The following is a 71,747-nucleotide window of genomic DNA, read 5'->3' as shown; positions in this document are numbered from 1 at the left end:
AGGAGGAGGGTGAATTTATGCTCACTGTGCTTTTGAAAGCTGGCAAATGTAAACGGCCTGTTTCGTCACCAGCTCAAATACCCGACCCCAAACGACTCTCTTGTCAAAAACACAACAAAGAGACATTAGGTGACTGCTTAGGTGCCGCCAGAAAAAAAGGGTTGACTTTAGACTACTAAGTCATTTATCAGACTGTTTCCAATTTTAGCACCAACTGCTTTAAGTTACCTGAAGAGTGGAGTACCACATGACGGACATTATATGGAAGTTACAGTACATAAACAAAAAAGCAGCTCTGATGGAAATCCTATTGGAAATCATTTCTGCAACTTAAAGCTGACATACCAACAGTCTGTGTAAATGTAATACTTTTACTGGGATGTTATACTGTGCATTTCAAGCTCATATACTGTTTACACGTGGATTGTTGTCTTCACATTTAAAGTGAAGACAATAGGGTGGGGCTAAGCAAAGAGCAGGGAAAAAATGAGAAGACTGTGAGTGTGCTGAGATAGCTGTTTCTGACCAGAGGCTTCCTGGGCAGAGCAGAGATGATCTCTGAGTTTCACAGCATGAATTCTACATTCCCTTCACCACGCAAACAGCATGACTCCTGTGCGGCGTATGTGTGTGTCTTGTGGCCCCCACACACCATACACCATGGCTTGGAGAGAGACACGCACACAAACCGAGTGAAACACAGAGACAAAGCAACGCTCCTAGCAAGACCTCGAACACTGACCTATATGGTGTCCACAGTGTTCACATTATAATCAGCAAAGAATTTTTCCCAATCCAGAGGCAAAACAAACTACACACAAAAATCTTCTTTATCTTATCAACTTTTTCCATTCAGACCGATCATTTCAAGGGTGAACTGTTCCTTGTGGTCTGCACAGGCACGTCAAATCAGAAACATAAAACAGCTGTCCGACTGTAATTTAAAGATGCTGCGCTTGACAACAGAAATACCTGAGCAAGCGATATCTACCTCCAAGTGATCCTCAGCAAGACTGTGAATTTTATTGAGCAGGAAATAACTCTTCACTTTCCCCTTGCCACAATACAACAAAGGTGCACGAATATGTGCTTCCACTGTGTGTAACCATCTGTTCTAGTTTTGCTGTGGGACCTAACTTTTGTCCTCACCGCTGTATTTCTACATCTGCAGGCACAACACATATCCACCATGTTTTTGCTATGTACAACTGTGTAATTGTGGGTCTTGTCTATTGTTGCTTGTGACCTCACCTGCATTGTTGTTACACCTGCTGCTTGTACTTTGGTAAGGTTAACAAATCTCTCAAGGGGTAAGATGCACTGCACCGTATGTGCAAGATATAACAAAGAGATCGCCATCTGTATGGGTTTGGAAGGGAGGGAGAATTGTGTTTGTGTGCGAGTACATATATCTGAGCATGAGGGCACAAAGCCATCCCCTTATGGCCCATTGTTTTGGAAGGGTATGGCTCTCGCACCCCTCCCCTGGATGTTGGGGGAATAGAGCACAGTCTGGCTAATATTTAACTAATGGCTGTGCCTTCCAGACTCGACCGCCCTCCTCTCACCAACTGCCAGACCTGAGCCATCTCTGCAGTAAGCGTCACTGCAGTGGCTGTGTGAAATAGAATATGGAGGGATGGGGCTCTGCACAGTATCAGGGGAGAGGGGTACGGGAGAAAATAACTGTTGGAGAGCCCATAAAGGAGCTGTGAGTGAGGGAGAGATGGATGCACAGTGTTGTGTGGGAGGCCAAGGAGTCCAGCAGTCTGAGAGAATGCCATATGCTACCTTGAGGCAGGAAAAGTCTAGCAAAAGGCGAAGGAGAAGTCGAGTTAGACAAGAGTGGCTGGTTTCCATCAGCACTGATATTATATGTGTCTGGCCTTCACATTTCTCATCATGGAGCACACTTATAGATAGAGGCTATGCTACTGACGGAGGGGAAACAAGAGGAGGCGCTGAAAGAGGCAGAGGAAGGGAGGGACAGAGATAGGGAAAATGAGTGAAACGGCATAATTAGATAATGAGGTCTGTGTTCGTCAAGTGGGAGAGACAGAAGGGGAAAACAGAAGTCTGCAAGGGTAAAATAACAGATAGAGTGGGAATTAAAAGGAAGTCGTGGAGACGGGGAAACCCAAGAGGGCTAGATGATATGAAAGATACAGCAGGGCTGATTATTGTTTTGGTGTCACCAATGTAGACTGAAGCCCCCAGTGCTACGGGGCAAATGTAGTATTAGTCACTTCAATAATGAATCACCCTGGGAGCATGTCGTTGCAGCCATGCACTGACCCATTTCTCTCAACAGTAACTTTCCCACAGAGCCCCTCTTCTTCCATACCTTCACTTCATTTAGTGAGGTGGGGGTGCAGGCCCAGATCCTCTGGGTCAAGCCTGGTCATTTATTAGCCACATTTCTCAGGAGAAATATCTCGCTGCTCTTCTCAAAGGCTGGAAACCATGCGGGGAGACAGAATAGCGGCCTCGGCTGTGGCCCAATGGGCCTTGCTGACTGTCTGTCCCGGTGAAATATGAAGCCCATATGTAGGACGGCCATCTGAAAGAGGGACCCAACAGGGTTCCTTCAGGCTTTGATGCTCATCACCACAAAAGCAGATGGCAATGTCCTGGTCTCAAAACTTTTTTTCCCTTTTTTTAAACAACCCCCCCCCCTTCTTCTTTTACCCAATCCTATCCGGCCTATTAGCCCCCTGCCTGTCATGGTCTAGCAGCCTATGCTTAGCCCCCAGGGGGCTTCCAGATCTATGGAATGAAGTCAAGCTTCCCCATTGACACAGGTCTCACTGGATAGCTTTGAATAGAAGTCAACCGACTGAAAAGCCATGTTTTAGAGGACAAAATGGAATAAGGTGTGGGGTGGATCAATACGGCAGGGTTGCTTGGACTAGAAATGCTTTCCTCTGTGTGCTCAGACAAAGCAGTGCTGACTGCAGGTGGCAAAGAATTTTTCCGGACATTGGGTAAAAAGTAAGAAAGGGTATTTAATGGAAGAGAAACCTGCATGCATCCGTCTGAAAGATTGGGATCAAAGCTGGGATATAACCCGCTGTGTGCGCTCGATATGCATTCCTGCCCTCTCCACTAAAATAGTCAGGATTTGTCACCGTGGTCCAAACCCAACCTGTGTGCTGCTCGCACCCAAGCAATTTCTGAACCAGGAAGGCAATCAAGGACTTAAAGTAAGACACAATGCAAATAGGTCTGAGAGCCCATGTGAAGTAATCCAACAGTCCCTCCTGCACCAGTCTGCTCTCCATCTCAGCCTCTCTGTGGCACAAGCCAATTAACTGTTTGATTCGGAGCCTGGGATGAACACCCTAATTGATTACATCGTGATAGTCGATTCAATTATCAATTTAGGGACAAAAAGCTAGGCAGAGATGGAAAGCCCGGAAGTTTGCTGAACGAGTTCTTCAGTGACTTGGCAGCACAATTGCTTTGTTTGTTTAAGTGCAGGAATGTAGAGTAAAAGAGGAAGGCACGGAAGCAGTGGAAGAGAGAGAGCGACGGGAAGACTGACACTTGCTGTTCTTACTGCAGGTTGTTTACTTGCAGTCTCCGACTTACACCTCTCCTCTGCCTCTTCTTTCTCCTCAACAGTCATTCTTCGCCGCCTGAAGCACACAAACAGGCAGAGAAAGAAAGGCACACACACACACACAAATAGTATAAACACACACAAATATTTACGTTAATACAAATACCAAAACACAGGAATATATTATATGGTATACAGTATATTGATATGGACACATACAGAAAAATGTACGTCTACAATACCCGTATTAAGAAACCCACACAGAATAAACATACAGTACTTATATAGTTAAAACAAAGAGACTTAACTAGAGATTTCCACTTGCAAACGCTAATACATGAACACACAAAATCACATAGGCATTCAGAGATTTGCAGCGATTGGATCACATGAAAAAAAACTTCTTTTCCTCATCACGCCGGTGATTCTGCTTTGTTTACCCTGTCATGGAGAGTTGCTCTGTTCGATCAGGCTGGAGAGGCACTAGGTTGGGTGGTTGTGCTAACGAAGTCTCAATGTGCCGTCTGTCGACAGGGTAATTTCCCAGGATAGCTCTGTGTTCTCATTTCTCGTGGCTCTGCTGGTAAAGATAGAAGAAGATCAGCACCTGAGTCACTGGAGAGGAGAAACCAAACGGGTCGAGCCTGCAACCGCTATCGTCCCCTTAAGGTCTCCGTACACCTATAATCACAATGAAAGTTGATGCATTCGTTTGTTTACATGTTCAACAATGACCGATAATCATTCAACTAAAGATGTGGTATACAGTATTCTATTGGACAGTTACATGTCAGTGCTTCTTTTTAAAGAATCTAGCAAGTTCTCATTGAACTGCCACATATTAAGTATTACTATGCCAGAGCCATATACCTTTAACGGTCACTGTGACACCATGTACTGTATACCATGCTGTAAACTTTGTATGAGAAACCTACATAAATAAAGAACATCTTTCTGCTTACAACATGGGACAGCTTGTGGTAGAGAGCCTATACATTTTGTAGTATCTTATGTAGTTGTTTAATATCTGAACAATATCATTTTAATATTTAATTTTTCAACTAATGTGGGTGGTTTTGGGCAATACTGTAGAGACGTAAGAGATATGATCTTGTTGGTCTCTTCAGGATTGTGCAGAGACAATTTTTTGTTTGGCTCTGTTTAAATAATCAAGCTTGTGTTCTTTATCTTGACATTTACATATCTCCACAGTTTGGGTCATTATAACAAAAATAAAACATGTTGGTGTACAAAATAGAAAACAAAGATTGTGTTGTTTTTTTCTATAGAACTGTTAGTTGAAGAGATCACAAGCCAAGGAGCTGCACACAGCTGGAACTACTGCAAATCCTGATGTTTCCACAAGCCACAATGATGCACTTTGGATGCTCACACTGATGGCGCTAGCATTTCAACCAATGCATGAGGCATACGGTGACCTTTATTCTTTGCAGTCCACTGTTAAGTCCTTGCTGAGTGAGAAAACTGCCTTCTGTCATTATAGACCACTGTCAGGCACTGATGACTGTTCACACAATGACACATAAGTTAAACCCTCCCTCCATTAACAGGGACAATGTGCTGCTCTGGCTGTGCAGGATGGAGACAAGGAGGTGGTAGAGAAAGAATACACAAGCTTTTAGGAGTGATGGGGAGGGTCTGTGTAGAACAATGTTTTTAAAAGTCGTTGGGAACAAAAAAGTGTGCCAGGGGGACTTTTCCATCAATCTGACAGGGTCCACCCTTGCCTAGCATGGATTGCTAGTCAGTTTGTGTATGAGTGAATGCAAGGGTGCACAGCAGGGGGTTGCATAGATATAAGGCTATGCAAGTGGTCGTCCCAGATGGTTGTGTCCCACTGCTAGTAGGAGGTCTGCAGCTTTTATCTATGACAGGCAGTAGGTCTTAACATCCTCCACACACGCTGCCCTGCTCCAACGCCTGAGGCCCACAGGGCTGAAGTTATGAGAGAGGCATGAGTGTCCCAACGCAGGAACAATTCCCTGCTTCCCCCCAGTATTTCTTTTTTCACAAGAGAAAGAAAAGACCTCTATGACAGCCACTGCTCAGAAATGCATGGGACTGAGGATGCTCACTCTGTTCTTTGGCAAGGTCTATCTTCCCTAACTGCCACACACATACCCATGAACGCCTTCGCTCACATTGACACGCGCAAATGCCCCATGCATGGCTTCTTCCTCCTCAGAGGGTTGAAGCTGGTCCAGGGCATCAGCATTGTTGAAGGGGCTTAGTGAGGGAGAGAAGGGAAGTCTTCAAGAGGAGGAACAGAAGAGACTGAGGGAGAAATGGAGAGACAGACACAGAGATGCCTGGAGACACTGAGCCACAACGCATTCCTAATAGACTTGCTGCCGACTTGCAAATCCAGCATTCTCATCTGGTCTATGCAAGGTCAACTGTGAGATGTACTGAAACAAACCGAGTGAGACAGTGGGAGACGTATGATGGGGAAGGACTGGATGAGTAACCGGTGCGGTGAATAACTGTTGTTAATATAGAGAGGTGACAGGGTCTAGATTTAGGACAGCGTTTCTGCTGCTATATAGGGAGAATTTTAAAAGTGGTCTGCTTCAGTGTCCTCCACAATGCCACCTTGTTACCACTCAAATCTCCAGGAAGTCATTTTTCAGAGAGCCCGGTGTGTGTCAGTGTGTGTCAGTGTGTGTGAATCACAGCGGATAGGGGTTATTCTTTTATCCTTTGACCCAGATTTAAGGGGGAACTGAACAGGGGACATGAAAGACACGAACATCCCAGCAGAGCCGGGGTCATGTGCAACCTGAACACAGGCGCACACCGGCACAGCCAACGAAGCAGAAAACACTATTATGCATACACACAGTCCATGCAGACACACATAACGCACATGCTCGCAAAAAAATAAATGCATGCATGCACGCACACTTTCAAAAGAATTCATGTGATCAAGATCCCCCAAAACAGGGCCTGGGAATTCTGTCAGACACACCTGCCACAGCTCTCACGACAAGCCTGTACAGGGAACACGCATATGTATCTGTGTAACATATGATACGATACATATTACAATACTCTTTTTTATTATTTTTTATGAAAATGTATAAATCACGCTGAAAATACAACTTGCTGTGTATCACATGGATAGTCCAATACGTAAATAACGTAAATATTAATAACTCAGCAGACAAATTGCATCAAAACTACTCCAAAAGGTATTTGGATTGCACATAGTCACTCAGCAGTGAACACACTGAACTGAAATGCACTTGCCATAAAAAAATATATCAAAATAAAGTGCATATTGTATTGTCATTGTGTTTTACTAAAATGCACTTGCCACAACTTCAGTTGAAAATAAAATACATACTGTTTTATTTTCGATAGCCGCAGACATATCGATACACCGTCGTTTTAAAAAAACATTGCGATAGTAATATCAATATTTTTGCACAGCCCTAGTATACTGTACTCTCTGCATTCATTTTTCACAGTTACACAAGCACATAGAGTGACGGAATGTAAACATGTTCAGCTATAACGATGAGCAAAGGTGAAGGAGAACAATTGTCGTCTTTCCTCTCCTTAGATACAGCCTCACTGTGATATAGCAGCCTGCAAAGAAGTTGGCGTGGGCGAAATGAAATGGGCCTCACAAAAGGACAAAGGTGATTATATGTGTCTGTCAAGGCCAATTTTCAAAAGTAAGAAAGAGAGGAATCGATACAATATTACATCAGACAAGATGCAGCAAACAAACAGGAGAAAGATTATGGTGTGTGTATGTGTAAATTGCAGGAGCAGAATGGACACATTCAGGCCTTCAGTGGGAAATGTTCAAATTTACATGCAGAAAGATGGATGCACCAGAGACAAACTGTTGCTTCGGCCAGCGTTAAATATGGTCCTCTACCTTAAACCAGTCGGTTCCTCCGTTCTGACCACACCGCCATACCCCCTCTCTTGATTCTTGTCTCCCCAACAGTCCCCTACCTCTCCCTCAGGGAGGGTAATAGCTAAATGCTGTCATTTCAGCAAACTCAACTTAGTGCCACAACCAATTGTGCTGACACAAAAAAAAAAAAAGTCTTTACTCTGGATATGAGTGACAGTCTTTGGCCAGGCTCCTACGACTTCTCCCTAGGACCAGTGAAATCCCTTAAGGTACACGTCTTGTTAGAGGTGACAAGTCAGCTTGGAAAAGAAAGCCATTACCAGAGAAGAAAAGTATCAGGCAGCCTCCTGCCGGTGTAAAACCAACCAAATGAAATGGCTCCAAGCCAAGGAAGTATTCTGGGAAATCTAATGTGACCATTTACTTGACTTGCTGGAAATTCTGTGCTTTCTTTACCTCATATGAGAAATATCTTTGGCAAGATTCTTCTTTCAGAATTGTGTACGTGTTTTTTTCTTTCTTTAATACAATTAATTTGTCGAGCATCTATCAAAGAACAACGTCCCACAGACTCCCTGCCAATATTTCTACAACGTCTTATTTTTACTTTTATAAAAGTCTGACTTTTAGAAATCCCTCGTCACCTACTTAGTAATTGCAGTCCTCTTCTCGTTCCTCCTTTCTAGTCACAGTAAAGCCTGGGAGCTTGGCCACATGGTTCAGGGCTGGGCTACAATGCACAAGGACGAGGGGGGATGAGGAAACTAGTGGGGGTTCAGAGGCATAAAAGTTCCTTTCTTCTCCGCCCTTGCCTCTTTTCTTTGAGTCAGAACAGAGGGTTGCCACGGCGATGAGGTTGGTCTGTCTCCCACGGCGTGGTCTGGGAAGAGCAGCAGCTTGCTCTGACATTTACTCAGGCTGGAGGAAACAGAGACGATAGAGGAGAGAAACGCACAGACATGCACACACATGCAGCGAGAAGTGAGAAGTGGGGCGGGGGCAGAAAGTGGGTGGATTAAACGATAACACCTGTAACATCAGAACCTTTTATCTTCTATTCATCGTCCATTCATCCCCAAGTTCTATTCCTCGACTCCTTTTTTTCCCCCCATTCGTTCTCATTTAGATTTTGCCAGCAAATCTGGCAAAATCCGAATCATATTCACTGCAAAAAACGTATGCACAGAACCAATGCACAGACATGAAGCTAAGAGACACACAAATGCACAAACAACAAAACACACACATGAAACTGTGGCCATCCTACTGAGAGGCCAACTACCAACGATGCCAAGGTTTGTAGTCAAAACCGGGAAACTTTTGCCAGAGATTCTAGTGAACACAACTCAACAGCGTTTGTTTCACATTTCAGAACAGGAAAAGTTGACCCAGGAAAACAGCTTTTGCGCAAATTGCTTCATATGACTTATTTGGTGGTATGGGGAGTGTGCATGCTTGAGTGCTTGTGCAGCAATGTCGGCGTGTGCATGTGCGTGGCAATCCGAGGAGTGAAGGTTTTGGATTCATCAACAAGTCAACATAGAGAATCTCCACAATGAAAAAAAAGCATGTGACGCTTGAGAACCCACAGCAAGTAAAAAACAACACTTTTCTATTTTATTAAAGATGTTAAAACACTGTCTGTTTCTGATTAAAGGAGACAACGGGCAGCCATATCAGCAACTGCAAGCAAGGAAATAAAGGTAAGAATGAAATGACTGATGTGATGTGGGTATAAAAGATAAGCTTGAGTACAACATATTTCCACATTTACAGTAAACACATGCACTCATGGATCGGTGAGCACACAACCCACAAAAGGCAGAGAAAGAATGCATCAAAATATGCCACAATGCAAGTCATGCAACATTCACCACATTGCTGATAGAAGCAGCATTTCATGAGATACATCCATATGGGGCACTTGAGGGAACTTTAGCAAGAATATGCTACTGTGCACGCTGCTCTCTGACAGTGAAACACAAGGCTCTCTATCAGTTGTGAATGAGCTTTGTTTGCTCTAAGAATGGCACTCCAGTGGAGTTGTTCACTTTTAGCCTCTTTCGGATTCTTCAGAATCTAAATTTAGGGAAACTTCAATGGGGCCACTGTTAGCATTGCCCACATGAAAACAGAGACACAAAAGACTGCTAACATGACAACAAAACCTCTCAGAATACTAGCCATCCATATATCCTGTTGATCACCACCATCAGTGCATCAGTGGCATTTGGTCTTTGGTGCTGAAAGCATGAAGGAAATATGAAAAGCTCAACAGCAACATTTCTTAAAAAATAAAAATGTCACAGCTCTGGTAATGCAGACACAAACTATTTTCTGCCAAATTTGAATAACAAGGTCAGAGCAACTGTGTCACTGTATTCACAAAAATAAGTTGACTTGAAGAGAAGTGCCAACAGTTACATTTAGAAAACAAAACACAAGGCCCCATACATATCCAAATAGAAGGCACCTTTATCTATCATCATCATGTCATTCAAATCAGCTTTTACTGATTTTTGACCCCGAGAAAAATGAAAGGAGACTGAAAAACACAACCATGATCCTTGATGTACTATATTGAGGCCCTATTATACCTGTTGACTGCAATACATGACTAAATATTTACTCAGGTTTAGTCTGTCAGCTCATGAGAACGGTATTTCAGCAGTTCCATGAGCTAACCTTCTGTGAGCAGCCTGAGAGCTGCTAAGAGATGCTGATTGTATGCTGATTCCACGTGGGTCCGGTACTTGCAACATGGTGCCATTTAAAACAATGGCAGTATGACAAAAAAATATTGATTAATGTTGCTGAAATCTTGAAGTTGTCACCCTTTATGGCGGCAAGAGATACAAATGATGCTCTACTACAATAAATATAGACAAGCATCAAAGGTTTGTTGTTTTGTTCACCACAATTTAGCAAACTCACATGAATGATGGAGTCACATTGCTAGTGCAGTTTACTTTATCCTTTCACACATAATAAAATAGTCTCTGCTGTAAAGGGAAGATATGTAGACCATGGCTTAATTCTATTAAATTACTTTTTGATGGATGTTGGTTCAATAACTAGCGAACATGACCACCTCCACTATACATACTATATACTATTTAAGAATCCTGTAATATGCACAGCTAGTATCACATTTCATCAAGTAGTGGCCTCTGTAAAATGCAGTGACTTTTTCTTTCATGAACCAAGGCCAGCCACTCCTCACTACCAAGAATCGCAGCACTGCACATTTCAATATAAAGATCTATTGCTTTTCTGTCACGTAACAGACACGTTATTTCCTTCTTTCTGCCATGGCTTTTCCACTCTTCATCGACTCTCCTCAAATGAGCAAAACAGCGCCCCTCCAGCCTGTGGTCAACGCTGATATTGCACCCGTAACACCAAAGTCTACAAAAGGGAAAAAAGGTGTACGCTGCTGTCGTTATCAAACCACTGCGACACTAAATAACGTGATTTAAAGTTAGCATGACTGCAGCTATCAATGGTCTTTCTCTTTATGTATTTGCTAACAGTTTTTTCCTCTGATGGTTACATGTGTCTGTGTTTATTTAACACCTCACTTGTCTTGTTGAGGTTAAGGAGATTATTTTACACTCTGTAACGTTACCTTGATTGCCTGGACTCCACACAGACAGTCACTCGGGACCATGAACTGCTCGAGACAGAAGAACCTGCTGCTGTGCCTTAATGAATGTGTTGTTTCCGCTACTTTGCATTTATTGGTCCGTTCGGTCACCTGTTGTGTGATTTGTGAATGTGCCTGCGCAGTATGCTTGTGAGAATGATTTGAGACTTTGCTGTATCTAGAATCCTTGTAGGCTTTTATATGCTAAGCATGTAGATAAGGATGTGTAAGTTATCTATTTGATGCATTGCTTCTTTTGGACGAAAATATGAATCATGCAAACATTGTGGTTCAATATTTCCCAACTTTACCACTTATTGTGTCTCTTAGCTTCTGAACCATGAAAATGAGTGCTTAGTTCAGTTATTTCTAGTGGCCCTCTAAAAAAAACACCAGATTGGGAAGGAGCTACCACTGTAAACAGTTTCACACTAACCAATTTCATATATATTTCTCTATTTTGATGGTATGTTAAACAATGGGCCTAGATTGGCTAAAATCATGTGTATATGGGAGAATCCAAAAGCAAGTCAAATAAATAACACTCTCCAACATGGATGTTGTTTTCATTCGTTGCAACTGTTACATTTTCAGTAGTATAACATCTGCAACCTTCATTCAATTGTGGATATTGTGAAAATATTTAATTCCACCTCTATTTATAGATTTGAAAAATATAAATTTAAATTGTAAATTGTACATTGTCAATACAAGACAGTATTCACTGAGCATGCCATTTTCTGATCCCCATGCCATGTCATTAGATAGTCAGTCACTGATAGCAGCATGCTACCTTACATCAGATAAATTGGATTACATGGCAGGGGTGTCATTTTTTGATTGTGCCTAAACCTTAAAACCGCCCTAAACTAAACGGTTTGTTGTTGTTCTTGTTGTTCTTTACAAATTTTGTATTTTTCTGACTTGTTAAAATGGACGATATAAGCAATAAACATCAAAAACCATTCACATTAAACCTGTGTTAAAATGCAGTTATACCACAAATATAATCTGTACAAAGTAGCACAACTCATAAATCAAACTATGCCTTTAATTTAGATTCAAAGTATTTCTTCCACTTTTATTTGTATGCTCCTTTCTTCATCTGTGGACTCCCTACGATGAACACATGCTGACTTGGTCTTAGCTCCATTTGTACTCGCTGGCTCTTCTGTACATGTGGTCACTCCCATAGTGATATGGGAATAAAGACAGACCAAACGATGCTTTGTAGCGGATTCATCCTTCTTTGTGTATGATCTTATCACTTGCCGAAGGCACTTTGTCACAAACCAACAGGGGTCTCAAACTTGTTCCTCTCTGCCACGTGTCCTACCCTCAGTCTCAGGGGGTCAGTCATTCAGGGGGATAGAAGCAGCAGGAGCAAGATGAGCCTGGAGGGGATTTTCTCACCCTGAGACGAGTGATTACTTCGCTGGGACTAAGTTATGCTAATGCATTCATCTCCAAAAGCACCGTGATTATTTAGAGTTCCTCACCAACTGTTTTAGATTTTGCTCGCTTGCTATTTTATGCAAAGATGCTTTTTTTTTCTCCCGCAGCCCTTCGTTGGCACAGCGCTTGCCGAGCTGAGGGAGATAAGGGGAGAAAATTCAGAAGATTGTTGAAATTGTTGCCCTTATTCTAATGTGCCCTTGATGTATGAATGAATGCAAATCAAAATATGTCTATGTCTGTTTTTCTCCTGTAAGTATCGCATGTTGCAGTTTTACAATATGACAGCTGAGTGGAATAGAGCAGATGATATTTCACACAGTATATCATTTCCGTTATTTCTCTGCCCCTCTAAATTCCCCTATGTTTTATTTAAAAGGTTCCAACACTCTTACTTAAATCCATACAAACTTTGAGTATTTCCTTCCCTCCTCTGCCTCTGAACTGAACCCCCTGTTGTCTCATTTGGATAGTTTTGACGCCATTTTCCACCTGGTGCTCTGCACGTCGTTTGCGGTGAGGTATAGCGTCCTGCCTGGCTGTGGAGTTCTTGTGAAGCAGCATCAGGGGATATCAGCATAATACCAGAGTGAATATGTTAGAGCAGGTTCCCTCTAATCCTGAGCACACTGTAATCAGAGGAGACTCCTACGACTGTGACCGCACAAACACATGACATTGGTCTACTGAAATATGCAAAGGTGTGTGGGTGTGTGACGGGCTTCGAGTTAGGGGGAAGACAAAGTGGAGGTTCCAGGGGTCCGAAGAATTTTAGTTATTTCTGAGAGATGCATGCAGCCAAAAAGTTGAAGAAAGAAAAAAAAAGAGAAGAGGAACTGATGCTACAGGAAATAAAATGCTTCCTGAGTTAGGAGGAGGTGATGGTCAAGCAACGACATTCTGAATGCCTGAAGGGATTTGCAGAGAATTTGAAGGAGATTTCTGGAAATGAGAGCACTGCCCAGATGCGCTGCAGAAAGCAGCATCTGCAGCATTAATTACAATAGCCCCCCTCCCTCACCCCCGCCGTACTCCGCCACCTGTTTCCTTTCAATGGTCCCACTATACGTGAGTGAAATCCAGGAATCCACATTCAGCGCTATGGCTGATGCAATCACATACAACCTGCATCCTCCTCCCGCCCCTCCATCTCTACCCATTCACACACACACACACACACACACACACACACACACACCACCGCAGACAATTCCCTGCGGGTATCTTGATGTCTTATCTATTAGGAAGTGAAAGTGAGAAAGAGAGCAAATAAAAGCTCTCTGTCACCTAAGATGTCTTGTCCACGCGGTTTGTTTCTTCCTTGCTGCTGAATTGATTTGGTGAGTCAACCGCTTCACTGATGGAGAGATTGTCGGCCCCAAGAGGACAGACGCACACTCTGTTTGCAGCGTGACGTGCACATAGCCATGTCAGGGCTATGTTGTGCCAGCGTTTGTGGTCGCTACATATTGCTGCTATCTGGATCCCAAGATTACATCTGCTCAGCTGGGATTGTTTTCATACTGCTCTCATGGAAGGATGGGGAAATTGTATCACAGATTAAGCTCAACCTATTTCACAACATTCTGGCCAGCAACGAGCAAAGATGTGGGTCGATCTTTACCTTTTAAGGTCCGGGGGTGAGAGCAGGACAGTGTTTGTAAAGTAACGCGGTTGTAATGCTGAATGTCAAATGGCTCTAAAAGAAAGATCTGCAAAGCGGATTTGTGGGGGAAAAGCATGAGATCAACTCTCAGTGTAGACTTCCCTCATAAGACCAAGTGGTAAAGGCCTGGGCTTATCTGAATGGAGGGAAAGGATTGATGGGGGGGATGCAAAAGCACTGCAAGCCTCTTAGAATTGAAGATCTCTCACAGAGGGAGAGCATGCTCATGTGAAAGCCTGCACCTCCCTGTTTAACCTGCAGGCTGCCAGCTCTATTGTCCCTTTTGGCCCAAATACTACTAGGATTTTCCAACTGATCAATTAAATAATTTAGTGGCAATTTAGAAATTTGCTAGGTGGATGTTGGATCAATGATATGGATTGCAGAAGTCAGGGTTACATCTGATATGTGGCTGTCGAACCAGCACCGTTTAGAAACAGCAGCAACATCCAATATACAATACTCCTGAAGGAGTCTTTGTCTCTATTTTACTCACACACATGCAAGTACACATCCGCGCATGCAAGAGCATGCTGGGCTGAAGAGCATGCTGGGATGAAGAGCTCAAATTACAGAAAAATATATAGAGTGAGATCAACAACAGGGGAGGCAATATAATAGTAATCTGCAGTGAAAATAATATCAGCTGTTACAGTACTAATTAACACCAACACCGAGCCAGAATAGAGATAGAAAACTACATTTCCTTTTTTTTCCGCCTGACCTCCTGCTGAGATTCAGAGGCTTTAATTCTCCTGGTGATGGGATCCAAACAGCTACAGTGAATAAACAAGATTATCCATTTGGACATGCCAGTAAATCTTATCATATTGGCGCAGGGAGAAGAGCTCGGAAACGGGACCAAAGCAATAAGGTTGACAGAGGCCAAGACACGGGCAGCCATGGCTGCTGAACACAATTCCTCTCTTCAAATCTTCTTATTTCCTTTTGTGGCTTACTGTAGATTTTGTTCTCCAGTTGTGGAGAGACAGTGATGTTTCATGTGTTGTGGCAACAAAAGTGATCACTCTTCATAGGCGTGAAGTGTCTACTGTATCAAATATTATTCTCTGTCAGATATTAATCACCGCTGGATTTGCAGGAAGGCTTCATTATACACGCAGTCATTTATCTTTCTTCCCCTCTCTCATTTCTTTTCATAAATTTCAAAATATAGCATATAGCTAAATGAAACTCTCCAAATGTTGATGCAAAGAAACACTGTCTTTTCAAAAAGCTGTACAACCATTGTACTTAAGGATGCGCTCATCAGTTTGAATCTGATTTGGTGGAGATAAAAGGGGGAAGTCCTACTGGATCTATTCAAGCTCAGTTTCTAGCCTAATTGTCTCTCTCAGTGTAAAGCGATACAGTGCAGCAGCCTCTCGTTGTTAAGCGGCCTTGCGGCCAGATTTGGTTCTTAGCAAGAGGCAAACAGAAGCTGTGCACTGTGCTGTAGGGCTGGGCACGATGAAGGCCGGGGGAAGTCAGAGGCGGCAGAATGCACCAAGCTCCACCAGACGCAGAGGCAGCCGGTGGAGCCGTGCCACAGACCGGTTAGTCAGGGAGTGATTCCTGATTCTATCATGAACGTCATGCCTCATCACGATGAATTCTTGTGACTGAGATCATCAGAGGCAGTTTTTTTTTTTTTGTATGGGACCATAACCTGAAAATAAGATGATTACAATGGCAAACATAATGTGGGCTTGGGGGGGCTGGGCAAGAAACATCACTGCGCTAAGCATACATGACAACAACAGTGAGAAAGGATTTGGGGCTTATGAGAGCAAAAAGATGTGGGACTTGTTACCACAATATATTTGACATGAACATGCAGAAAAGATTACGAGAATGAAAAAAAAAAAAATGTCTGCAGCATCCCTCCACACACACAGCCTCACTTGATATAGGGATGACAAAAAGAGGGGGAAAGAGATTTTTTTCCTTCCGTCTCTGAGCAGACGCTGATCTTCTTAAATCCCTGTGTATCTCATGTTAAATCCGTGTAATGTGGATTAAGACCTGTTGAAACATATATATATATATATATATAGTTATATCACAGGAACAGATTGGGGCGGTCTTTCTGCCAAATCCTTACTTGTTTTCCCTAAAAATAACCAATAGGCTATAGGCAAAAATATACCATCAGATGATATCAATCTGTCATACTGTTTATATACCTTGGTAAATATCCCTGTAACATCTGCGGGTGTTTCGGACACTTAAATGATCAGGATTGTTTTTTGCCAATGTGGGATTTTGAAATTATTTTATAAATGTGATACAGTGCGATTTGTCAATGTAAATTACATCGTTGGATTTGTCGAAACAGAAGTTATTTTTATCGATTAACTTTTTCTCAAATTTCTTTTCCAACAAATTGATTATGTACCAATTACATATACCGTGATATTGCAATTCATCCATATTACCCAGCCCTCTAAGTTAATTAAAGGTAAGGAAACAGCCTGCCTTGGAACATAGACTCAGAAAAATGCATTCACATACGGATATGAAAGATGTGTCCACACACACACACACACACACACCTACACACACACACACACACACACACACACACAACCTATGATGCCACTTAATCTGTGCAGCCTGCATCGCCCACTGTCCATTAGGGCAAGCTTTTTAGCTCAACACACAGAAAAAAGATGCAGCTGCTCGGTGGTTCACTGAGTGTAACTGTCAAACGTCAATTCTTTCTCATTTTAAAATGTATCCCTTGCGAGAAAAAAAATTAATAAATGATCAGCCAGCCCTTCCTTATCACATGTGTTAAACTCCTGCTAGATGCTAAAGATGTGCAATGTCCCAACCTGTGATGTTTTCATCTACAAAACAAAGCAGGTGAAAATGGTGTTTTCTCCTGACTCCACCAGGAGCTCAAATCACCAAAAGAGTAGCAGCTGTCGGATGCAGGTGAGCATAAGGCTGGAGAGCCAGTAGAGTAATGAATACACCACATCAGAGTGACTTAGACTTTCTAAGAGCTGCTTGGAATATTTGTATAGAAAATGTGTATAGAAATTGCAATTGTGCTGGTGACTCTTAGTCAGTTCCCCTCACACCCCTCGCCCACCTCACCCCCGTGTCTGTTACCTTTTGATCCCTGTAGGAGTAGAAGGATGACTGAAAGAGACAGGGGGACACAGTACGGTGTGTGAGAGAAGGATTGAGTATTTGTTTGGGTATTATGCATTTATTTTATATTTGATTGTGCATGAGACAAAGCAATACACACACACACAATATGTTCACAGTGTCTCCTCCATGTCAGTAACATGCATATACAGCAATATACTGTGAGTGTGTGTGTATATATACTGTATATATCAGTGTGTGCTGTCGAGCAAATGAATTGAGGTGTTTTGATACAACCACTGATCCAGTCTTGGCAGGGAGAATGACCAAGCTTATTGAATGGCTGTCCGAGTACACTAATGAGGTAATATTACCACACACAAATGATGAAAAATTCATGTTACAAGTTGATGTTGGTGCAGACGGCTCTCAGGAATTTCATTTGCTATTTGATATTCTTACTTGCCAGCTCAGCAGGCACTATTGTATGATTGGAACAGAAAAAAAAACACACTTAGGGCTGAAAGCCCAAGCTATTACCGCGAATAGCCTGTAGACACACCAACACAAGTGGAAAAGTGCGTTTCTGTGTGTGCCTCAGTGCTTTGCGCATATACTGTAAGTGTATGCGTGTGCTTGTTTGTGTGTCTCTGTGTATCTGTGGGCAGCGCAGGTGAAGGCATGCATACTGAATGCTAAGTGATCCTCCTGCCCATCTCATTGGCATTGGAGAGCTTGTACAGCTCTGATAAGTGCATTTATGGAAAAGTCAGCACAGCTTTATCTCGTCAATGCAGGTTAGATCGCAGATAAAAGGATTGGACTCCAAAAAGTAAATAAAAAGAAATCAAGTCTGAGATAAGACACCAGCATCTAAGCTTTACCAGCTTGCTTCAGACTCACACTGCAACATGGCAGCTCATCAGGATGGCTCCTATCACTAACCCAGCGCTCCGTATGTGGCCTCACTATGACCGCCGAGGACGGTCCTGATAACGTTTCCTGGAGAAGCCACTGATGTTGTGCTGCTTATAGATGTCTCAGCCTGATTTTTGAAGTCCCCCCCCCCCCCCCCCTCCCACAGGAGCAATCATCCTGGGTAACATTTTACTGGGATGTAAATTCAGACAGCTACACCTTCAAAGCATTTAATCTCACTACTCAATACCCTTTTCTGTCCCTGTTCTTATTGTTTCCATACACTCAGTCAGGTCTCTGTTTCCCTTCCTCCCCATTCTCGGCATCTGTTTTCTTCTGTATGTCTCTGATACATTCCTTCCGCTCATACACCACAACACATCTTTCTGAAAACCTTCTTTATCCCTTTATAATATCCCCATTCCTCTCTATGCCCCCAAACCTCTCCTTCCCTCCTTCCCTCTATGTGTCGAAATAAGGCTCCAGCAGTGGACCCTTAGGGTGATGGTGATGGAATGCATTTGGGGGGCCAGCAGCTTTCTCTCTCCAACCTGCATGCAAAATCATCCCAATGGGGAATCACTGGCTCCTGTTTACAACACAGAGAGGGGTGCAAACACCATGGTAACACCATTGCTCTTTCTAAAACCCTTGGCAGATAGGTCTGCAAAATCACCCCCAGTAAAAAACGTTTTACTGTTGGATAAAGAAAAAAGCTGAGTAGAAAAAAAATTGGCTGAAAGTATGCTGGCGCACATCCAGCCACAGTGGAAGTCTGCTTTTTTTTAATTCCTGTTCCATGTTTCTTGACTTGGAAATTAAATTTATGAGCATGACAGAATGAAAGATGCCTTTATAGTTGCAGAAACACATAAATCCTGCTGGAATCAAGTCATACACTGTACACACAGGCGCCCAAAAACTACAGTCAACAGTGCAAAAAGGCACAACAAAGGGCTCGCAACAGAAAATCGAGATTACTCATACGCAGCCATGCACACGTGCATTAAAACTCTCTCACACACACTGAATGCTGTCAGGAACTGCTGCTTTTTCTGCCTGGCAGAGTGCTCAAGAGATTAAGCTCAGGGTAATTCATATATATTTTTGGTGAGGCTAAATGCTTGCAGGTTTCCATTTAAAATAAAAACAATTTATTGATTTCAACTGTGAAATATGTCTGCAAAGTGACCCTGGCAGTTTAATATTCATAAGCCATTAAAAATAAAAGATGCACATTTTGTACGTTTGACCTGTTGTTATGTACAGCACAGTCTATAATCTGTTCAATCCGGTATACTGTCCCACTCAGAGGTGAAGCGAGCGCTGCTTTGCAAACAGAAAAACACCATTAGTTTCCCACATGTTCGGCGTTGATTAGAACTGGATGAAAGAGACTGCAATCTCCTCATTTGGAAGATAGAGAAGCCCGCAAATATCTTCATAACATTATGCTGCTGCTGTTGTTGTTCCAAAAAATGCAGTTTTTCTCTTCAGATTTAGAAAATTGCCTTCCATTATACCATTTAGATAAGATAACTGAAGAGGAATACAAAATTGAACTTAGGAAAGCCGTTAAACCTTTAATTAAGATGGGGACAAGTTTGAGGAGAGTTTTGCATACTGTCTTCCTGAGCATCCCTTCACAGAAAGTGAGGAGCTTGAAGGAGAAGACGATGGAATGTAGAAAGCAAGACAAACAGGACACGAAAGTAGAAAGGTGAACTTTTATCCCCATGGGAAAAAAAAAAGCTCCTCTTTATCCAATAATGAGCGTTGACTTGGAATTTTGACTAAACTGGCCACTCTATCTGAAGGTGTCAGAGAAGAGGTCCAATCTTGTTTTTTTCCTTCTTATTTAGTTCTTCAATAAGCTTTTCACATGTCTGACGTTGCAGCATTGGGACTCGCTGGCTCAGTGTGAGTCCCCCCCATCTTGAGAAATTATGCATTGGCTGCGATGCTCCCTGCTGAATCCCTGCTGGGGCTGAGCGGTGTTCTGGGATGCAACCCAAGTCTAATCATCCGATACAAGTTTAAAACTAGCCATGGGTAGTTTTTCAGTGGGGGAGGAGGGACCACCATGAGGGGGTCCTGCAGGGATGCACTTCAGAGGACGTAGGCAGCTGTATGGAACTGCCCTTGCCTGAAGCAGGGCAGGTAATAAAATGCAGAACCATAGATGAGTGATCTTCCTGCAGGACTCACCAGTCTTGATTAGTTCTTGTGTGCTTGTGTGTGTTTTCTGACTTCAAGTGTGCCATTTGTTTCTGAGGTCATTAAATTGCTCATTCCATATTACATTTAAATAATTTGCTCAGAATGTCCTGCACGGTGTTGGTTAGGTTTTTTCTTGATTTAACCACTTATGCATCCTGTGTCACAATGCAAATGTGTTCATGTGTTTGCATATCTAAGAAACTAATGTGGATATTCTTTACCTCACACTACCTTTAGGCGTACCAGTAGCGGTAGGATTAATTTATTTTGACCCTTAGACATCCAATGTAATGGTTTTATTATCTGACCTCTCGTAGATCTTTTAGCTCTTTGACATGAGCATGAGTGTAGCATGACAATAAATGAGTGCATGTTATGTATACCATATTGTTTCCATCTAATAGTTTGGCTCAGAAGGATTTGCCTCAATATGCTACAGTATTACTGGGTCATATGTGTGAGCATGTGTTTCAAGAAGTGATGTACTGTATAGAAACCACACAGCAGTCGAAGGACGAAAGAATTGAAACTAACACCCTGAAGATCTTTTGCATCTCTATGCTATCTTAAATAATCACTAGCCTCCGCCCTCTGACTGCAGCAAAGTAAGACAAGAAGCAGAACTCCCTTCCCCAGTGCTCTCCTATCTCCTATCTCCCATCCCTTTATACTCTTGTCATTTACTCCTGATCCCTGATTTCTTTTGTAAGCCGTCTTCAGCTGGATAACCCTGTAAATGCTTTGAGATTCAATGAGGTTATCACTCCTGAATATGCTTAATTACAAGCAAGGCTGTGAATAACATGGTTGTGTTTACACTTAATCGGGCAAAAAGGACAGATAAACAATGAAGATGTATAGGGCAAATGACAGAGGACTCAAGATGCTCCTAAGATGTTGTCAGCCTATCACTCAAAAACAGTGATGAGTTGCAAAGCACTAATGCATGTTATTCCACCCAATGATGAAGAAATCAACCGCATGTCTTTCACTTGTGAGGATGTGTTTGTTGTTTGATGCTGTACTGAATGACTTCCAGCTGGAAATACGGAGAGAGCAATACAATCCATCTCCGTTTCCTTCGGCTCGCCACTCACTTCTAAACTAAGCAGCCAACACAAACTCTCAAGGCTGAAGTATGTTTTTCTGCATCGAGGTGTTGAGGTACCTATGTGGTGTGCCCCTCCTCAGAAATGTAATTACAATTCACATCAGGGCTACAGGGGTGTGTGGAGACCGAAAGCATTGTGATTGAACCTCTTGAGCGGCTTTGTGTTTTGCCCTATACGTTTCCAGCGCGAGTGTTAGTTGACAGCGGAGACAACAGGCAGTAGGTTGAAGAAAGGCTAAGTCATTTTCCCTTTTGCAGTAGTGCTAGACAAATTACTATTTTGTTATCTCGCAAAGCCATTTCAAACCTTCTCCTTGCTGCATTTGTCGTTATCAACATGTGAGTGAGAGACTGCAAATCAGTTAATAGGTGCATAATTCAGCCTCTAGTTTGTTCATGTTAGGGATAGATGCTCGTTTTTATTTTTATTTTTATAGCAGCGGCTCTGACATATGGAGCTGTGCAAGGGAGAACTAACTGAAAGTTAATCTGCCCCTGATTCCCATGGCTTGGCCAAACTAATAAACTAGGTCACAACTAAGCAGAGCCAATGTAGGAGAAGAAAAATCTCCTCAAACTAAAAATAAAAAGTGTGGAACAAAAAGGGGAAGAAAACAAAAACAACAACATTACAGGGATCAGAATTGGATCTCTTTGTTCTGCATTTGGATCATTCACAACTTAATTCTTCCACTGCGGTGCGAAGGGGAGGAAACTGCTCGCAGGCCAACAACGGCATTGTCTTTTGACTAGACAATAAAAGAAGAGAGCCTACAAACACAAGTCAACCCGCAGCCTTACACTTGAACACCAAGCTGGTGTGATAGACTATAGACATAAGCTGCAGGATGTATTTGAAACTGCTGACAGCAGTGCAAAAGATGAAACACAGACACAATTGAAGGAGGGTGAAAATGGCAGCAGATGGTACTTTTCTTGTGGTTTTGTGTTCCAGTGAGAAGCTTATGTTTAGTCTTCTTGGGTCATCTGTTCTGTTGAAACTATGATGGACACATTTCCTCTGTCATCTCTGATAACACAATAGTTAGGTTTGTGTCTTTTAGACTACTGGCCACCCCTCTTACCAACTTCTATCATTTCCTCTCCTCTCCCGGGTCCTTCCTGCACTTTGTCGTGGCAACCCTGCAGGCATGCTGTCTCTCCTCCTGAGCTCAAAGATTCTGCAACACCTTGGATGTGCATCTCGTGGGAAAGCAGACGAAAAGAGAGCCTCAGAGCAAGAAAAAAGTAGTGTAGGAGAGGCGAAAGATGGGATAGACGGGGGGAAAATGAGTTGTGTTTTCATGTTCACAGCCTGTCCTTTTGATGTACACACCAAAACAACCTGAGGCCCACAGCAGCCAATCCCAGTGGCTAACATGACAGTCGGCTTGGCAGCCACTCTGCGCCCTTGAGACTTCACTCCGCCTCTATTCCCGCCCTGTCCTGCCGTGATCACTACCATCCCCTCCCTATCGTCTACCTTCATGGCGCCCCACCTCCCACTACCCAACCCTCCATCTCACATGCCAAAGCCCATTTGGCACTCCAGGACCAAACCTCCAATTTCTGCCAACCAGTTCCACTATGATGCCAATGGTTTTGGAAACAAACTCCGCACCATAAAACTGGCACGCCGTACTCAACAGAAAATACTGCCCACTTACACTCAACTTTCTAAATAAAAACGATAGGCGGGGAGAATCCTCTTTGTGTGAGAGATCTCCATTGGACTGATCCAAAAATAAGAAGTGAGAGGAGGAACAATGTAGGGTGCAGACCCATATTAAGCAGTATTGTATTAGCACAGCTGCAGACAAACACACATACGAACACCCTGCACATTATTCATTTTCAATACAGAATTCATAACAATAAGGCCGACGCCAAATAAAAAATAATTACAACAAAGAAAAGAATGCTAATTACGATATGGATAATCATTATATGCATACATGGCCAGCAGTGTTGTGATCATCACTGTTATTGTTTTTTTATTGTCTTTCATCTCTGTTAAGAGGCGATGAAAATCAATGGCAGGCTCTCCCTGCGGCTTGGCAACCGACTGCAACCCACTGAAGAGGATGGAGATGGCTCTCTGTTATAGCTCTCTTCCTCAACACACACACACACACACACACACACACACACACAGTCAGGCACATCCACATGTGTACTCACATACTGTACACACACACAGACACACAGACACACAAACTTCTCTCACCACTGGCTGCTGCGGAGGGAGATTGCTATCGGGTGAGGCAGGGTTTTAATTGATCTTGGTCACAGTTTAATGTGAGGCATGGATTAGCTGTTATCGGTGGAAGGAAAGAGGCAGAGGGAAGGGTTTGGGGAGGAGATATCACAGTCCCCGACGTTAAAACCCGCCGCCCTTGATGACAGGAATTCTGTGATGTGACCCATAAAGATGTGAGTGCTGCTGGGAAAGTGCTTGTGGAAATCTGGGCAGTGGAGAGAGGGGCGACATCAAGCTGAACTTAATCCCAATTTCCCTGTGACGTTTTGGGCCAGATCTTGGCTATTTCTAGCCCTATGTGGGTAGAGGGATAATGCTGGTGCCAAAGTTTGGCCTGTGCTATTTAAATCCACAACTTGTTATCAAGCTTTATTGGAGCATACAAGACATGAAAGTGAGGCAAGTTTGATTATTGGCAGGTGAATCATCAAAGAGCTAAAGGGCATATAAGAACGGCCTGAGTAGAGGTATGGGACTCCCTTTGCATCATGCTCACGCACGACTGGCATCCAGAGTTTTTGCGGTCTTTGTGATTCCCCACAGCTCAATAAGACAGGAGATAAATAAGGTATAGGGCAGACAGTGTCAACATTAATCAGCACATTACACAGGTTCAAAACATGGCAGTGTGTCCTGTGACCGCCACACATCAGTGGGGACAGATATAACTTATTTTTTTTTTTTTTGAGCCACAGATTTCAAAGAGTGCTTTCGCTGTAGCTTAAATGCCAGGGCAATATGAGAAAAGCAGTAGTGTGCCAGTTGGTGAAGCTTCAAACTGAATGTGGGAGAAAAACATCACAGCTCAATAGGGATGGCTGCTTCGTTGTTTCTCTCTACACAGAGTTTTTATACCAAAGAGAACATTGTGAAATTCCTAATCAGACAAAAAGAAACAGGGAACTTTGGAACAGAGACTGTAAACAACACAGAGCAAAAAGCTACATTGCTAGTGTCGAAGCAGCTTTAACACTCCCATCCCATGACTTTGTACAAGGCATGGAGCTATGCTTGGTTTTGCTCAAGTGTATTTCATTGATAGTGGAGGCTGGTAGCTTGAGGGGTTGTTGACAAGCAAAACAAATCATCCCAGCCATGAATCTGTTGCTTCTTCTGCTTCTCTTTTCTCCTCTCGGACAGTTTTCTCATTCAGCACTCTCCACTGACAGTAGACTATAGTTCAAGAGCCTCTTAACAGTCTCCCTCACCCCACTCCACCCCCAGTCGCCTGCTTTTCTCTGAGTTCCCAAGACAACGCTTAACGCAAAGGACGGATGAAAAATCAGAGGCAGTTCACATTGTCCACAGAGGATCCAGTTAATGAGATGGGATTTGATTTGAGAGTGTTGTGTTACATTAGATGCTTTTGTAACTTTGTTGTGCAAATGGTCAAAACAGTGTGTCGGGACAGCATCCTCTGCAAGACAGACTGAGAAACAAGATAGCATCAGCAATCAAGTCCTTTTCTTGCACTGAACTCCTGATTAATGAGGCATAACACGCTAAACTATGATTGGCATGCTATTGATTTTCATATTGTACAATCTAATTAAATTAGCAATGTTTTATAACCTCCAGTACGAAGAATTATACTGTACAGTCACACACACACACACACACACACACCTTTATGTGCACCAAACATCTCTGTGCCCCAACTCATTCAGAGCCATAAAAACATATTTATGAGAGCATCAGGCCATTGAGCCACAGCAATGTTTGCCATTTTCTCTGCGCTCTATGATTCCATCCAAGCGTCAAGATTGATTCTGAGAGCTCCTACTGTGTCACCCTCCATAAGGAATATGTATAATTCAACAGCCTGTTTTTTTTTTCCTTTCCTTTCTTTTTTTTAATAAACATACTGTTACCAGGTCTCAGCGATGATGCCATTCAAGGAAAAAAGAGGATTGTCTGCTTGGGGGACAGAGCGGAGGGGTGGTGGGGGAGTTGCTAGTGTTAGGGGATGGCAAACACAAGTCCCATGTTGTTCCTCATGCAGAGACACTAACAGACTGTCTCATGGTAAGACACTGCCAGCTGAACAATCACCAACACCAATTCTGCCTGGCAATTGTCATTTCTAATGGCCAAGGTGGGCCAGATGCTTACAGAACAGGCAGAGCAGTTGAACACAAGCAACCAGGGCTTTTTACCTGGGCCTAGCAGGGAAGCCACTGCTGTGATGTTGTGTCAATGTGGCTCTGTGTGTAGGCACTGGTGTGTACTTTAACCATAAGGGGGAACAACTGACTGTGTAAAGTATAAGTGGTGTTTCTTTGTGCAACTGTGTGTGTGCATGCATGAATGAATGTGTACATGCATGGTGTGTGTGTGTGTTTGTGTGTGACTTTGTGGGCCCAGTAAGTGTGTGTTTCTGTCAGGCGCCTCCGCGGCAACGGAGGGCTCACTGGGCTAGGCAGGACTACAGTCATTACATCCACGCTCTAGCACAAGCAGATGGCAAAACAGATGATCCTCGCTCATCTCACTCATGACCATCCATATTTATTTCATGGTTGCTGGCCCACAGACTCCCCATGCCAATCACTTCTCCATGAGTGCCTTGGCAGGGAGAAAGCTGCCGACACACACAAGTGTTTGGAAAACAAAATAGGCATGAAAAAGGAAGCAAGTGAGAAAGAAAACATGTGCGAGCGAAAAAGCTGTGAAAACCAAAAAGGAAAACAATGGTACTCGCCGATTGGTCGGCCATCAAAGCTGTTAAATAACTTCACATTTATCAAAGACAGCAGCAAATCCATGTGTTGTTGTGAGCTACTGTTCATGACTAAGGCTCTGGTCGATGCTGGTTGACGTGATTTATACGGCTTCTTGGTGTGCCAATAAATGAAAGGTCTGATTGGCCCAGTGTAGAACTGGACAGAATGGCTCTTCACTCACTGCCTTTGATCTCGTGCTACTTACTAAGGAAATGAGCAACCTAACCTAAGACAAACTCACAGAAAGCCCCATACCCCTGGAGCTTGGCCAGAGCTAAAAGCTCAAATTGGTCTGCACCAATGCTGTTTAATGGAACTAGGTATGACAAGAGGCCATTTTTTTAAATCTACTTGACCAGCTCAATGTAGGCTGTGCGACATCAATGCAGTATATCTTTTGCTGAGGCAGGAAAGTTGAACCTTTTACCTGGTCTCCTAATCATCTTCATCCTCACTTTTCTGTTTTATGAGATGTGTGCATTAATGGGTGAATTTATTCTGCCACCATCATCAAATCTTACCTTGGCCCTCTACTCACCCCTTTCCTTTTCCTCGCCTTGCTCTTTTATTGTGGATGTCTCAACACATACTTCTTGGCCTCACCAGATCTGGCAGCAGTCTTGGACGATGGATGAAATTTAGGTTAATCATAGGAAGTGACACAGAGGTGTCCCCCAGGGCCAGTGGCTGAGTGAGCAACTCAATTAAGAGCAAACTGCCTCAGACAGGGCCACCCATGCAGGCTGGATCTCTGTGAGCTTTAGGGGAAAGGGAGGGGAGATCTCAGCAGAGCCTCTCTTTACTCTCCCTGGGCAGGCGATGGATTCAGCACTGGCACTGGTAAGGCAGAGCCAGGAGGCAGAGTGACCATGTGCTCCAGTTACTCTGTCATAGATGATTCACCATAACTGAGGGCGTATTCAAGCAGGACATGTGACACACACACAGATGAGTGGACAGCAGCTTTGTTCCATTATCAGTCAGCCATGGGATTCAGGCAAAGGGAGGGTGGGGGAGCAGGAAGGGGCAGCAAGAGCGGGATTCATAAACATTATCCAAACCACCGTTTCTCTCACTCTCTTTCCCTTGAGTCAGACTCAGAGAGAGGGGGACGTGTTTGGGTTAGTGCTGAGGGCAGATTGTGGCCACAATGTAACCAGGGGTATATAAAGAAGCCAAGAGGCTCAGAATAGATAGTGAGCTCTATCAAGGTTAAGAAAGGGCCCTTGAGTCTAAGTGCCATCATTTCCAATAGCAACTACAGATTAAAACATCTGGTGCCCGTGGCAGAACTCTGCTACTGATTTGTTTAACCCAAGGACAGAAGACAGGTGAAATCCAAAAAGTAGTGTTGCCAGAGTAACAGTTAATATGGTGCTCTTTTTTCCATCATTGAAAATATTTTTTCCTCTGTCTTATTAAAGATTGGTAAGAGACATGGATGAGTAACTTGCAAATTAAGCTGCTCAATCCCAAAATGCGGCGTCAGTCTTAATTGTATGTTAAAAAACTAAGAGAATTTGCTGGTATTCAAAAGAGCCTTGCACTAGCATATCAGTGAATGTATGAGGGACAAAGAGCCATACAAGAGCCTTGTGCTCCATGGGCAGACGGAGCATGAGTAACAGGCAAAGTTGGCAACAGTCAGCTGTCCGTTTAGTGAGGAGATGGTGGACATGAGAGGAGCATGCAAGCTGGCTGCTTCCTCCTCAAATGCCATGACACATGGCATGCAGCATTTCCACCAGTGACTGAACTCTGACTGCATGGCGCAGGGCGGCACATGGACGCAGGAGAACGTAGCCACACTGTTCACCTGGAGTGGAGAAGCAGGACGATTCTGAGGGCTTGATTATCAAGACCTCGCAGCCTCCATTACATCCTTTCTCTTCATTGTTTGTATGGCTATAATATTAAGTTCTTCAGTGTGTGGGCGAGACTCTTGGGAGCATTATCAGGCCTCTCACACCCATTACAGTCATAAACATGCTTACAAAGTAGAGCTCCATAGAGGCAAGGACCCTGAAGTAGGCTGGAATCCAAGCCCTTTTATGTGCCTCTTGTAAGTTACTCTGCTTGGGCTCTTTGGTCTATACCCAGTGCATAGGCTATCTGACTAAAAGGATCATGCAAATAGGGAGAATTTCCAACAGCACTTCTAATGGTGTTTTAAGAAATATCTTCACTGGCATACCAGTTTAAGTATCGGGACACATTGATTTCACTTTTGTTTTGTTGTTGTTCCAGAGAATTTGAGGTAAATAACGCATGCAGGGTACAATCAGCAGGAAGAAATGTCTTCTGTCAACCAAACAAACAAATAATAGCAGGTTCTTCTGTTTGCGGCTAAAAATAAAATGACTAAATATGGCCTGAACCAGGCCTTGCTCAAGCGTGTGCCTGTGTTTGGTTGAGGCACACCTGCCACCACTATATTATGGTACATTGAATACATGGTAAAAGTAGAACATACTGGGATTTATCAGTGAATTAAGTTGCTTACCCTTGTACATGTAGCTGTGGGACACTGCACCAAGTTAGGACCTGCAAGGTGGAAACCTTAAAGAACAATAAGACCAGTGATGCTGATGTCCCTAAACAGACTGCATTACCACCATCAATCACCTAAGCTCATAGTGACTGGCAGCTGTCGCCTCTTCTCATCTCATCCTTCTCATCTCATCCTTCTCATCTCGTCCTGGCTCGTTGGCCGACTAGCAAATAAGATAACAGCAAAAGACCGTAATGTGCTGTCTAACGTCACCTCAGAGTTCTGCTGGTCTTGTTGCTGTGGCGATTGCAGAGGGCAGGTTGTGATGCCCTGACCTATACTCTCTCCAAAAGGATAATGAGCCTCATGGCTCCCCAAATGAATGGCACGGGTGGCCAAGGTTCAGTCTGTTTCCCCATAATGAGCTTCCTTCCTTTCAACAAAAAAGCCACAAGACTTTTTTAGCCATTTTGATTTCTTCCCCATCCTAACTAATTCTAGAAGAAAAAACTATGGACAGGAAGCTGAGTTCAAATATGCAAAGAGCCTTAAGCGTGATTATGCACACCAGTGCATGTAATAGTGAGAGTAAACAATAAGAAATGCAACACCAGCTGACATTTTGAGGTCAGCGTCATTCTGCTCTTCATCTCTGGCTCCTCAGCATTCCTGATTAGCTGTAGTGGCTTTGAGGGGGCACATTCTAACTGTTTGTTCATGTAGCTAATCAAGAGAGACATACAAAGCAACAAACAAAACAACATATCAGCTACATTAAATCTCTTCTGAAGGCGCTGAGCAGTACAAACATGCCACTCACTCAACATCCCTGCAACCCCCCCCCAACCTTAGGCCGTGGTGTGCTTGCTGCTGAGGAGACAGAGAAGGTAGACAGTGCAGTGATTTTGGCCATCAAACACATGTCATCTTCCCTGAGTGGGCAGGTAACAGAGGTGGCCGAGGGAGACAGTTGTTGCGGCGAACTATTGTGTGATGGGTGAATAAAAGTAGTGTGTGTGTTTGCATGTGGCAGGGGCTGAGGGGAGCAGATAAGGGGTAGACAGGAGAGAGAGGACAGTCGCTCTCAGCACAGGGACTTTTCAAGTGCGAGCCTGTCAAGCATGGACTCCTGTGACAGTCACACTCAACTCCTGGTGAGGTACTATTTCCCCTACCACGGTCAAGATTACAATGATTGTCCTCACTGCACAGGCCACCCATGAAGCCACAGACACAGATGTTTAGACAGACTGGCCACTATATTGCGGAGGAACTCTCTGAAATCAGCACAGTATATTTTACCTGTGTTTGGTGTGAGAAATAATTTTGGTTTCCTGCTGAGGAGAGGAAAATGTGCTAATGCCAGTTTCATTATCGAGATAAAGACACCTGTGGAGAAGTGATTTAAATAATCTCTTTGATACCATCATGAATTCAAAACGCCTCCCTTCCTCACCTTATTGTTTGCTAATTAGTGGGAGAAACCGGTGTGAACTTGGCCCAGTTGAATGAATACCAAGAGGTGAATGCTGCTGCAGAGGTACCGGTCCCCATAGAGCACTGTGGGATCGAGGGAGATCTGGAACCTGGCCCTACAGACTCTAAAACAGCCTTATAATGAAGGCTCTCAGCAAGACTCATTTCATTGAAGCTTTGATGTGACCGCTAATGGCTGCTGACTGATAGGCTCACACCCCACTCATCCCGCTGCTTCTTATTGTATTTCCCCAGCCTCGCTGGGACCACGCTCTGGCTTTACCAAGAATTGATTTAATCTGACCTTTGCGAGAGTTGTGTTAAATCCACATTAACCCGTCTACGATTAATGAGGAGCGTGGAAAAGAACCTATTTGTGATAGGGATCCAACAAAGATGACTCAAGCTGGTGACAACTCTGAATGTGATATCTCATGTACTATTACATCCCCCAGGTAAATCCACAGGATGTAGCTGTGTCTTTCTGTGGTCAGATTTGCACAATGCTATGTTTGTGTAAAACTTGCAAACAGATGTTAAGGAACACTCAGTTTCTGTCATGTTGTATTATGTTTCATGCCAACCAACGAACAATACAGCCCATCATTTCACGCATAGTATACAAATACAACACCCGGACAAGTAGGCCCTATGCATATTCTGCCAGACATGGACATGCAGTGTCACGCATTTAATCCCCTAATAGACTGTTTGCTTATATCTCTCTTACCCTACTTGAGCTGTGGCCTGGCCAGTCAACCATAGTATTTGCCATGCGCCAGTCAAAACAGGTTAGACTCCTCATTCGGCTCAGTCCGTGCACATTGAGTTAACAGGTTTCAGCTGCAGTGTGGGCATGCCGACCCAAGAATGCACTAATCAATCATATTTCACTTTGAGCACGCTCGGGCTAAACCACAACCTACTATCATCATCCCTTCTTCCTACAGTTCCCTCTTCCTTTGTATTCTCTGTGTCTCTTGAGCACATAGAGCGGGAAACACTTAATGAATCAGACAAGCTGTTCACATGGACAATAATGAGCAGGTTTTGGTTGAGGGGAACCACAATTTCTAGTTTCCACTAAGGTACTTGAGCTAGTGTTACAAGCGTAATGAATAGACCCATAGGGACCTCTGTTAAATATAGTCTTATTAAAAGGTCAGTACTGCACCAGTCTTACATAGGGAGAAGTGTTTGGCAAATACAACATTTTATGTTACTAACTTGACGTTAACGTCTTAAGAATGCAAAGCTTAAACTCTATTTAGGAATTCCTCCCAGGAAAGTAAATTAGGTTACGCAATGTAAACAATGAAAACGCACATCTGTAGCAATAAGCCACTTTAGAAGGCTTTGATGTATTCATGGGTAAATTGCCATATCCCCCACCCCTCTGCAGTGGCCCCCAGGACAACATCTCAACTGATATAAATCAGCTTCACTGCAACTGGTCAAAATTTACTTATTCACATCACAGAGCTTTCAAGCGATCATCTATCAGCAAAACTAATCTATTTTCCTCTCAAAAGGGGCCCTTTTTCATTTCAATTCATGGGTCTATTTAATTTGAGCACAACCTGTTTTAATACAACACGTATTATGTGGAACGGCTCTACCCTTGAGCAATGTACTTTACCTGCATTTCTTTGGTGCAAAGCTCAGTTTTGCAAATGGGTTCCAGAATTTGTGAGTCACTTGGGATGAAAGTCTGTGCCAAGCCATGAAATAACAACACTAATATTTACATAAGGTCTCAATTCCTCCGACCTCTTTCATTTTCTACCAGGTATATTGGGAACACTGATCAACGCATCATGTAATCCATGCATCGTTGGCTGTGCTTTTGACAGACAACAGGGTGAAACCTTGGCTTACAAACTCGTGTAAAATATGATTAAGTCAAGAGGTAATTGGGGCGTGTCTCTACGGAGGTTTGGGGCATGTTGTTCTGGTGTGGCAAGCTTCCTCTGAGATCCTATTTTCTAAAAACAGTTCTAATCATGGCCTTGTACAGGAACTGCCAGGGAAAGTACACAGCACACTAGAACTGGGGACGCAGTCGAGACAGGGATGAAAAATGCAATCAGGAAATACTGGAAGGAAGGCAACTGCAGAGAGCGAGTGGCCAGCTAATAATAGCTGATAAGAGAGCAGTGTAACCCAAACAATACGCAGACGAACAGCTTTCAATCTGGCCTCGTAGGGAAATATGCACAACTCAAGCAGTCCCCATGAGCTGGATGTGCAGATGCGGATAAAATATTACCAATACTATTACATGTAGTAGATTTCCCCCCCTACTTTAAATAGCCTACAACTATTCAGAAAAGCAATAATTAAGTGTCACATCGTAAAAATATCACAGACGCATTAAAGGCCAGTTGGGTGATTTCAAAACTGGAAAAAACATATTTCGAAGCAACAAAACAAATTGGTATTTTCCAGTTGTCCAGCTCTAAATACAATCCTCCAAAGCAATCTCCACTGAAAATCATAATTTGTTATCTCCTCGACTTGGCAAGGTCAGGCGACTAACAGGAAGCCTATGTGGTAAGTCACACCTCCTTTTTGAATCAAAACAACCTTTTCCTCATCCTCAAACACAATCTGTTAGGCTGCCCTATCTCCCAAGGTGTCTCCGGTAACAGATGTTTATCCCGAGCCTATTGAGAAGAGATGAGAGAGCGAGGCAAAAGGAACCGGTTCTCCAGATGAGCAAAAACAAAACAAGGGCCATGTTTTCAATAGCGGCGTACTGGTTGTCTCTCCACTCTGTCATCCTATCAAACAGGAAACAACAAAATCTGACGTGGTGTCTATAGTTGAATGGTTGAAGTTACGATTTCAAAGAGATGAAGGCGGTATCCTTCTTTTTTTTACTTAATGGTGTTGCTTTTCATAACATTGATTTACCAAAACTGACCTGTTTATGGCAGAACGGTTGGGGCTGTAGGCTCAATTAGTAGGATGGAAAGGATCTATTGACCCTATAAGGACAGCTGAGGTACACTAGTAGATCTTAGGCTCCCTTTCTGGGCCAGTCTTTAGCCCCGAACAGAAGGGACCTTTGTGTCTCTCTCTCCTTTGGCTGGCAGCTGTGGGCTAAGCACTCATCCACAGATCTACACATTTGCAAGAAGTAGGAGCAACACCAGTCTATCATTTTTTTCCTTCTACTTGTTTCTAATCTTAGAAATCTTGGAAATGAGGCACACTGAGCACCGCCAGGGGAGGTTGATTATTCTAGCTGTGTATTTGCATGTTTTTTTCCTCCAGACATGCAGCTTTTCCTTTCTTAAGAGCACCTAAATAACAAGAAGACCGAAAGTCGTGGAATGATGGACAGTAATAGTCGTTCAAATAATCTGCAGAAATCTAATGGATTCACTATACACTGTAGCATGTCTAAATATTCATGCATATGGAGAAGCATCATGAGATGATTCCTGCAAATGTGAGTGGTTATGATAATAACAGGAAAAGTACATATTTATGCTTACGCCGAAAGGAATGTGGTATTGATTTAGAGTATATGGGTATTAATTTACAGGCTTTTTAGGCTTAAGGGGATATAAGTATGCTGGGGTATATTTTGTTTATATCTTTGCTCTATTCATGTAGGACCATGAAGGCATATCCAATAAGTATGCCAAAGCCATTCCAGATGTTTCATTTTAAATCATGTCATCTCCACTTAGTGTAGTCCAAGAACTCCATTTGGAGTAAATGCCCCTTAAACAAGGTAGTTTTGCAGGGCATTTGGTGGAATCAGCAGTCTTTGATCCACTCTCCTCCTCCCTGCCGGTTGGCTCCCCTGACCTTTTGCAAACCCAATGTGACATCCACCTTTTGAGCTGAGACAATTTGACAAATAAATGATGACCGCTCACATTTTTAATTTAGGAGTATGATGAAAAATTAACCGTGGCCAACTCAGGGCCTTGATTTTTAAACAAGTCTCCGGCAGCCAGCCCATCTCTCCCACCCTCCTTTTTCTTTCTCTACCATCTATCCATCCATCTCGTTCGCTGGCTCGCTCTCAGTTCCTCCTCTGCACTCCACCTCTGCTGATCCTTTCCTGCATTCTCCCTCTGCTCCCTCTCCCCTTCCTGCCCCATAACTAATCCTTATTATGCCTCTCACATAAACTGTGGGTCTTGCACCAGGCTGCCCAGTGACACAGGCTATCAGCAGTAGGGTGAGAGAGGAGATTCGAGCAGGATTCTTAAATTGTAAGGGGCCAATTGGCACAAAAGATGCTCCACAGACCCTGTTTCCTTCCCTCATTTGGGACTTCTTCCATTATATTCCTCTTTCATCCGCTAGTCAGCATAATAACTCCTGAAAGGTAGATAACTATTAATAGAGTTCGCACAGCACTGCAGTCATATGGATTGCCCCGCAGTGCTGTGACTAAGTAGAACTGATGTCTCCTGTGACAAGCGCCCGTGTTGCTGTCATCCAGGACGTGCAGACACTCTGCATACATTACTGACTGGCTTCCCCCTCTCCGTCCCCCCTCTTTTGGATGGCACCACAGCTGTCCCAAAGTGAATCCCAAATGAGAGTATCTGTCAGGGTTTGTTTGCTGCAGGCCTTGATTTGATGCTATTACTCTGCACATGGAGAGACTGGCACAGTCTGCGGGAGCCGAGAGCTGCTGGTGGACAACACTTGCCTCGGGCCCGGCCTGGTGGCACCAAAACACATTTTGAACAAACAGAAAGCTGAAAACGCTTTTTATTTTCTTGGTGTCTACCTCTAAAACAACATCCTTCTCTGATTCCACAACACACCCTTGTATTTGTGTAACAGAGGCCAAATGAATACATCTCTCTCATATCTCTTCAGCCAGATGTTCTTCATTCCTTATACACAGCTGCATATATAAATAATCTATGATTTCTCTTGCTGGATGGGTGGACCTGGGTATATTTTGTCTCAGTTTAAGTAAGCAGTCTCCTCTTTTGCGCCAGGGGTGTAGACCTGTTTTGGACTTTAGCAATGCTCTTAGTTTTTTTATTGGGTGGGAGGGCAACAGCAAGTCTGTCTCAAGATGACGAGGTCAATCTTTACTCACAGCCCTGGCAGCACCTGAGTACAGGCTATCTAACGCAAGCAGGCGGGTGACATCTTAGCTGAAACTGCTAAGCTACCTGTTCCAGGTCAAAGCAGATTTCGTGCTGTTGCTTGCTGTATCACCCATCTTGTTTCAGGCCCCCAAAGCATCTCTTTCTTCTCCGTGGCAACCATCAACTGCACTAACCCAGAGAAAGACTGACAGCCGACCCACTGAGGAGGTGTGCAGGCAAGTCGACCAGAACAATAACAAAACTGGAGTCAGAGGCAGAAAGGGGAAGAGGACAGACCCTAATAATGGCCGGGCCGTGGCTTGACATGCTATGAAAAGTGACAGTGGACGAGTCATCCATTATTTATAGCAGCGCAGCGCTGGGTTATTTATTTTTTCAACAGCATGAGCAGCAAGGGATCATGGCACAAAGCAAGCAGCCAGTCGTGGCCTATTCATGTGATTGTCAGCAGACGGCGAGGCAAGCCCAGTGGTGGAGGAAGCTGTGACTGTAGTTGAGACCTCGTGTGGGCACTACCCAGGACAGGATTCACCTAGACTATTGAAGAGAGACAATAGTAGGGACAGAGACAGCTCTGTCCCTCCTATTGTCTCTCTTTCATGTCATAGACATGAGAGGTCAGTGTCAAACTGTGGATTGGGGAAAACAATGTGGCTGCTTACCTTAATTAAACTTGCCTTTTTAATTGTGTGATGAGGCTGTGACTGCTGTGCACTGACAAAAGCACAACGTTGGAATATAATTGTATTCATCACATTGTTATTGAGCTCCGATTAAAAATGCGTTGGTGGTTTAATGTGTTGGCAGTTTAGTATTTTGTATCATAACAAATAAGAGTGTGCTACATGGTAAAAGGAGTCATAGTGGAACATTCACAAAATAATCATGAAGTGTTGATAGAGCAACAATCAACTGACATAGCCATCAGTGAGAGGCAGAATTGCTGATGTCAGTGCGAGACTGCAGTGGCTAATCTATTTGTATGGATTAGCAAAAGTGTTCAATAGTTCTGTCCAGGCGACTGGATCACTATCGTCTCAGATATTTATCGCAGCTGAGTGGAGCGCCGTGTGTCTGGACATGACTTAGTACAGCAGAGATGCCACGGACGCCATCGGGGCATTTCTGGCACACAGAAGCGTGCATGACATCAGGAACAGATGTTGCACATGGTGAGGCCCATCAAGGGACAACAACTCTGCATCAGTGCATGAATATTTTAGACAGCTTACTGCTGTACTTATCAGCGAAGACATGTCGAGGCTGGCCAAGGACCCAATCAATCTGATCTTAAATTTTGGGGGATGTTGTAATTACATTATTGAAGAAGTGGGTGAAAACGCAGACCAGGTTGATGAAGTGCTGGCTTGCAAAAAGAAGGAGGGGGGAGGGGAGTGACTTTTTAAGATGCCTTTTTTATTAGATGGTGACAAAATCTTAATCTGAGCTAAAAACCCTGACGATGTTATCAAAACATTGGTCTTTGTCCTGATAAATATGCATCAATATAAATATGCAAACTGTGTATTTCAGACTGCAGATCTTTTCTATATATCTGTGGAAATAGAGTTCAACAGCCACATTCCTGTAACCCACACCCTTTCCTAAGCGCAGCTTGAACCAGAAGCCTCAACCTCTCCTTGACCCCCGAGGAAAAGAATCGCTCAACCAGATCCCCAGAGAGACTTTCATTACAGACAAAAACAAAATCCATGGGTGGCCAGAGTCATATTCTGATATTAGGGCAGAGGACATGGATTTGATATGAGGCTGGAAATAGTCCTATAGACTGCAGAGTGAGCCCCGGGTCCATGTTCAGCTTTAATGGCCCTCCTCCTGCTCGTCAATCACACATAAAGAAAATGCCTAATTGCAAATTTCAGACCAGTGCAGTGGACTGACGTCATATTATTGGAATGGGAGAGAGAAGACAGGTTTTGAATTGCTCACTAGCCGGGCAGATGGATACCACTTGCTAGCAAAGGTATATGTCGCTATGAGTTATGAGCTCGTAGTGGCATTTAGAGTTATGGTTGACACAGATCAGCTCAACATTCAATATCACAATTACAGTAAAAGCTGGTGTAATGTTTCTCCTATGGATAGCAGCATAAACCCTAGGGCCCTAGAGGAACCAAAACAATGCAACATAGACATACATTACAGTCTATAAAGCAGGAAGTTAATATTCATCAATCTAGCAGACCATATTTCAAATCCAAAGACAAAGCGTATTAATTATGATACAGATTCAATTAGGGGAAATGATTAGTGTGTGTTTTAGCAATACATGATGATGATATATATGATTATTTCATTTGCTCATACAACATGTTTTATAACGAATGTTACAATGTGTATTTTCATTGAAAACTATGTGGAGTTTTCCTCTCGCAGCAGAAGGTTTTGAAACAAAACCTAACATTCCTCAACTTCTAGCCCATGCTATACCGAGTTTTCTTTGGAGAGAGAAATGTCTTCTTTTCCTGTGGTAGATAATGAAGTTGATTTTATTCAGCTTAATATTCATTTAAACTAAACACATGGTTTGTGTCAGTATGAATACATTTTCATCCCCTTGAACGTTAGATCCGCTTTCCAGCAAGACAAAAGAGAAAGCAAGCGATTGTAATTTAAGGCCTAGCATGCCGTTCACCACGACTGACATTTCTTTTTTAATTGACCTCGGGTCAAATAGGGACTGGGATAATATTTTGTTAAATTATTCTCATTTCCCTATGAATCGCATTTCCATATATCTCCACTTCATGCCTTATTTATTATCTCCTTATAATTACCATGCAAACGATGTCTTAACTGTCACCCCTTTCTCCCTCTGAACAGTTTAGTAAATATCAAACCATATTTATTATTAATAAACCCACAGCTGAAAACCCCCTTTTTATTTATAAATTATTCACACACTCAAAAGCTCGGGGAGTATGGACGCCCTCCATTTGATGCCACGGAGGCCAGCATAATTAGGACTATTGGCCCAAACTGATGCTTGTGCATGTATCATCTGCTTTGGCCTCATCTATCTGTCCATCTGTGTGAGCCATGGGAGATCATACATTTCAATCGCAGCATCATGCCCGGTGACAGACTTTGCACAATGGATGTTGATTTTATTATCACAGCACAACTGGTGGAGGCACCCTGCTGCTTTACTGCTCACCCAAGCCCCCGTCGTCAGTCACTCATTGATGGTTTTACACGTGCACACTGTGGCCTACACACACACATACACACACACACACACACACACACACACACACACAAGCACGACTTCTTTTTATCACTCTCTATCTCTTACATTCAAGTGCCAACTCACAACCTAAATTGCACTCTGGCATATGTTAAAAAACAACAAACAAGAATCTATTCCTACACACACACACACACACACACACACACACACACACACACACACACGTTCATTTACCCATGTGCTCACTCACACTAACCTGGGTTGGCTTCCCAGCTGTGCAAGCTGTTTCTTCCATCAACATGTGTTTACTGGCAGGGGACCCTTATGTTTGCATTACAGGGAGGCAATAAACAGGAAGGCCAGCCCCAGGGTTTAAAAACTACTGTTGGGGGGGGGGGGGGGGGGACCCTCATGAGGAGTGAGCCCTCATCATCAGCCTTTAATTAAATGCAGCGCGAAATGTCAAAAAGAAAGACTCTTATTTTTGTTGATGTTTTCTGCAAACCACACATGGTGAAGTCCTCAGTGTCCAAATCGACACTCTTTGATGAATTTTCTTATGAAGCACTAACCACCTGGCTGGGCTAACAGGGCGCATGTGTGCGTGTGTGTGTGTGCGCGCGTGTGTGTGTGTGTGTAGGTGTGTGTGTGTGTGTGTGTGTGTGTGTGTGTGTGTGTGTGTGTGTGTGTGTGTGAGTGTGTGTCTGTGAGAAGGGGGTGGGGGGTGTTGAAATTAAATTAAGTCGTTGCTTGGTGCAATACACACACAAGTGAAAGACTGATTAACCAGATGACTGCGAGGCCTATTATTTTGGTTAATCAATAGAACCTTGAATAACAAATGAACAACATCAAAGAACAAGCCTATAAACAGCCACGGGCAAGTGATAGACTGCACTGGTTTCATCTCTTTGTAAAAGCCTTAGCTCTTGTTGAAATATGATAATGATTCTGTTCTCTGCTCATTTTAGCGCCCACTGTATGACAATCAACATAGGCTCATTTTAGATCAAACTGCACCTGGAACAAGTATGTTTTGACTCAACTTCAAAGATGATATTTAGCAGAAAATACTCAATACGCTTCTGGATTTACATGGCATAACATCTTATGGTACTTCAATTTACAAAAAAAAATGTTGTTTGTGAGTTAACTAAAGGTGCAATACATAGTTAAATAGCATTAGGTGTTCTGGGGGAAGCTGAGTAATTAAAAGACATCAGCAAATGTAGTTAACGTTGACAGTTTCACTCCAGTAATTGATGATTCATTCACTCATATTGTTAAGACTCAACATGATTACATCACAAAGCTGCAATTATGAAGTGAAATTAGGTTGTTGGATTTGAAACGATGAAACGTTGGGGAATTGAAGGTTTATATTGATAGTATGACAATGCTGTAATATTCCTGTTGGTGATTTGGAGTAACATTTGTAAAATGTATCAGAGAGACAGTTCAAGCAGTTTTCTTGCAAAACATGTACCACGTTGCCTGTCCATCTGTAATATGATTGAGGTCCCCATGAGAGCTACTCCACCCATAAAATGTTAGGGTAGTCTTTTAAACTCAGAATAAGTGTTTTAAATACCCTCCCCGTGACGCCCGCTCAGCCAATAACGGGGCCCTGGAGAAGGGGGCCGCTGGACCCCCCTGGCAAGCATCTGAGGCAGAGGGGCTCCTCCGCCAGATTTAGTATAGCCTTACCCCCCCTACCAGATGACTGTCAGTGCGCATTTCCTATTGGCAAGAGGGAGTGAGCAGTAAACAGGGGAGACCGTGTGTAAGAGAGAGGCACAGAGAGTGCGTTACAGTGGGAACAGAGTGAGAGACTTCAGCGGAGGAGGCGAGAGGCAACTTCACCGGGGTTCATCACTGCGCACCGTCGAGGAGGAGAGATCGCTTCCGAGTGCAGCATGCTTGCGCAGGTTACAAAGTGGACAGCGGACGAAGCCTGATACCCCGCAATTCACCAATGGACTGATAGAGAGCGCAGTGATCGGAAACAGCTGTGACAGGGAACGACACTGGAAAAGAAGCTTACGCGGTGGGGAAAGTTACCAACTGCGGGGATGCTTTGTTAACTGAGAGTTTACAAACTGTTCGGAGCATTCGAAATCATTTCTTCAAACTGGATGCTATTATAGACGATTCCCAGTGCACGTGTCCGTCCGGTTATATCCCGGTGCCGCGGAGTGGACCGTAACCAGCTCAGTCGCCACGGAGCGAGATAATCCTTCCACGCAAACACAATCAGCGGCCAGAGCAACTAAAAATGACGGCGTTATACCTTATTTTTTCCTTCATGGTCACAGGTAAGACATGCTTTTTGTTTGTTGTCATTTAGCATGCGGGTCTGTACTAATGGAGAGGATAGACCGTGCTCCACACTGGCGCGCTGCGTCAAGCCATCCAGTGCGCCGTTACAGAGGGGCTACTGATATACTGCAGTACTACAATTCACTGCTGTTAATTGCCGGTACATGTTTAATTAGTCTTGACAGAGTGGTTATAACAGTCGGTTTCACTGTCTGCAAGCAGACCTGGAGCACCGGTGAATAGTGGCACTGCGTAATTCGGGGTAGCTGGGATTGTTTCTGCTCTGGTTCAGATTTCGGATGTGAGAGGGAGACTTTCTGTGTTGGACAGGCATGTGGTTGCGGATGCAGGGCGCACGAACGGAAAGTTGAACTTAAAAAAATAATGTTCACCGTGGGGATTCCTTGCTCCTGACTGCAGCGTGGTTGCACGCGTGTGATCATATGCCTCCGTGTGTGCATTCACACATACTGTACATTATCTCGTGTTTTAAAATAAGGATGAAATGCTGGGGTATGTAAGCGGGTGAGGATGATGATGACTGAAGCGCTGCGGGATGAGACAGCGCCGTGCTCCGCATCCCCTTTTACTCAGAAATAAAAAAGTCAGTGTTCCCCAGATTGATTTACATGAAATAAAAAAAGGAAAAGGTTTAGCCCGATGAAACTATGTGGAAATGACTGGGCTCGTCGTGGCTGGGTCTGAAGTTGTTTTTTCTCCCTGAGTTGTAGCCTAATCCATCGCAATCGTAGTCACCATGAACGGTGCGTAAACAGATAAAAGGGTGCATGGTCTATCGTGTGGGGAGCGCAGTCTCGCGGGTATATGCGTTTGCGATGGAGCAAGGCAGATAGAGAGAGTAAGAAAGGGATAGAGAGAGTGAGTGTGAGAAAGACACGGAGAGGGGGAGCATTTGTTTTTCGAGAGGCAGGCAGAGACATAACGCACCTGTCTGCCCCCCCAACACCACCACCCCCTGCTGCTTTTTGTTTGCTGAATCCAGTAGCCTACAGTACGGATTCAGTTTGTTTATGAATCCTTATAACAATAAAATCATATACTCAAACTACCCAGCGTCACTTGTAAATCAGACTATGAGTGTTTTAATTTTAATTCGTGTTTAATTTGATGTATGTCTTGCTTAAAATGGTAGTTTTTCAAACTTATTAAAGTGATACTATAATAGAGTTAACATGAGACAGAGAACAGAACGTGTATGCTTTTCCAGTATAATCATTATGAACAAGCAGGCTCTCCAAGCAGCTGGTAAAATGTATTAATTTAGTGCTGTAAATGTCCCAATGCAATTAACACTGAGAAACTGTTGACTTATCAGCATTTTTTTTTAGAGCTGTTGATAAACTAGTTCATGTATAAACACATTGAGAGAAAAAAAAATTAGATTTAAATGTGAAGAAATACACAGATCTTCTGTGGGAGGGACAAAGGATGGAATAATGAAATCTATTTAGTTTTTGTTTTTTATGTCTCTGCCTCAGCCAGAGGCGGCATTTGTAGCTTCCAGACTGAGTCACATGCAATTTTTCACCAGCTTTCAAGATCACAAATGGCAAAGCGTGCTTAAGAGCCATTTGCTGTGAGTATATCTTTACTTTCAGCCCCGGTTCCGCATGGTTTTGTCATTATTCAATGCTCGGGGGAGGGACATGACACCAGTAGACCTCTACTCCCTGACAGACTAGCAACAGCTGGATGAGAAGGGGCGGAAGCCAGACAGTGGCATATTTCCCCCAAACCCCAACACACACACACACACAAATAATGAAAATGGTAACAGCTGCCCTAATTAGAACCTAAGAGACCTTAGAACTCATTTATTGAGCCACTCTTACACAGTCAAAATGTGGCCACAGCACAGAACTTCACTTTGAAATGTGTGTATGGCATATAGCATACATTTGTATATATGTAGCCTTGTACAACACAGATAATTTACTTCCTCAGAAAGTCCCCTGGGTTCTCAGAGGAATTGGCTTCCACACTGCATCAGTATTCTGAGTAATCTTCAGTGAGCTCTCCTTTGGAACCTTTTGCTTTGGGTCGCCTGCGTCTCATTGGGCCAAGTTCAAAGGCTGTGAGCCGAGATTACAAGTTTCTTTCCCTTCCTCTTAAGTCGTGTCGCCACTCATGTCTCACTATAGTGTAACGCCGTGGAAATTTTCCACCTTGCTTCTTCTCACAACTCTTTTGCCTGGCTGGAGAATGTGTGACTGTGGGACAGGAGGACATGAGAGCGTATCTGGTTTAATGGGCTGCAGGCGGCTGGCAGACTTTCACCGATGGTTGAAAGCCTGTTCACACACATATTTAATGCAAGCACAGACTGACACAAACAGAGAACTGATATCTCGCCAGTAAGCCCTGACCAAGCCCTCTCCTCCTCCCCCCATCATCCCGCCCTTTCCTTTTACCAAAGATTCGTCTTGTCCTCACACTGTGCCACTTGATGCAGAGGCAGGATGGCCCAAGGGGTTGATTTTAGGGAAATGTGCATATTCTATGAACTGACGCTCTTTGAATTATTGTGGAGGGAGTCAGGATCGGACAGAGTTTGAGATCAGGAGGGGGAAGGGAGAGGAGTCTTGATGCAGGGATAAGACTTGTATGTGTCACCAGTGTTGCGATGATAAAGCCGACAAGCAGCAGGGAAACACTGAGGAAGACTGCTGTGCATCGTTAACCTCTTCTCCATCTTGTTACTCTTCTCTCTCTCTCTCTCTCTCTCCGTGTCACACAAACACACACACACAAACATACTCCTGCCCTCGAATCTTTCCTTTTAGTTTTCCATTTCTCTCCCTCTATCAATTTCAGTCCTCTGTGATACAAAGAGATTGAGGATAGGCGTAGAAAGTTTGACGGCGAGAGCCCCAGCCAGCCGATGAGGAGTGTTAGATACGAGGTGCACAATAGTGCAGACGCAGCAGAATCCGAACACAGCTGAGTGTTGAACAGAAGTGTCTTGCATTATTTAGGAGACATAGTCATGGCAAAGATATGGATGAATTTTGAACTACTTTGATTTCCTGTGAGCTCTGTGTAATGGTTTTGCTGCGGCGTTGTATTGAACATTAATTGTATCTGAATTTTCTAGATTCACTTGTGGCCACAAATCAAATATAAAGATCTGTATACATTCGGTGAAGCTGTATCTTAATCTATAGCCAAGATATATTTGTTCACCAGAGCATGTTAACCAAACTAAAAACGGTTTAAATGTTTCTTGTAGAAAGCCTCTTGATTCTCATAGACACACACAGAGGCACGCACAAACAGACAGACCGTAATGAATGATCAAGATCTTAAACAATGGCCTGCTGTTTCTTCTCATCCTGGAGACGTGTCTTGCACACAAGCCATTGTCTTTCTGCCCTTCTTCATAAAGTGATAGATATCCTCCCATTCCCTCTTCCTGCACACGCACTTGCTACGTGTACGGAAGGAGAAAGGAAACAACGGGGGCTTCATAATGTTGCCTGTCTCTAATCAGCTTTGCCATGCGGGTAAACACAGATAAAGAACTTGGCAGTGTTTCCCGAGGCTTTGTTATCAGCTGTTAGCAACTTAACGGGATGTGTATGCTGGTATGGCTCAACACAGGAAGCCAAAGAACCCAGGTAGCAAACTGTGGATGGCACTTGGCCTCTTGCAGTATTATTTTTACCTCTACCCACCCATCCTCTTTTTGTCCCTTGCTTTCTCCTCGTGTCTGTGTCTGCACATCCTCACCTTGTCTTCCTCTGGGGCAGTCGGAGGATCCGGTAGGAAATGACAGGGAATGGGACAATGAAGGGGCCGTGTCAGCTTCCTGCTGTTGCCTGGAGTCTTCTTCCCTCTACAGCACTCCAGGCTGTATCACCAGCATACAGACTGGTGGGGACAGCACAAACTTGTTTATTTTTCTGTACAAACACGGTAATGGAAAGAATAGAGGGAGAGGGAGAAACAGGGATTATGTGCATGCCATTAAAACAGCCCCCCAAGAGAAACAGTCACGTTTATACAGTAACAGCTATTTTAGGAAAAACTTGGATTGCATTTATCTCCCCCTAAAATGCAAGTGTCACTTCCTTCTAGAGAGATGTATCACCATTTCAAGAGACCCTAAGCCCAGAAACCAACATACAACAGAAACATTGCAGACATACTAGACCACACATTCATTCTTATTTTCCAATCAATTCCTGCCCTGCAAGACAAGAATTTCATATCTCCTGCTGAGACACAGAAACCAACAGCAAATTGAAATGTATCTTCTGCGTAGCAGCAATATCTGTTCCTGTGTTATCTTCACCAGCCGTGTTCCTTAACCTTGTATTATAGATAGCTCTGTTGGAGAAGGGGCTCAGGAAAAAAGACTAGTTTAGTTAGGAATACCATCAGACAACATTCACTTAACACTGCATTGTGATTTATTTAACTCCTCTTTTTATTCTCCTTATATGAAATTTGACTGTCAGTGGCACTTGCTAAATAGGAGATCTGAGATATTTAGCTGGGTGTAGCAGGGCTTGTGGCATGTGCACATCACCCAGAAATGACTCACGACGAAGAACTCACGGAAGCAACATCCTTAACACACATACACACACACACACACACACACACACAGAGGTCAAGGGCACACTCTGGGGCAGGGGATGATAAGCTGAGATGAGTGTTTGGCATCTTCAGGGCTGTGTGCCCTTTCTGGAGCGATTAGTCAAAGTCCAACTGTCTAATTAATGATGCTCCAGCAATCAGGACATGTCATCTCCTTAACCAACTAGGGGTAAAAACACATTCAAGGAAACAAGAGCTTGCCCGCCTGCTGCTCACTTTATTAGTGATGGAAGCAATGCGTATACTTGTGGGACTAAGTGCTGCAACTACTCGTTACTTAAAGTCTACCCCCCCCCCCTTTATTCTTCTTTTCATCTCTCCTTCCTGACAGTTCAACCCAGGGCTAATATTGTGTTAGTGACTCAACCATTAACCAAAATAGTGGGTTTTCTGTGGCTCTTCTTCCTCTGCACAATGAAATACTCAAGTGCTGTTGTAGGAGGCTGGGTGAAGGGTTGGAGAACCGCCTTTCATTACCATTTTTCCATTTTGGACGATACTGAGAAACCCGCCCTGGGAGGTATGTTAGAGAAGGCAGCCAATTTGCTATCAACTGAGGGGTGTCAGTCAAAGCTTATCGATCGAGCTTTTAACTGTGGCTCCCTCAATGGCAAAACATGTTAATGTTATTGAGCTGTGTGGAGACGTGAGGAACAGTGAGGTGCGTGGGTGGTTGAGGTGGGTGGCGGTTGGGAGGAGAGTAAGGTGTGACTCTCTCCTTTCCGTCTGTTTGGCCAAAGAAAGGCGATGCAGAGATGGCAATGGGCTCAGCGTGAGAATAGGGGGAGGGAAAGAGAAAGAAAGAAAACGAAGGCAGAGGGGTCAAAGGGATTTACTGCCAGGAGGCTAACATTTCAGGTAATGGATATGCTTGTATCGGTGTAAACCATACCTGCTGTTTTTCTTCCAGCGTGGCGGAGGTGAAGAAAACAAAACAAAGGTGTTCCTGACTGCAAGTCTGAGGGGGATTAATAGAAAGTTGATATTTCAGTACCTCGGGCTAAACATTAGATCTCCGTTGTACACTTGGACATGTAGAAAGTGGTAGTGTGCGTGCATGTGTCATTGTGTGAGTGTAGAGTTGTGCATAGGGGGGGGGGGTGTATGAGGGTGAGGTAAGGAAGCTGTATAGTGGGAGGCTTTTCTGCTTCTGCCACATTCCTGTGAAGCTGCAGCAAGGAGGGCAAGAACACATGGCTAAGTGCCTCCCAAGCTGGCTGAGGTGAACCTAACACCCCTCCTGGAGGAAGCAGCCCAACCATTGTTCCAGCACATTGCACCCGTCTGACTGAGGCATCCTACTGCTGTGCAGATCCCAGGGGGCTCGAAAGAGAACGAGGCAGTGGAGGAGAGGGACTGATTGTTCCCTGCTCAGACTATCCACAGATGGGGCTACGGCACAGGATGCTGGCTGTTTGCTTTAGAAAGTCCCAGGCGTTTGCTTTGCAGTCGAGGTGTATAGAAGGCTCTGGAGGATAGAGGAGAGGAGAGTGCCAGTGGAGACAACAGCAGGGGAAGGGAAGGAGAGAGCAGAGAGAAAGAGAAAGAGAAAGAGAAAAGAGAAAGAGAAAAGAGAAAGAAAGGGGTAGTAAAAGGACCCTGCCTAATATGATGTCAGTGTGAATATAGTGTCAGTGCCAAGAAGGGAAGACAGATGATACAGCCAAACAATCATAGCGTAGTTGGGCGAGAGAGTGCTCAAGTCTTCCTCTGTTTCCAAACAGAGACATATAGAGCTGGAAATATGGAGAGGGGAGGGAGAGCAAAGAGAGTAAGCGAGGCAGGGAAAAAAAGGAAGGGATGAGATGCAGGGAACCCAGGCTGCATCCATCATGTGGTTTGGTGCAGAAGCCATTTGTACCTATTGTTCTCCATAATTTGTTTTCTCAGAGTCTGCAACGGGAGGGGTGAAGGGGAGCGACTAAGCCACGGCAGCCATTTATTTTTGTGCTAATTACATAAGTGAGACAGCATAATTAGACGTATAGCTAAATAGACAATAGGCTGAGAGAGATGCACAGAGGGAGATAGACAGGGAGGTGTAGATGAATTCAAATAGATGACAGGCATTGCCCTCTCTATTTCACATTCAGGAGTGCGAGGGAACGCGTTGAAAGAAGTAAAAGGGATGGAGAAGGATAAAGGGAAAGGGAGAGTAAAGAAGATGGGCCGATGGAAGGGATAAAAGATAAGAGGGAAGGAGAGAAAAGCCCTCTTCACAGACTGCACTTTGAGGTGCGGCCCAATGCTGCTGGAATAGTCACCTCATTTAATACACCTGCTCAGCGGGAGAGGATAGAGGGATATAAGGAGATGTTGTGAAGAAAAATAGAAAAGGGCAAAAGAGAAGAGAGGAAAGACGAGACAGATCTCATCTCTGCTTCTTCAGATCAAAGGCAGAGAGTGTCTACAGAAAGCTGTTTGTTGTGGCTTGTTTGGGAGGGTCTCTGTCTGTGTGAGGTCATTGTTTGACCTGGCCTGCTATTTTGTTCGGGCGGTATTACACATCAACACAGCCACATGCCATATACCTTCCTAGAAGGTATCACAGGCTGCATAGCCTGGGACAATTTCCTAGAGAGAACTGGTGAACCACTGGGGCGGCGAGATGCAAGAAAGCTGACAAGACGACAGCTAGGTTGTCCTGTAAGAGAGGGAGAGAAGTTGAAAGTTTGTTGAAACCAGTACAGAGATTGTACATCTTTTCAACTCACTGAAAAGGACCACGTTCTGAGGGAGTAGATCGCTGTGTTGTTCAACGTTCTGTGTGTGCTAATGCAGTTCTAATGTAGGCGGTGCGTAGGTGTGGTGAGCATGTCACCAGTCTTTCAGGGCTGTGCTACAGGAGACGATAAATAGGCCCTTAATGAAGCCACTCAATCACAAGCCAGTTAAAACAGCTGACCAAAGAGTGAGGGGCAGTCAGGCCTGATTGGAGGTCCATTGAAGCCGGTCGAGAGAAGCTCTTGAGCCGTCACACTTTAGATTAGCCATTCACTGCACTACAGACCTCTGGCCTAACTGCTCTTCTTTCTCTAAACAGTCCTCTGACACACTACAGTATAGCTCGAGTCAACTCCCTGATTGTGCTGGGGAGTTCTTTAAAAGCCAATTTAAACTCAGTCCTTTGTTTAACTCCCCAGGAACTCAAGCTGGGACATATTGTGTTGGCTGTGTGTGTGTGTGTGTGTGTGTGTGTGTGTGTGTGTGTGTGTTTTATTGGGCCAAGGCCTAGGTTTTATGTGAGCTGTCTTTGAGCATGTGATGTTTTGTTAAAAGGAACTGAAAAACTCTCAGAACTTGCACAGACTAGTTTTTTGGGTGAAAGAGAGGGTGCATGAGAGAAATCAATGGCCCAATTCAACCTATTACAGCCATGACTGTTGCTGTAATAGTGTGGAAATGGACAGTGGTCATGTGGATCCCCTTTTATACCTCCAGGCTCGGATCACAACTGCAAGCTCCGATTCATTTCCTCCCAGCTTTGATTAAAAAAAAAAAAAAAGAAAGTACTCTGAGGATTTCAAAGACTCTCACCATGATCGTAGCGAGAGAAGAGATCCTTCCGTTTTGTGAAGCGGATGAAACCTCCATTCTGCCAGGTTTGCCGAGGGACAAACATAACACTGGGCTGCAATTTTCCTCGTCAAATAATGACTCCTCTAGTCCTCTCTCCTTCCAGCCTTTGCCTCTTTGATCCCAGGTAATGTGTTAACAAGCAACGGGTTCATGGAATACCCATAACATCAGTATGTGTATTCGCACTGAGGTGTCAGAGTGTGAGTGTGTTTGCGCATGTGTGGCTTCATGTGTGTTTTCACACCAATTAATGAATTGCTTTATATGCCTGCTGAGGGTGACGATGGCCCGTCCTCTAGCAGGGCATTGCTTTTTTCCTCTCCTGTGTCAGTCTCCACTCATGATGGCCTCGGCACTCCCTCACACTAACACATTAATGAGACCAGTCTAATTAGTGCCTGTGGTTGCATATAGGGGATCCCAGAAACCACAGCACCATTGTGAGTTGGCATAATCAGGGGGCCACTCGAAGACGGAGGACCCACTGCACCAGTGAGAAAGTTCACACATACAGGGAGACCTGCTTGGACTCACACTCAAATTAGTGTCTTGGTTAATTGGAATAGGAGTTTAATAAAAAAAAAAGAACAGGTTGGATTTTCTGATATGTGACCACTGAGCTTCAGCTCCTTTTCCATTTTAGCTCCCTCACTCCCTCCTGTAGCGCTCCCTCCCGGGGGCGATGCAGAAAAATGATTTTTGCTCTCCTTCATCCTTCTCCCTCACTCTAGATAATTCAATCTGTTCAATATCAAATAATCCCTCCATATATTTCAGCCTATTTTAACGTTATAACTCAAACAGCTACCTCTGGGGGGATGAAAGGGAGAGAAAGGGAGAGGGAGAGGCAGCCTAGGAAAGAGGGATGGCAAATAGCTCTCAGAGGAGTGCTTTTAAAAGTCTCTGTTTGCCGTTCTCATGGGCCAGATGTGAAACAGTGGCCGAATAGATTGAAAGTGAGAAGAATAGGGAGGATAGAGAGATACGGGAAGATAAAAGAAAAAAGAAACCATCAACAAGAAAGGAGGAGGGTGTAGGTGATGTGAGTTGTGGTACTTAAGGTCTTGGGCTCTAACTTGTGTCCCACAGCACTTAACATGCCCCTAGCCATCTCTCCTGGCAGTTAATTAGAATCCAATAAGGTTGCCGCCTGTTGGTCATTGTTCCTCCAGTGTGTTTACCCTTTCCAGAAGCTCCATTCGCTGCTTAATCTGCCGAGAAGCTGAATGTCAATAGGTCAGGCCAAGACTCCTGAGTCCTGAGAGAGAGGGAGAGACAGAGCGAAGGGGGAAGGAGAGAGGATCAGGGGGATGAAGGAAAAGGGTCATTCCTCCCTCTCGCTCTCCTCTCAATATTTTCCTGTAATGTTCCATTCTCGTTGTTGTTTTCCCCCCCTTCCCTCCCTCTTGCGTCTCCTCTCCTCTTCTTTTCTTCTCACTTCTAATCCGTCCTCTTGATTGTTCTAAGCTGCTTTCAGCCAGCCCCTGGGAGGGTGGGGGGTTTTGGAGTCTGTTTTAATTAAGATTTAAAAGACGACTCCCTCAAGAAGGGAGATTTGAGAGCAGGATGGACTGAGCAAAGTAAATGAAAGAAGGTAGGACAGATTGTAGAGAGGGTTTAACAATTATCGGCAATCAGTAAATGGAGAAAGTTAAAAAGCTATTATTTAAAAAAGGTAGATGCGCACATCGCACCCCCCCCCCCCCCCCCCCCCCCCACACACACACACACACAGTCGCAGCCAGATTCGGAGACATCCGCGTGGCTAAGCCAAATGGGATTTTTTTATTTTTTTTTGTAATCAAGCAGCACAATCTATATAGATTGATCTCAACTTCCTGTGATTCATACCATATCGTGCGAGGGTGATATGGAATCAGCAGTAGCCGGTAGGGAGGTTGAGGGAGTTATCTCCACACTCCGTCTAATGATCGATCATCTCACCAGATGGGCTTAAGAGCCTGTAACGCTCCACTTGTTTATCAGAGCCCCAAACCTGAGGCCTCTCCGGTAGATGTGACCTGCAAAGAAAGTCTTGTTTTGCAGACACACAGATAGAATGCATGAAAGACGTGTAACAGAAGTTTAAAGTTTGCTTTTGTTATCTTCGTAGTGTGACCAGACACGTGGATATGTGCTGTAGTCATTTCCCTCTGTGATGTGTTCTGTTGGGGTGGTAAATTTAATTAACAGTCTTATCTCACCAGGACAAAGGAGATTTCTCTGTAGAAGTCTGGCCATCAAAGATACAGGTCCAGTGTATAGCTTTACTTCTACCAAACAATGTGTTGGAGACAAAAATGTGTGTCCATCTGCGTGTGTCACCGCGTGCTACATGTTTGGCAAAACAGTCACATAGCACACATCTGCCCTCGACTGCAAAGCGAACATTCTTCATCCTGAGTAAAAGCGCCAAAGGAAACACACCCCAAATCACAGAGTGCACAATGAAGTGTTTAAGTTCATCAAGCCACAGACTTTGGTGCAGCCGGTAAGGTGTTAAAGGCCAGGCGAGGGTCAAGAGCCCAACCCACGGCATTCTCTGCCATGACACATCGCAACACACAGCCACCATATGTCCAGGGATTCGCAGTCAATGAGCCAACCCACCCAGCATGACAAAAGACCCATTCACACAGAGTTGACTTTGAGGTAATCTGCAATGCCATGGTATGATTAGGACAGAATGCAGCACTAGTCCAACTAGTGGCCGTTGGAGAAAAACAATAGACTAGAACGTATGGAGAAGTAAGAAGGAGTGTTAGGGAAAATGGTACATGGACAAAGAACTCTATAAAGCATTTTGAGCGGATAAACGCGAGCATGATCTTGCCCTCAGCTTGCTGCAGCTCCATAGCGTGCCTCCATCAAAGCCCCTTGAGATTCTCCCAGCACACTCTGCCTCCGTCACTCACAACTCTGTTAATAAGGCCAGCAGTAAACGCCAGGAAAGATATGCAGGGATGAAAGATCCTTCTCTCATGTTCTCGCTTTGAGGATGTGTTTCAGGCTGTAGGGGGGGGGGAAGGGAAGTGCAACTTTATAGAGCAATGCTACAATAACAACAACAATAAACCCATCCGCTTATAAAATAATATTTTGTGTCCCATATCCTGTTGTGTTGCAGCTCTGGGGTCTTTTGGCAGAAATAATATTAAAAAAAGCCCCCACCTCCACTAACTGAAAGTGTAGAAGAAGCCCATGCCAAAGAATAAAGTGTGTGGGGCTCCTGGGGGAGGGATATATCACACATATATTCTTTCACTGCAGCGATTAATATCCGGGAAAAAAAGGTCAAACTTGACTTGAAACGGTCCAGTATATCACAGTTACATTCGGAGCTTGCATTTCATACATCAATCCCTGCTGTGATGTCTCATCAGCCTGGTCACACAGGAGAGACCCACACTGCACATTATCAAAGATTGATGGGGTGTCCTAGTTAAAGACAGGGGGAGGAAGAGAGACGACTGGTTGGAGAAGGGAACTTTGCGTTAGTTACCCTTTGCCTTTTCAACTGTGGGTCGTGTGGCCTTTTGCAGCCCGATGCTAAACATCATCACTGTAGTTGGCAAATGTGATGCCATTCTTCACTACTGCGTGACCTAAAGATCTGACCCCTAGATGTACGGGGAGACTTGAAAATGCAGGCTTTCGATGTCAATGCTCTCAGACGAGACGACGCTGGCGCTGACTCAGGAAGCTGAAGACGGAGGGCTAAGCCTTCCAATCTCCCCCCGTCTGCCCTCTTCCTCATCCTCCCCTGTAACAGAAGACAAAACAAACTGACAGAACAAACAGGCAGATTACCCTAAATCCTTTTTTCTCTAACACACAACCTAACCATCACTTATATCCACTGTTCACCGTCATCCTACCCGTTTCTTGTTCAGAGTGCTTGCTTAATAATTAATTGATTAATTAGTTCTCTCATTAATCATGTATTCATTAATCATGGCCTGATTTTTCTAGAGGAAGCGGCGCAATCTGAAAAAACCCTGACTTCACATTTCACTCTAATTATGCTCCTTTACTAATCAACGCTTAAGAAATGGAGTTTCAGGAAATTAGTTTTCCCCTTCCCTTCTTTTTCTCAACACAAAGCAGGATGTATTGAGGTCAGCAGGTAACATTGTTCCCCTCCCTTTCTTGTGTTCTGGAAGCTCTTAGTCATCAGTAATTTTAAAAGAATGATTCAAGTTACAGGCAATCTGATGAACAGAATAAAAATGTGATGTTAAATTAAAACTCGCCTTTTCTCCACCCCTAGATGAAAAGGGAAGAGAAATTCTGGTCACAGACTAACCACAGACATTGATTAATAAATGGCAATTTGAAAGCCGTTTGTAAGAAGAGAGAGGCGGCAGCATTGTGAATCACACACTTATTGTTTTCACTGGATCCATGGCTCTCCTGGGAGAGGAGGTAATTTGTTTAAACGCCAGGAGTTATGTTCTCTGGACAGAGAGATGGGAAGATAGCATAGTTCAGAAATATCTACTGTAATGTGGAGCAGGAGAAGGGGAACATTGAAACAGGTTTAATTTGAAGTGTTTTTGGGGCCTTTGTGTTCCTGTTGGATGCAGAGTTCACAACACGGCTCAGCTGCTTTCTCTGAAGGGGCTCTTGTCAGCTGCTGACAAAAAAGAATTATGCATCAAATTAAAGAGCGCTCCAGTGAAATGGAGGCAAGTCGGGCATTAACCTCTAAGCTTTAAAAAGCACACATATTAAGCAACACTAATGAGACTCTCATTGAGCTAGCTGTGTTTTATATTCAGACACACACAAAAGCGCAGCTTTGACTTCAATGTGCCATTGCTGCTTCTGAATGAGGTTGTCTCTCTTATTCATCTCACCAGCAGCAAACACTGCAGAAGTGAACAATAGCGTAGATGGCCCTTTTGCTCTAATGAGATGCATACATTTACAACATTACCACCCTCATTAAAAAATAATAATAATAAAGGGGGGGGGGGGGAGTATTAATTATGAAACGCACTACTTCCTAACGTGAAGAGCCAAGGGGGTCTCCACTGGGCTCAATTAGGAAGAGTAGGCCGCAAATCCCTAGACTAAATTAATTGACACCCCAGGGCATTAGGCCCAGAGTCCCAGTACAGAATCTATGTAGAGAATTCCTTTGTTTTCATTTCCACCGCCTTTTAGAAAAAGCAAGAGATGGAGGCAATTCTAACATGATCTCGTCATTGTTTTATTGATTTATCTATTATTTATTCATATTTGTTTTGTTTACTTGTCATGACTGAAGCCGTAAATGAAAAGATGAACTTTTTTCAAATGTATCCCTGCCCCATCTTTGACAAGCCTCTCCGTCACATGTTGTGCACCGTTGCCGTTTTATCCACCATGTCAGCTGTTGTGCACACACTAAACCAGGGCTTTTGCAAACAGCACTAGAAGTTAATGATTTAAAAGCACAGTAAATTATCTGAAAGCCCTTCCATCCAAACACTGGGGAAAGGAGGGAGCCAGAGAAAGAAATTGGGAACAGAGACAGCAAGGAAGAGAGAGAGAGAAGCAATGGGGACAGAAAAGGGCTGGAACTGTGACACAGATCCAGCCAGCAGCTGTCTTGCAGTGAAAACACCAGGGGGTAAGCAGGAATGACACAAAATGACAAGACTAGCTCAATCAACATCTTGTCAACACTGCTGGCTGATGTGTACAGACAATTTCATACTGCCACCACTAGCTCCCTCCCCTTTTCTCTCTTTTTTTATATGGCTTTTTATTTCCTGTCCTCCTGCCAGCCAGCCAGTCACTTGCTATCTGTCTACATGGAGTCAGCTCTCAGCTCTTTGGCTGTTGGCTTCAGAGTATGGAGGGGGGGGGGGGTCTGTTTAAAAAGCTGTGCAAGAATTATACTCAGAGAGATGCTTCTGCCCACTGGTAACCCTAAAGACATGGGAGTGTGACAGGGAATGTGTGTCTATGTGTGTATGTGTATGTGTGTGTGTGTGTGTGTGTGTGTGTGCAAAGACAGTATAATAATTAGTGTATTTATGGCACATTGTCGGGCACTGCAGCACAGCGACTGCGCGACCCATTCCCATACACTCACACACTCTGACTATGTCACATCAGCACTCTTGGTCTGCCCCTCCACAGCCTCCTCCTCTTTTCCCCTCCTTGTATGCATACCACTCTATTACTCTATCCACTGCATCTGCTGTAGCAGGTACCCGGGGAGAAACTCTGCCGCTGCTCGCCCATGCGATCAGCCTCACTGCTGCCCTGATGTGTGCAGTGCCCTATTCCAGCAGAGAAAAACCTCGTGGTGACAGCCTTGGAGACAGACTGATTACAGCGTTCCATCAATCCCTTTTCATGGCCCACTCCTTTGCAATTGGAAGCTGACAGGAGCCCACTTTTTCCATTTTTACCTCACCTCAGTTTTTGCGGTCTTTCGAAACATGGAGTGGCTCTTTTTTGTTGTTGTTCCCTCGCCTTCTCTGCTTTCTTGAGTGTTGTGTTGACAAGCTGACACGAACCCCTGTGATTTTCACACCAGGGATGCAGAGAGCGGGAGAAAGGGACAGGGGATACAGGATAGAAGAGAGGAAGAGATGGGGCGAGAAAGTGCAAGGGAGATGCTGGAAAGGGATGACAGCTGACACGGAAATGGAGAGTGGTGGCAGAAAGAGCCATTGAGAAAGCAAATCAACAATTAGCAACACCTTACATAACTCAAAGGGGGCCTGCTAGACATTGATTTCTGGGATCATGGCTCACTGACTGTAGACGAATGAGTGATGAACAGAGGAATGAGAGGATGGGGCTGTATTGTAGAGGAATGGGAGAAAATGCCCTGGGTGGGGGTATACAGCAGCAGGGGGGGGGCTTGGTTAGTGAAGCGGGTCCACACTAAGAAGGGTCTAGGTTTGAGCCAAGATTTTCACAATGGAATAAAGGCTGAAAGGGGAGGCTAGGAGGATTAAACTCCAGCAAAACAGCTCTTAAAAAGCTGTTAGACTGCAATTTGGGCACACAAAATGCAGAATGGGAAAAAAGATAGTGCGAGTGGGTGGGTGAGAGTGCAGATGGAATGCCACGTGAGAGAGAAAGGATTGAAGAGAGGCCGGGACACATTAAGGTCTGAGAGAGGAGGCCATCTGCAGAGCCACAGGCTGAAGGAGTTCGCGACGGTCCAAGTCTAAGAAAAACACAGAGGTTCCTCACACATGCAGTGCTTGTGTTGGGCGCCACACTGCCGCGAGTTGGTGGGTGGTATCTGTTATTAGTCCACATCAAGCCCTCAGAAGTTCTGTAGGAGCCATGGTAATGAGCTTAGTAGCCAGATCAAACATGAGATGGGTGCAGGGTCCCCTTTGGGACATACTCTTTGGTTCAGCTACATCAGCACTACTATCCGTTTGTGTATACACACACACACACACACACACACACACACAGAGAGAGACACACGGACACACACAGGAAGGGGAAGACAAAAGAGCCTGACTCAAAACAAAGGGATAATAATTCCATACAGAGAGAAATGGAGCTTGCATTTTCCAGCCCGATTTAGAAGCCTTATCTAGACAAGGCACAATGGATGGCATTTGGGGAAAGGGGTTGTTTATTCCAAGCTTGACACTTTTTTGCCAATTGCCTTGTTTTGTGCTGGGGGTTTTTTATGGGACTGTTTTCCCCCCTTCTTTTTCTCCTCTCTGACTCTTATTGTGGAAAGCTCGCACCAATTGGCTGCAGGATTCTACCTCCACCACTGGGGAAAAAAGCGCAAGTAGATATCAGGCGCTATTTTCTAACATTTTGAATTATTGCTGCAAAGAGCAAATTGTCCAGTCAAGTTGAGAGCACTTTTATTTATAGACCCCACAGGACTGGATGTTGCACTCTTTGCACTGGATTGGAATGAGGACATGGAATAAAATCAGGACTAAAATAGAGACTCTGCAAACGCAGCTCAGAGCCTCTTAGAGTGAATGACCATGTAGTTGAGTGTCATTGTAACAACACGCGGAAATGGACATAGTGCATCGCCTGAGCTGTTAGCAAAAGAGTCTGACATTATTTTATGTTTTATTTGAAGGACCTGACTTTTTGAATGCTGTGTTAAATTGATTTAAAGTGTGGATTTTTTTTTTTGTGTGAGATTACCAAAATGGCATAAGAGATTATGACTGTGGTGACTTGGTAGTAAATGCACTGTAGTGTGTGTTAGATCCCCATTTTATCTAAAGGTCATCTGCAGTGCCATTATCTTTCTCAGTCTTTAGCATCACGGATGGCACTTATACACACACACACACACACATTCTCAGTGTACACACACACACACACACACACACACACACACACACACACACAGTGACTGGTTCAAACTAATTCTACCAAGGCAGATGTCCAGTGGTGGACGGATCATTGCGGACATCTGTCCATCTCTTCCTGATCCTTCCTGATGTGAATGTATCACTATCAGCACAGATGAAGGAGAGAGAGAGAGTGCAGGCAGTGCCAGGGTCGACGCAAAGCTCTTTAATAGGTTGTGTCCAAGTCGGAGAGGCTGTTTTGCACTTAACTCCAACCATGTGACAGAGACAGCAAAGTCACAGTGTCAAAGTAACTGCTACATGTGCCCTCCAGTGCCTGACATGTCGCTTTCCCTATTAACACTGCCCCACCCTCCACACTCATTCACACATTCAAATTGGCACACACACACACACACAGACATAAACATACATTGCACATTTTTAGACACAAACGCACGCACACACACACACACTGAGCCCACACAGTTGGACAGAGATGCACACACACATAAACTTAGCCCCATGTGCATCCAGCAGCGTGAAATGATATTCCATTTTGAGAAATCCGGATTAAAATATATCAGGCCAAATGTGTTTTGACCTTGTTACAGGGGAATGGAAAATAACACACACACTCATGCACACACACACACACACACACTCACACACACACACACACACACACACACAGCAAAGGTAAGAAACAGAGTGAACGTTGCATTTTTTTGTGATGAGGACTAAAATTGAACTGCATTTAAAGTAACATTAAGCACACCGCATGTGGTACAACTAATCTACACTGCACATATTTACCTGCGTAATGTTCAAGACGACATGGTAAATAAACTCACATCTACTGCAGAAATGTGAGGATTTCAAGGGGGATTCAAATCCTTCTTTTGCGACTGATTCAATTGCAGCCAACAGACAGGTTCCTCATTTTGAGTCTGGTGAAAACACTGAAAGCGATGGTGTTGCGGTGTTTGTACCCATATATACTGTATGTGCATGTGGCACTGCAGCACACCAAGAGCAAGTCTCCTCACACCCACAGCTCCCTACTTCTTCTGACTGCCTCTCTTCCACTGTTTCTTTGTCTGCTTCTGTTCCTCCCTCTCTCCCCGTCAGAAATGTATTCATGTAATTAAGCTGCTAATACACCGTCAAAGAATTGTCTAATTCAGCAAGGAGGAATTAAAGGAATCTGGCATGAGTCATTAGCCATTCGAGATGTTCTGTTGAGCATTTTCAATAAGGGATCTGGATAGCAATGAATCACTCTCATGGTGTGAAGACATTCGCTACAGCACATATTCTGTAGTCTATATTTGTACGCCTGCATTTATATGTGTGTGTGCGTGTGACGTTAATTGCCATATGTGAGCGTGAGAAATTGTATGTGGGTGAGGTTTAGAGAAACAATTCAGTGCATGTAATTCATCCAAACAATCAACCAATGCAGAGAATTATTACTTATTGTAAACATTTAGATGCTCTGGGCAAGATACTTAATTGCAATCAATGTTTGTCCTGTTGCAAGTACAAAGAGGAAAATCACTCTGCAAGGGGAGGCATATAAAAATGTTCAATAGCTCATAAAAGGCAGAATGTTAGGGACAGGCAGGCAGACTGTGAAAAAAACGCATTTTTGAAGGTATGATGGGAAAATGCCAGCCTTCGCTAAACGCCTAATAGCCTAAGCTAGAAGATGTTTCACTTCTCATTGACGCTCTCAAATTGGCCTCCTTTGATCCACAGTGCGTGACACACATACACCCTACCTGTTTGCACCCACGGCTCAATAGTCCTTTTAGACGCTTGGTAAAATGATGAAACGGGAGACATTACTGGTGAACTAACTTAACTCACTAATTGCTTTGTGGTCTTTCTTTCTGTTTTGCTATATTAACATCTCTTTTGGCCCAGATGGAGAGTAAGAAAGAATGGGTGCATGTGAAAATGGGTTTTTGCGGCAGTTGTTGAGAACCACAGTGGTATGAGCCGTGGAGAACTCACGTTCCTGATGAGCTCACTGTTTGGCGGCTTCAATTGTGCTGTCGGGTGACAGAGACAGGAGGGTGCAAAAGCAGAGAGGGGAGGCGAGGGGCAGGGTTCAGCCCATGGTGCACCCCGAGATGAAGTGGATAATTGAGTGCGGAATAAACACTGCCAACAACCTCGGAAGCCCCCCTTTCAAAAAGAAAGAAAAACTAGAGAGAATGAAACGAGAAAGAGGGGGAAGAGACGGGGGAAGAGAAAAGGGGAGAGAGAGAGAGAGAGAAAATCCCAGCTACCCTCTGGGGGGAAAAGCTGCTATTGAAAAGCTATTAAACTTGCATTTAGCAGGATTGATTGGAAATGAAGAGGCCTATTAAAAGAGAGGGACAAGGGGACAATAGCGCGTCTCTGGCCGCCGTATGTTGCCCTCCTTTCAGCAGCTTTCTTTGCTTGGGGGGGGGGGGCAACCCTGTCTGTTTAAGCGCTCCCACCAAGAGAAGCAGTTCAGGGGGGGCTTAGCACTGCCTGAATAGAACCCTCTTTATCTTCCTCTGTCCCCCTTCCCTTCCATTCTCCACCAAGCAACAAAGAAAGAGAGAAGGAGAATGACTGAAGGTTTTTTTTAAGTCCTCTTTGCCGACTCAAACAGACACCCCACTTAGATAACCAACCAACTGCCTCTCTCCCTCTCCTCCCACCTTCTCCTGCAGATTAGTTACCTCTGGAGTCTTGCCATCCTCCCCTGCCAGTAGAGTTTCTAATACTTAATCTTTAGCATAGTGGCACAAACGGTTGGAACCGCGGAACCGTATTCACGCCGCGTTTCTGCATGCGTGTGCAGGCAGGCCAGCCAATCCAGTGAGACCGTGTGCCATACTTAAACACAGCAGCAGAACGGCTGCAGGTGTCTCTGCTGACTTTCAGCAGGCTCAAACGGATGGGTCCCCCGGGAACTTTAATGGAGTTTTGATTGTTTAACATCCATTTTTACAAAAAGCACACTGAAAGAGTGGCGGATTTTCCTCCCCAGAAGTGTGTTTGCTTCACGTCAGCGAGCATAGAACCATATGGTCTTGAGAAAGACTTAAATAAGTTATGAGGCGCAGCTGACTCTTCCTTTTAGAAGCAACATTCATGGGGGGGGGAGAAATAATATTTTCACACATGTCGGCCTTGTTCATATTCTCTCAGCAAGTGCCATGAAAACAAGGGAGTGAGCAGACCAGTCTGCCCTCTTTCATACTTGCTTATTTTTTCACGACCCTTACAGTGCAAGTTTCACTTTTCTCATGCTACACCTCTGCTGGCACTGCAGAAACCTACAGCCACTACATTCTCTGAAATACCATTAGCAGTGTTCTGTGTACCTATATATTATTGTACTATTTTGTGAATTCTTGTGTGACTTGACCATCTACCATCATGAAAATATGAATTCTAAGAACATTTTTATTCACATCGTGCTCCCTCTCTCTGTTCTCACAGCAGCCACCCAAGCAGCCTACTTCTCCCAGCAACCCCAGGACCAGGTGGTTGTATCCAGTCAGTCGGTGACTCTACCCTGTGTCATTGTGGGTTATCGGGGAATGGTACAATGGACCAAAGATGGCCTGGCACTGGGTGGAGAGAGAGACCTGCCAGGTATTATCACTGACTTATTATTTCTGTCTCTCTTCTCTCTACTGCTTTCGGTGTGTTTATAGCTCTCTCTGTCTGTCTTACCGCGATCAATGCCAGGTCTCATTAGAAACCAAGTCTCTCTCTATGTCAACCACTGGAGTTTTACGCAAATGAATGTTTAGAGAACAATGTACTGCAGACAGGTCGGCTACTGCTGCACACAACGAACTTTAATTTGTTGTTTAGCATTTTAAGGGTCTTGTCGGAAGGTAGATAATCAATTGGCTTTTGTCACGCGCTGACATTTAAATGTGTGGCAGACTAGAGAGAAGGTGGAGAGGCTTCCTCTTGACCTTAGCCACCCAATCTTCATTGTGTCTGTCTTTAAAGGACAGACTCCTCATGCAGCAGCCTTCTCACGTGTTGCATTTCCAGTCTCGCACTGCTCTGCTAACACAACGGCTCAATGCCTGGCTCAGTGAGGTGCTCCATGCTTTCATTTGTGTCTTAAAGAGCCTTGCCACGTTTCTCACTCCTTTGTTCAACGCACAAGTCTGGTCCTTTCATTATGTATTGGTTGTTGGGTGGTTTGTTTGTCTCTGACTCTATTCTCTGGGCTGGCTTCACGCAGGCTGGACGCGGTATTCCTTAATGGGCGACCCGCTATCAGGCGAGCACAGCTTGCTGATCGATTCGGCAGAGTTGGAGGATGACGCGGTGTATGAGTGTCAGGCTACACAGGCGGGATTGCGCTCCCATCGTGCCAAGCTCACTGTACTAGGTAAGATACACAGCTCATGCATGATCCTCACAGCCAGCCCCAGTGCCAAGGCCTGCAGGCTGGCAGCGCTTGGGAACAATCAGGGGAGTGTCTTCATCACAAAACACAGAAACATGTAGGCAAATCTACAAAGAACACGTGCAATGCACAAGATAATCACATTTAAAGAACATCTTAACAGAGACAAATAAAAAATACACCTAAATACTGTTAAATTAGAGATTCATAAACATTCTCTTATCGCCACTCAAAAGATAACCTCATTGTAAATCTAATTTCCTGGTTTAAATCATGTCCTGAAAGTATAATTCAAACCAGGCAAGGCTCAGCCAAGAGATTTATCTCGAAAAAAAGAAACCCTCTGCTCTCAGTAGCGATAATCAAGACTGTGGATGCCTAGGATAATGTGATTGCTGCAGTCACAAATGACTCGCGTAGTCGCTTGAAAGTCAGGGTCTGCACAGTTAGCACATTTTACAGTGAGCCACAACATTTGTCAACGGCAAGTCGTTTTTTACATTAACATGATGTGAGTAATCTACTTCTTCACACAGACGTTCAGAGTTGGAGGGGGGGGGGGGCGAGGGCCACGTCCTGTGGGAATTGGAATTGGCAAAGCACTGCTGGCATCTGGTGGCATGCAAAGGAACATCATTCTATTAATTTGTCCTGTCAATTGTCCATACTCAACTGTGTAAATGTTCCCTTATCTCTCTATAATACTTTCACAGAGGGCGGTATTAATTAGTTAATCAGCTTATGCCACAACACAATGCAAAGCTTTCACCACAGAGCCTGTTGTCCTTGAATCCATCTGTTGCTATTAAGGTGTGCAGTCTGAGTTCACGAGACTGACAAGCGGTACAGATAGGGTTGTCATGGAAAGGCAAGCAGATAGCGATCACAAGCGGCATGTAGGAACATTTCAACTAAATGAATAGGTTCAGAAAGCCGTTCATCTGCCCACCTTCCTGTGTCTCATGTCACTGTCAAAGCTGTACAGAGCAGCACAAATCACTGCCCTCACCACATGCCCACACACAGCCATACAGACACCCATGTAGAGGCAGCAAGCAAAGTTGATGAAACTGCCACTTTTACATTTATTGCACTCTGAAAGACCAAATCTGCTGGTTCATAAACATTATATGCATTTCATGAATATATAAAGAAAATCAGGTGAATTGTTTAGTAACCTGCGGTTTATGTTTACATTTGGACATAAGGGTGTTAAAAAGCGATGGGGTGCACAAACCTGTGTGTGTTTGTGTGTGCGTGTGTGTGCGTAAATCAATGTGGCCAGATGAGACCAAAGCAATCCTGCACAGTCAAAGGAGTCAACGGTAGGAGTGCAGTCAGGGGAATCGGCATGGAAATTAAAATCACCTAGCACTCGGATTCCATTAGTGTCCTTGTTGCGGTAGCGGAAGGACCTCTGACAATTCAGATACACACAGTGAAATTGGTTCGGTGGAGGGAGCGAGAAAGGCCAGCACAAACCCCATGTTTACGCCTTCTCATATTGGTTGGGGAGATAGACGCCTTCATCAGGGGTGGCACGCTTGGCTTGCCAGTGGTGCGAGCGAAACCATGCAAATAAATGAACAAATAAGCAATTCAGTTGAAACATCACTCTGCAACAGTAAGAGCAAATAGAGTAATAATGCTAGTCCCAAGAAAGCAAATAAATGTGGTTGAGTCTGTTTTTCTTCCAAATAAAAAACGTTCTTGGTCTTTTCTCTTGTATGAAACTACACCTTGTTAAATAGACACATGGCCATAAGGAGATATTGTTTGCCTCTTTTACTGTTGCGATATATTGATGATGAGCTAAGAGCAACAGCAAGCTCAATAACAAGATGGCCTTTTTGTGGCTCTGTGCTGGCCTGGAGCTGTAATGAGTTTTTAGTTGTTGTTGTTTTGAGTGGTACGTTTGTTCTGCTTTACAGTTCCTCCTTCAGACCCTGTGGTGGAGGGTGGCCCCGTTGTACGTCTGAAGGCCCACACACCACACAATCTCACCTGCAGAGCCTCAGGAGCCAAACCTGCTGCTGAGATCACCTGGTACAGAGATGGAGAGGTCATGGAGACTGCAATTTATTCCAAGGTACAGTGAGAACACAGCATTATCATTCAAACACTAACAACCACACAATATTGCACCACGTAACAGCGCGCAGAAATGAATGCAAATCTATTCAAATCAAAGATATTTTCTCTTAGGGTATGATACCGTTATTTTTCTTTCATTTCTCTTTTTATTTTTCTCATCTTCCTTCCATGGTCTCACATTTTTTTTTTCTTTCTATCACCACCCATCTCTCGCACAATTTCTTTGCTCTCTCTGCAGTCCCCCTCCCATTTTCACTCTTGCCTGACCCCCCCTCTCTCCCTCCCTCCCTCCCTCCCTCCCTCCCTCCCTCCCCGCCTTCGCTAACCCCCTCCACCCCCCTTTGCTCCCTAATGCAGCGACACTACAGCATAACTGGAGCATGCCAAAGCTCAGACAGGCATGAGTGTTTCATACAGTAGAGTTTCTGCAGAGAAGAAATAACCCACAACAATGCAGAAACACAATGGGGATGCGCCGGAGCGTAAGCCAGCCACGGCTGGGAAAGTGTCACATTTTTCATGCTCTCTGACCACGCTAAACGACGCTAAACGCCACATTTAAGGAGACGAGAGCCTGCAGTGAGAAAGGAGGGAAGAGGATTGGAGGGGGGAGGGAGGAGAAGACAGGAGAGGAAAAGAAGAATACATGAAAAAAACAATATAGAGTTAACTAATGAGATAGCTTTGAGAAAAACAGAGATTATTTCCACCATTAAGAAATGAGACTGGGGCAGATAAAGCTTTGTCTTAGTGAGGGGTGGTGTCAGGGAGTGATGTGATTTGATCTAGCATAAAGTGCTTTTTCTGTGTCTAGCTGAGGAAGTGAAAGCCTGCGTCCATTGATTTGGCTGTCCAGGGGAAAAGCTCTGCTTGGCCTTGCTCTCTTCCTAAGATGTGTGACACTTCTCCCTCACTGTCACCACCCAAAAAAACAGACACACAGGCACCGTAGGCATCACAGTTTTTTTTTTCCTTGTGTGTGTGTGTGTGTATGAGGAAGAGAAGGAGAAAGTGAGAGCGCAGTGAGCCATATCCTCAGAATCTACACCTTTCCTCACTTAGGCGTATTGATTTCTGTGAGCAGTAAATAGATTTAAAAGATGATGACAAACAAGGAGCGCTGACGGGGAACACTCTCAGAAATGTGGGAACAGCACAATATCCCCTGCTGCATCATAAAATATATGATTTAACTGCCATGCCAAGAACGGGATGACAATTTCAACGCCTTGCACAAGAAAAAACAAGACCTGCAGTGTCATAGAGATATTCCTAAATGGTGCGGTCACAAACGGCAAGTGACTTGCTTGTGTGCCATTGAACTGATGCTCTGTTCTGGTCGATTGCAATGAAGTCTCTCTTTAAAAGCATAGTTTGTATCACTGTTGATCGGACATACAGGAGCAATCTAACAGTTGTTTTGCAACTCTACAGACTCTGCTTGAGGATGGAAAGAAGGAGGCGGCTGTCAGTATGCTTCCAATCGTTCCTGAGGATAGCGACTCTGGACGCACCTACACCTGCAGGGTTCTTAACCCAGCTGCCCCAGCTGGACGACAGACATCGATCACTATCAATGTCCAGCGTGAGTGTCCCGGCTTCAGCTTTCCTATAGAGACCACCAAAATATTGCAGCGTTGTAGCAGAGTGCATGCCATGCACAGTAATCTGTAACGCACATTTGATTCTGTTAAAATGTGAATGGTGCCAATGCGATTACTAAATCCAATTCGTGTCAGTAACATAAAAGTCTCCCTCTTCACAGACCCTCCTACAGTGACTCTGTCAGTCCAGCCTCAGACTGTGACCGAGGGAGCTAAGGTTCTCTTCATCTGCTCTGCTTCGGCCAATCCTGAAATCACTGGATACAGGTAGCCATCCATTTTAATCTTAATTGTTCACTCCGATCCTGCCACCATCCATGCTGAGCCAGCAGTCTGAGATGATGATACAGCAAAATGTTGCATCTACTTCCAGACATTATATGCTGCCAACATGCCAACCAGAGTAAAGATGTCATTCAGACAGAAGGAGTACAAGCATGCAAGTGCTTAGTAGATTCATTGGGTTAAATGGGCTGCTTGATTGGCAGCGTTTGATTGTGATTGGCACAACCCATGAATCGGCTAATAACCACTTTAATACGCCTGGCTAAGTACCTTCCCTGAACTAATGCGACTGTATAATGTGATTATTCATCTGTCCCAGGTGGTCAAAAGGAGGAGTTCCCATCTCTGAGGCAAATGGGGACAGCCTTGAGGTGACAGTGGACTACTCTTACTTCACAGACCCCATCTCCTGTGAGGTGTCCAACTCTGTGGGCAACACCAATGTCAGCACCCTGGTCGATGTCCAATGTGAGTTGAACTTTAGACAAACAATTCGATACAGTCTGGCTAAGCGGTGTATTTTGCACTTTTCTCGAGGTATGTTATTGTAAAAGCACCCTCTTATTGATTGTAACTGGCTGTGTCTCTTTGTTGCTTCCCCCTAGTTGGCCCCAGACTGCTGTCGGAGCCTAAGCCAATGACGGTGGATATAGGGATGGATGCAGCCTTTACTTGTGCATGGACTGGAAACCCTCCTCTGACCCTGGCCTGGACCAAGCAGGGCTCCAGCGTGGTAAGGAAACAATCACTAGTCACCACCTTAACTTAGTGGTAAAGCTTCAACACCAACCCTCCAGAGAGAACCATTCACACATGGCCTTGAGGCATGAATTGCTCACACACTTCCCCCAAACATTCTTTTTATGGCTGAATCTTCAACACCTCCTCTCTCCGTGCTCCCTGAGGGCTAAAGCCTCTGGCAGAAAACTGTATGTCCACTGACAGTTTCATACAGCATCATCAGGGCACATGACATGACATGCTGTCATAACTCTAATCAATCAATCAATCAATCAATCAATCAGTGAGTCAAGCTGTGGTTCAAGTGTGTGAGTCAAGTGTCGCAACTTTCAGAGCAGCATTTCTGCCATTAAGAAACTTGAGTATCCATTTCCTCAGTCAATTTCATAGGCGGAACAAATGGGACAATTCCACCTTCACTTACATCATCTTGGTAAAAGTCTTTCAGCGCACGCACACCCCATCAGTGGGGACGTCTCATAGGAGCATCTCTCCTGGTAACTAATACAATTTCTGAGGCAGTGCTGGAGAAAACACCTCCAGTGAGGAATGCTGCAGGATGGCGTAAGCGATGCTGTCATCTCGAAGAGTGAGCGCTTTCAGCCCCTCTGAGGGAAAAACGCAGGCATTTTTCTAATCCACCCACTGCCACTGTCCCTCAAACAGCTTCGAGTAATGGATTAATTGGGTTACTCCATAAGTGTGTTGAAATAAAAAAAATTGGAGAGAGTGAGAGGGGGTGTAGAGAGGTAGAGAGGGAGGGAGGGAGAGAGGGAGGGAGGAGGATGGAGTGGGGGTAAATGGATTAATCACAGCTTGATGGAATGACAGGATCAATGAGCTAAGGAGTGAGTGAGTGTAGCAGCTCCAAAGGCTAAGGCCCACTCACACCATAGTGCGCTCCGTTCTGTCCCCACTGTTTAATTACAACAATCTCCCCAGCAGCACGGTCATTCAACGGTGGCTGGAGTGCTTAATGCTGTGATTAAAGCTCTTCACAATGAAATTAAACTCAAACCACCAGCATTTGTTACAATGGTCAGCCCACCTCTGTGCTGCCTCCACAATGAGTGGGCCACTGATAGAGGTCCCGGTTTCCTTTGTCTGCCTCTTCTCCCCACTGCCTCGCTCTCTCTCGCTCCTTCTCTCTCCCTCTAACACACTTCTCACTTGTCTCTCTGGATTCCTCACTAGGTGCTCAGTAACGGCAACACCTTGCAGCTGAAGGCTGTTACCCAGGAGGATGCTGGAACATACACCTGCAAGGCCATCGTACCTCGGATTGGAGTTGCAGAAAGAGATGTCACTCTCACCGTAAATGGTGAGTGGCTTCTTTTCAGAATATACACGGTTGCTTGTGATGTTCGGACTGATGTGTTGAATAAGTAGCATCAAAATTGATATCTGACAATTTGGCATTGGTCAATATTTCAAAATATTCTTTTTGTTTTTCCATTTCTCTGCTCTGCTCACTCTGTCTTTCTTTCTTCCTCACACCAGGCCCACCTATCATCACAGTGGACGCCACGCAGCATGCTGTCAAGCACTCCAAGGGCAAGCTGGAGTGCCGGGTGGGAAGCAGCCCCCCGCCTGATAAGATTGTAAGTAAGCCCTGTTATTTGTGCTGTGCATCATTCACTTGTGCTTGGGAGCTTACAACCTCCATGTTCCTCCTAGCCACACCCACATCCGAGCGATCAGTCAGTGCAACCTTACCCCTGACCTCACCTTCACACTTTCGCACCAACACATCTCCACCTCACACGCTGACAAACACGTACACACACATATTCACAACTATAATTGCAGCAACATTGACTGGAGAGTCAGTCGAGTTCAGGGAGCTGTGGGAGACTGGCTTCCTGTAGGTTTCAGTCAAACCCTATTCAATTAGCGGCCCAAGAGGCATCACTCGGCTGACTGACCCCGTTGAACTGCTGAACGTACGCTGGGCTGAGAGAGGATAATTAGGGTGTGAGGAGGAGTGAGAGACAGGTGCCCTGCTGGCCTTGCACTAGAGACAGCAGAGAGGAGCCTTATTTCATAGTGCAGCTACCTAACCCTTCTTAGGCCTCACCTGCAGGGCAGACGTGGGGGGCGACTTAAACATGAGCCTGTGAGCTGTGTCAGCCACGGAGCACCTTAGAGGTCGGCAGAGAGAAAGCAGGATGTAAAGAGAAACTGGTGTTCAGTCGGCGGCAGGCCGGGATCTAAGGATAAACATCCGGGCAGGCCTCTGCTTAGCTCGCCGGTGAGCAATTCTTTATAGAAATGTGACTTACTCCCTGTTGTCTTTTTCCCTGCTCCTCTCAACAGGTGTGGACCTTTGGAGACATGAGCCTGTCCTCTGGTTCCTCCGGTCGTTACTCAGTGCAGACGGTAACCAGCGACCATGGTGTCCTGTCATCCCTGGTGCTGTCCGAGACTCTAGCACAGGATTTCCAGCTGCGCTACAACTGCACCGCTTGGAACCGCTTTGGCACCGGCACCGCCCTGGTCACACTGAAGGAGCAAGGTACACACGAACAGGATTTTTAATCCCCACCAGAGTTAAAATGATACTCTCAATCCTCGCTGTGAAGGAGGCAAGATTAGGGAAAAGCAGCGCTCCTGTCTTGTGCTTATCTTAATTACAGTATACTCCTCTAATCAATATGATTTAATCAGCAGATGGTTCCTTTAATGAATATGGTTGCCCCATAACAGAGATATTGATTGGGGACAAAAGTAAATTAGAGGAAGCTACATGCGTTTGCGGTTGGACTCATATCCTCTATCTCTGTCTCAATGCCAAATTCAGCATCTTAGGCTGCAGTCGCTTTAAGTGATCTTAAAATTAGGCAGTAGAACTACTACGCTGCTGCTAGTGGAAGCCTTTGTTGCAGCAGACACCAAAAATAAGGTCCTCGCCAGTAATTTAAATCAACGTAGCGGAGTGGGGTCTCCAGAGAAATGGGCAGCGGTATCTCCTGGAATCTCTAATTAGATTACTGTCTGTTGCTTCATTGCATGTCAGGCCTTGTTACCCTTCTTTTAGAGAGATTAGAGACAATAGGCGGGCTGTGAGATGCCGGATTGCCCGCATGAGCATACGCTAGCTGTGAGAAGGCCGGGGCTTACAGCCGATGCATTTATATAGGCGCTGACGTTTCTGGGATTAGCAAGACAAATGAATGGATCTCTTTCTTTCTTTTGCTCTGATCTGCACGTTCTTGACAGTGACACTTATGTTCTACTATCTCTCATCCCTCTACTTCTCTTGACAACCATCTACCCCCACCCGCTACGCCACACTTTCCTTCCATTACTGTTCTTGTTGCAGAAGCCCTGCCTATGCTGATAATTGTTGGTGGAGCAGTAGGTGGAGGCTGTGTCCTGCTCATCTGTGTCATCACTCTGGTCTCCCTCTGCTGCAGGCACACAGGCAAAGGTGAGCTCAACGGTCAGTATGGGCGAGAGGGTCAACAGCCAATTCTTCAAATCAAACAGATTAAAGTCCTTTTCATTTGTGAGCCGAAAATTGAACAGTTTCTGTTCAATTTTTGAGCCGTTTCCCCTGTGATTAAATAGCATTTGATGTACAAGTCTGCCTTGTAATGTCAAGTTTCTTCCTTTTAATCCCCACAGGTAAAAGGTGCACTCGTCTTTCCAAAAGTGACATCAGAGTTCAGATTGTTCACAGTGATCACAACGCTACACGTGGCAATGATGATGAGGAGGATGTCAAAGAGCCCATGGTGAATTTCTTTGAGCACCGTCTTTGTATGCCATGTAGATATCTTTGTTGATGGTTCGGGAAAATTCACATTAACACTGTAATGTAATGCTCAGACTTTGTTTTGTTGTTATTCAAGTGAGGTCTCGCTCATCCGAGTAATTCTTCAAATATGCTTGGTCTTCCCTCAGGCACCGAACAGCAGCGAGTCTCCTGGGACATCGCGCACAGAACACAGCGACCTCCTGGAAGAGGAGGAGGATGAGAGATCGGACATCAAGGTAAAACTAAAAAAACTTACTTGAAGAAACACTCAGTTTAGCTAGAATGCATTATTTCCATCCGTCATACACAATGCTGAACTATGTTCATTTTTATTTTCTTTGTTCTTCTCACAGGACCCCACCAATGGCTACTACAATGTCCGTGGCCATGAAGACCGCAATATCCGCAGCAGTGGCTTCTCTGAATACGTGCCAAACACTCGGCCAGTCTACACTCCATCGCAGTTGCCCTCCCCCAGCCCCTTGTATGGTCAGCATGGCACCCAGCCTCGTGTCTACGACTTCTCCCACCGATACGCAACCACCACAGCAGGCAGAACTGCATATGAACAGCAACAAGCTGCCCAGCAACAGCAGCCCGCCCAGCCAGCCAGCATTTATCCCACTGATCCCCTCTACAGTGGCTCTGCATACCTACCTGCCACCTATGGTCGCGCCTTCACCAGCTACGTTAAGCCCGCTTCCTACGAGAAGGTGGATGCGTATGACCAATCAGATCAGGCCAGCAAGGTGTCCAGCTCGTCTCGCTTCTCTTATGCCTCCTCACAAGTATCCTCCCAGCAGTCTGACTATGGCCGGCCTTCACAACGTATGCAGACGCATGTCTGACTGGACAAAAGAATCGAGGAAAAAAAAGGAGAGTACAGGAGCAGATAACCATTGTCACCTCCACATACACGTGTGGCTGGACTAACATGAACAGAGACTTACCTTGCTCAGACGGTCCTTCAAGGACATGTTTGGACAGTATTTGGAGGGAGCCATGTGATTTATGGGGGTTATAGAATAACCAACCTTTATTTGTTGTGATGGATGGCGGGATCTGTGGAGCTCCTGAGCTGGAGAATTCAGCAGATTGTGACGTTCAAGTCAAACCTATGATTACAGTGCGATACCTCACCAGGTTATCTCTACATGATGACCACCCAAACCTGTGGAGATATTCTGTCTCTTTGC

At 44.4% G+C, this 71,747-nt stretch overlaps 1 protein-coding gene across 1 annotated transcript; it reads left to right on the top strand.

Moving 5' to 3' along the window:
• Nucleotides 1-41,022: 41,022 nt before the first annotated feature.
• kirrel3l (kirre like nephrin family adhesion molecule 3, like) lies at nt 41,023-71,399 on the top strand (the record flags this gene model as incomplete). Its single annotated transcript, XM_079165291.1, has 15 exons — nt 41,023-41,144; nt 61,134-61,289; nt 61,900-62,049; nt 63,999-64,156; nt 65,596-65,746; nt 65,927-66,032; nt 66,370-66,518; nt 66,656-66,783; nt 67,986-68,112; nt 68,292-68,392; nt 69,108-69,306; nt 70,114-70,221; nt 70,419-70,528; nt 70,698-70,787; nt 70,905-71,399. The coding sequence occupies exons 1-15, from the start codon at nt 41,105-41,107 to the stop codon at nt 71,397-71,399; spliced, it is 2,268 nt and encodes a 755-aa protein (XP_079021417.1). The 5' UTR covers nt 41,023-41,104.
• Nucleotides 71,400-71,747: the final 348 nt, after the last annotated feature.

The sequence above is a fragment of the Pholis gunnellus genome, assembly GCF_910591455.1.
Source record: "Pholis gunnellus genome assembly, chromosome: 8".
In the NCBI taxonomy this organism is placed as follows: Eukaryota; Metazoa; Chordata; class Actinopteri; order Perciformes; family Pholidae; genus Pholis; species Pholis gunnellus.
This window is presented reverse-complemented; position numbering and strand designations above follow the sequence as displayed.